The following is a 72,089-nucleotide window of genomic DNA, read 5'->3' as shown; positions in this document are numbered from 1 at the left end:
TGGCAGCTCTTGTGCAGAATCCAGGAGAGAGATCTGTTCCTCTCCTGTCTGCTCAGACACACACTTAGGTCCATCCCTGCTTGGATCAGCCCCAGCTGGGTTTTGCCATGTGTCTGAAACAATACAAATTCCTGCTGTGGTATCACCCATATCTTATTCTCGCTCTCATCAGCCATAACCAAAAGAAATCAACCCAACCTACAGTTTTTGTTGAGAGCAGGTTAAAAGCAGATGCAAATGCTTCACTCTTCTGGTTTTAAAAAGTTACTCCATTCTCTGAGAAAATGCTAAATAGAATGATAAACCCGTCATTAAAGGAAAGAGAAAGTTATAGGCTAATAAATTTAATTCTTTTTCATTTAAATGGAAAAATTGGCAGATTGAAAAATGCTTCTGCCAATTCAGGTCAACAGAACATTTGCTTTACAAATTATCCTTTTGATAGCAAACATAAACGAGATGAGAAACTATAAATTGAGAGGATCAAATGTCATTAAGCTGTGCACTCAACACAACAGCAGCAGGAAAAGCAGTATGTATAGGTGCTATCATTCCAACACATAAATCACTCAAATTAAACAATGCTGTGGTAACAGTTTCCCCCTTTTGGCACCTGCTCATTGCATGTACATTTATCTCCAAGCATGAACTGATCTGCACCATTAGATACCTCCTTTATGCATCCAAAGTCCCCAAGTTTGGTAAAACCAAACCCATTACATTAAAGAAAAAGAATCTTAAAGATCAAAGCAGTGTTTGGGGCAGGGATGTGGAGGACATTAGGATAAACAACAAGGGTGATTATCTTCAGCCTTCATTAATTGTGCTGAATAGCCTCCAAATATTAATTGGCATATTGTGATAAATGCTTCCATTGTTTGTTACTGCAGCAATTATTTGAAATGTCAGCTCCTCCTGTGCTACTGCAAACCGGCTGAAATAAGAAAGGAACAGGTCTTAAAAATGTAAATTTTCTAGGAAATTGTTATAGGCAAGAGCATTCATTCATTGCCAGAATGCTTTGACTGCATTTTATTATTATTATTATTACATTTTGCTGCTATTACAACTGAAATCCCATGTGCTACTGATGACAGTATCTGACAAGTTTATTGCTTATTTTAATCTTAATAAGACAGATATCAAGTTTAAGTATAATAAAAAATTTTTCTGTATTTATTAACTTCTCCATTTGGTCAAGCTCAGTCAGTACCTCATATTCTTCTATAAATCCAGTAAATAGAATACATAAAATAATTTATTCAAAGCTACATCAGAGCACCAAGGTCTACTGGTAATTCTGCAGAACAAAAAACAGTACATTAGGCTTTCTTAGGAATTTTTCATTCACTTTACAGCCCAGAGCAAGTTGCTTAATGTCTCTGTCCATCTCTGCACTCATCTTGTATAGGGGCTTGATTATAACTTTACACTGAGTCATTCTCAGCACTCTGAGAGGGCACAGATGGAAGTCATCATTCCATGCAAATCCTTGGTTTTGTTTTTCCATAAAATCTACAAAACAAAGTGTGCTATGATATTAGGAATGCTCTAGAGAACTGAAACTGCCAGTCAAACCACCTCAGGAAAGCTGAGTTCCTTCACCCAGTCCACAGCCCCACCCTAATCCTATTTTTTGGGAAGTTCCCTGATCATTTTAACCCAGTGTGCAAAATAGTTAATTCCAGTACAGTGGCCAGAGGGTATTTTTTAATAAAAGGCAAAACACCTGTAGGCTCTCAAAGGGCAGATCAGCCACTTGTGATCTGAGCCATGGTTTTAGGAGGAGTTGATTGATTTGGATGGACCATGCAACATGAATTACTAATAGGTGATAATTATATTGCACAAACTGCACAGGTACCACAGCCATCCAACTCCTAATTCTGTTCCAACACAAATATTAATCAAAACATCTCAAGTGGAACTTGATGTAAAAAATGAAAAGGTCTCATGTGTCTTTTCAACTATGAAGTCAGTATTAACAACCACTTGTGTGATTATATCATTGATTGAAGCTTAAAGCCTCTTATTTACAGTCTTGTCTCACATGTGAAGCCTTTGCAAATACGATGAACAAAGCAACCAAAACTGGATTCTCAGTGGTGTTATCCTAAGTATCCTTGGTGGTTCAGTATGTCCCACAATAAAAACAAAAGAAACCAGCTATGAGCCTGCCCCTGGCATAGTGATTCATAGCAGGCTCATCTCCAGCAACTGCAGAGCCAAAAAAAGGAACCCAATCTTAAATATAATCAGCCCAATTTAACAATTCATTTTTTTTGTCTTAAATCAGTGGAACTCAGTGTAGTACCACAAACTCAAGATATTTACATTTCTCTTTTTACATAAAAGGTACAGAATAATCTCAAACTACACATTTGAGGAGTATGCAGAATTAAGGCAACCTGTAAAAATGCACACTACCTGTCTCATCCTGCCATACTGATGAGAAACAGGACAGGAGGCACAGACCTCTCAAACTGACATGAAATCAGCACAAACTCTAGACAGCAGGGCCAAGTTCAATCAATGAATTCTAAAATTCTTCCTGTTGCAACCCATCTTTGTCTTATACCACAGATTAGTATGTTCAGAAACACAGGAGCATAATAAAGATAAACTACAAAATCTTACTTCTCCACTGCATTAAGAATTCCTGCTAGAAATGTATAGGAGCCAATTCTGAATTACCATCAATAATTCAGTGAAGCAGATGTGCCATTCTCCAGAGGCCACTGCACCAATCTTATCTTGCAGTGATATTTACAGACACAGCTCACTGCAGGCAGTGCCATCTCCTCTCTGCCAGCTGTGACAGCAGCAAGGCCTCGAGTTTATGGTTCCATGGGATGCAAGAAGGAATTTTTGAGATTTGTGCAGTTTCCATGTGAATGGAAAGCGCGGGTTAAGCCAGTCCAATAAAACGACAATCATCCTCTCTGAGCATAAAAAATTTAGAAACCCTGCCTTTTAAACCTCCATTTTATTAACCTTTATCAGCTGCTGAGAAACCAGCACATGACGAGATTTCTGAACTTTGCTGTCAGTAGCTAAAGGGTAATGCTTGTAGTGATTGCTGTTTTGCAAAATTATAATTCTCATATCCCAAAGGTCTCCTAATGGATTTATTCTCCAACGATTACCGAGTGCCACTGGAGACAATGAGCATGATTTGGTGGCTGCATCTCAGGGCAGTGTGGAGAGCCTGGCTGCAATTCCTGACTTCCAGCCCCTAAACCAGGGCAGCACAGTGCTGCAGGTGAGGGGGCTCCATTCTGAGCTGTGCCCCAGAGCAGGGCTGGGACTGTGTTGGGACAACAGTCCCCTGAGTGGGGAATAATGAGCATTGACATGATTGCAGAAGGCTGATCCATTGCTTTAGTATTACTGTACTAAACTATACTATCAAGAAAAACCCATCAGCCTTGCCAGACAGTCTGATACAGCTTTGACCTAATTGGTCAATCAATCCAAACACCATCACCAGAGTCCAATGAGGAAACCACCCTTTGCTAAACAATCTCCATAACACATTCCACATGTGCACAACAACAGGTGCAGCAAGTGGAGATAAACATTGTTTCCCATTCTCTTCTCTGAACTTTCTCACAGCTTCTCACCAGTTCCCAGGAAAATCCTGGGAGAGAGCTGTCTCTCTCTGTTCAGAGGATTTGTGATTAACACAGGAATATACTCCCTGGCCAAGGGAACAGCCCAGCAAAGAGCTGGGTCCAAACAAAGCCTCTGTGAAATAATTAAATTTGCAGTTACACAGAGAGCGCTGATCAGCACTGGGCTGAGCCAGACAAGGACACACCTGCAGCTTAACCCTTCCATGTTCTTGCAAAGCTTTGTAAAATCTCTCCTTTGGGGTGTAATGTGCCCCAGTAGTCCCAGAGGAACAATACTTCCTCACAGTGTCCTTTCAGAGTGATGAGTTAGGAAACCTCAAATATTTCAGCAGGTGTAGACTGCAGGATGGGGACAGACAAAATCCCTGCCCCATGGACAGAGTTATTGGGGCAAAATGCACCAACCATAACCTGTAACTCCAAGGGGTTTATCTGAATTGAGTCATTCCTCTAAAGACTTAAGAGAAGCTCCAAGGAAGGCATCCAAAAGAGAGAGTTATCCCAAACAGCTCTTGCCAGGATTCCTCCAAACAAAACTCACTCACAAGATCCAGGGCTCACTGAGGGAGCTGGGCTGATGCCTGGCAGATAAATAAAGGCAAGAAGCAGAAAGGTCAGACACAGTCAGGCTCACTGGTTGTTAATAAAAGATTAAAAAGGGAGCAACTGCCTGAGCAGCTCCTTATGGCTGAGACCAGGCAACTAAATGCTATCACAGAGCAAAGAGGCCCCAGATGCAGGGTCAGAGATCCTTAAATAAACCTTGACCTTCAGCTAGAGAGAAGACCTGAGAGACAGCAGCTGAAAGAATTTTCACTGGCAGCTGACCACTGAGAGTTCCCTCCTGCTGCACTGAGCTGTTTGAGAGAGACAGGTGGAACAAAACTCATTTCACAGAGCAGATTGGAAGTTTTCTAGCAGGCAAAAACCCCAGGACATTTCTTTTCATTTTTTTCCCCTAGGTAAAGTTTTCAATATATTCTTCTTCCTTAGAGAAATTCTTTATGTGGTTCTCTGATGGGAGCAGCCCAGGAAAAGTGTGCTCACCCATCTGCATCATCTGCTGGTACCTGCAAGGACTTAAAATCAATTACCTTCCACAAAGCAATAACTGCTAACAAAATACTCCAAAGTGGAAGGTAAGCAACCAACTGGGTAAGTGTGAAAGCAGGAAGCAGACTGTGGCAGAGCACAAACCCTCAACAAAAGGATTAGAACAGCCATAACACAGTCCTGAATATTTTCAGTCCACCCTTTAGTGAGCCTCAGCTCTGCAAAGCAGAGAGAGATGGTGCCACATCCCAGGCTAAGAGTGACACTAAGAAGCAACACCAATAACAGAACAAACAGGAGAAGTGGCAGCCCGTGCCATCTTCCAGCACAGCAATCCATAGAGAGAAGTCATTCATTAATATGGATTCTGGAAAGTATTTAATCAGTCTCACAGGCACAGCACTAAAGGATGCATTTTCCTGGATGTTTTACAAAGTGGAGCCTGTTTCCTTGCACTGTATATGTACATATGGCAAAAATGTAAAGCAGGCATTCTTTCCAAGAGGTGCTGAGAGTGGATGAGCTGCAAGTCAGCCCATTACACCCATTTACAAATTCCAAATGTGCGGAGCTCCTATTTTTTCCCCAACAAACCAGTTTTCATAGTCAGACCTACATGCAGGCACTTATATTGTCTATAGTGTACTTGATAGGGGAACACTGGAAGGAAATTATGACTACATAATGGCATCTACTGCAAAACATCAAATACAGGTCAAAATACAGGTCAAATACATCAAATACAAATCAAATACAGGTCCAGCATAGGACCTGTAAAATCAAATACAGGTCCACTCCATGTTGGAGCATACCTGGAGAGGAAAGTAGGTCTAAGAAACCTTGGACTTTGTTCCTTGGTTGATCATTTAGACAAAAGTTTCAGGCCTAATAATTTTCTTCTCTTGGTTACTATAACTTCCCACCAAAGGACAATATCAAATATCAGAAGTCTGTACTTTTGTCAAAATTTTAACAAGGAAGTCAGCAAAAAACTTTGAGAGCCATTTTAAAGGCAGTTTTTTTACAGACAGGGTGTGAGAGGGCTGTATTATAGTTAATATTGTAGTTAAATTAGAGTGAACTGAAGCTTGCATCAATATTCTGGAGCTCAATATTATCTTTCCAGTCAGTTGAAATGGACACAGATGACTTCATCAGAGTTATAAAAATTGATATCATCCAGGCTCTTGAATGTTAACTCTTTTGGTTCTTTGAAACAGCAGATTCCTGTTGGCTCCTAGGCCATTCCTACAGTCTCTCCAATGCCTTGTTTTCCTTATTGACAGAAGAGAAGTGATCATTTTAAAACACCCCTAGGAAATCTTTTCAAATCTATGCCAGTAAAAATTATCTTTATTCAACTGCAATTCTTGTTCCTTTTAAAAAAGTTAAATACCTGTGTAAAACTGCTCATGGCAGAATTTCCACCACAGTACACAAAAAACAGAAATGTAATTCCTATAGAAGTACCTGGATGACATTTGTGCACCTGTCTGGGAATTTTTCAGCGCACAAACTGAATATAAAAAGACACACTGCAGCAGCAAATGGTCATCACAGGCAAATGAAGCAGCATTGTGGATCAGGAACAGAGATCTAAGCAGAAAGGGGAGAATGTTTGGCTACCTGCACGTGTGTAGGAGAAACTCAGTGTAGTCAAGGAGCAGCTCACTGTGTGCTCCCATCTCACAGCACAGTCTCAGGCAGGAAGGAGCCCCAGCTGCTCCCCCAAAAGCACCAGCACAAGCAAGGTTAGGGGGACAGGACACCTGTTTGGTAAATCTGAATAAATTTAACAGCTGACCTCCTTGATTTTCTGTCATCTATTTTCTATCATATATTTCTATCATATATTTTTAAGGCTCTTCTCTGTACTCAAGCTTCTATGACCCTTTCCCAGACCCACATGCAGGGAGCAAATGCAGCCTGTCAATACAAACTTCAAATGGGGATCTCCCACCCCATTTCTCTCACTCAGTTCACAATTAATGCATAAAACAGGGCTCAACATGACAGAGTCATTCACCTTCCTCCAACCTAAATCATCACTGACACACAGTTGAATCAGTTGCCACCTTTAATTTCCTTTTCAGGAACACCATATCTAAAAATCACATTTCTTGAAGGATTTGGGGATTATTAGGAATAGTTCCCATACCAAATCACTCAACCCTCAGCTCCAAAAGTGTGTTTCTGCATAAAGTTCATTCACATCATTGATCTGCCTTTTGGAAGTTTACCGCCTCGTTCTTTCCCAGCCTACAGCAACTCCTTCCTCAGGAAGAGAGTCATGGGTCCATCTAAAATAACTAGGAGACTTAACAGAAGAAAATATATACATATACTTTAAATCCTATACAATAGCAATTGTTCTCAAATTCTTTCTTCAGTAAGAGCTCCTGAGACTTAAGAGAAGTCAAGGGAAAAAGCTGAATTCATTAAAATGGGCTTTGGATTTGATCCAGAGAGCCTTCCTTGGTCTGCTACTTTATTACAGGTGACACAGTCGGTGGGGGCTTTGGTTTTGTTGTTGGGTCTTTCTCATATAATGAAATCTTGTGGGAAGTTCTTTAAATTATTTTTGTCAAAGTCACCAGAAAGAAAATGTATGTGTGTGAAACAGCAGTGGATCTCTCTAGAGATGAAAAGCAGCCACTCTGTTCAATTAGCACCCACTCCAACCACTTCCATTCCTCTGCCAAGGCCTAACCAATATGAGATTTATTACCCAGGTTCAGCTCTGAAAAGCCACATGTCATTCTTCTCTCTGTCCAACACCGCCCTGGGATTTAGCAGAGCAGGGTTTTGCCATAATGTGACTGCATTTGTTGCAGTGGGAGGATTCTGCTTTAGACAAGGAAAGCAGAGAGCAGATTCATTTCCAGTGATGTTCTGTCAAACTTGAATCTGACTGCAAGGGCAAGTTACTGTGATTTAAATAAAGGGAGAGAAAGGGAAACAACCACAGCACCATTCTTTGCAGAGGAGTTGAGGGAAAGTTACTACCTATTGTAGCTTGAACATCTGTACCTGGTTGCAAATGGCATAATGAGTAATCTCTTAAAAACAACATTTTTTATCAAGTTCCCTTACAATTAAAAAAAAAAAATTCAATTTCCCTCCAGGAAAAGTAATCTGGGGACCTGAAACCATCTGTGGAGCAGAAGTGCAGTACCAGTGTCTACACACCCAGTCAGACTTAAGATTGATAGGTGACCACTCATCTTCTCAAAAATACCTCTTTATTCTATCCAACCCTTGCTCATCAAATGCTTTCCCATAGAAGAGGAATATCATGATAAAATTTAAAATTCACAGGACTGATGTATAATTGCTCTCTATGACCATCATACCATTGAATTCTGGGGGGTGGTGGATGTTTGGACCTGCTGAAGTTGGCTCAGATTATTTATCCTTGCTGTAAAGTAGACTTGGACCTCAGAATTTCAACCACTAAAGGTGAAAAAATGTTCCAAAAAATACATGCCAAAAAATAAACAACTGAAGGACAAGCAAGGCCCATGCTCGCAATCCCCAAATCTCTTCAGCAGTAGAAGCAAGTAACAAAAATACTGGTTAACTGCAGTGCCATTTTCTAACTTGAAAATGTAATGCATTCTCTTTCAAAATGCGTCATAAGAACTTGTTGGTTTTTATGACAGCTTCAGTGGGAAAAGTCTACATGAAATCTTGGCTCTTGTTACATTTTGGAAATGTCAAAATGCATTGTTTCAAAAAGGTTAAAGCAATTTTTCAGTTCAGTTTTTTCAGGGTGATTCATCTCGTTTAGGCATTTGTACTATGTTCTGGTACACTGGAAATATTGCATGAACACTAGAACTGCACTTAGCTATAAATTATTTGGGTTTTCTAACTAGATATTTTACTCTACTTGGATATTTTGACATTGTATGTAATTTTTGAACATAAAGAGCATTTGACAGTTGAAAAAATTTAAATTCAGATAAATTTACTGAGTTATTTCTTTGAACATACAGGGAAGGAAATTTGAGACATTTCAGATTGAACTTTACACTCTCCACTTCAAAACAGTATTTTAATTGAATAACATTAAAAGAGAGCAAAACTATCCCAAGATGCACCCTCTGCATATAGAACAAGGAGCTTCAAATTGAGTGAGCTTAAATTTATCATCTTTCTTATTTCAACAAAAGAACAAAAAGCAGAAACAAGAATAAAACATATTTGCAGCATTTCCCCCTGAATCTACTCTTTAATTTTATTTTCACTGCTTTCTTGGTCCATGTTTTCATCCCCTATCTCTCATTGGAGTTAAGCAACCTCTGACCAAGTTATTTACCTGAATTGTTTTCATTCCTTGTGCAGAACATTGACAAGCAACATGCACAGAGGATGCAGGCAATGTCTGAATAACAAAACACTCTGTTCATGTTTCCTCAGTGCCCCACACAATCTGCTCAGGTTTAGACAGCTAATTACTTGGAGGCAGGGCAGAAGAAGCCACTGCTGAAAGATAAGTGGAAGCTGTGCTGAAACCTGAGGGGTCATGCATTCAGCACCAAAGCAAATGGGAAAATTGCTGTAAGAAAAATGAGAAATGAATAATTTTGTGTGGTGTGAGGGAATAGAAGGTACCAGCCAAAGGGGAAGAATCAATAACTGCTTCTTAACAATCTGTCCCTGTTTATACTTGGCATTTGTGACATACATCTGCTTTTTGCCCATTTCTTTCTCACTTTTTCTGTCTGCCAGACTCTCTGGAATGACTGTGGAAAGCTGGATAAAATGATAAGATAATATGATAAAAACCATATTTCCTGGGTGTTAGTTTATTGGGTTTGTGGGCTTTTCTTAGTGGATGCACCCCAAACCACTCCCATTCCTATTTCATGGTCAAATACCTGGTGGGACTCATCAGGTCCTTTCTCTGCACCAGTTTTCAGTCTGGGCACAGCTTTTAATCCTTCCACACTGCCAGAGCCTGCACTGTCATTGCACTGGCCATGGACACTTCTCCCTGTGTCATGTGGAAAACAGGAGACTGATGCAGGCACATTATGGGGCCATCATGTGCTCTGCCAGAGCTGCAAGGGCTCATTTCCTTGGGAATTGTGCTCTGTCACCTGGGGCTGATGAGCACTCGAGCCCCTGGCATCAGTCAGGCTGCTCAGGTGAAGAAGGACTTAGCACAGCAGAGAGGGTTTATAGGATGTGGGTTAATACTCTGAGCCTTCCTCTCTGTTTGAACTCAAACACTGCAAGTGCAATTTGATTAAATTTCAATCCAAAACAAAGTTCTTTAAAAATGAAGGATTTACAGCACTCTATTTTTGCATGTTGTAATTAGATCCTTCTTATTTGTGCTTTCATTTCAATATTCTCTCAGGATGAAAATCATGGCTTTTAAGCTTTGCTTTTATTTTAAGGCACAATAAAATAGTGGCTGAAAATGTAAAAAATATAAAAGGTTAAAAAGAACTAAACTATTAAGTAATATATCAGAGAATGTTTCCTGAAAACTCAGCTATTGTGAGAACTTCAGTAGTGGAATTAAGATGAGTACAGTTAAGAAAGATTTAGTTACATATTCGTAAGAGGGGAAAAAAAATACTCAGAGTATCACAGCATAATAATGAAATATAAATTGAACTTCTGTCTGTTAAGTTGTGAACTTAACAGCAATTATAAAACTGGCAAGTTTGCTTGAAATATCTGTATCTGTGTTTCCAGTTTAAGACAGGGTAATTTCCAGCTCCATATGGTATCCACTCCCAAAGGTGACATCCAGGGACAGACTCTGGGGAATGAGAGGCTGGGCAGCAGCTGCAGAAAGGGGCCTGGGGCTCCTGGTCAGTGCAGAGCAGGACACAAAGTCACAGCAGAGCCCTGGCAGCCAGGGGGGACATCCCTGTGCTGGGGACACTGGGGACAGCACGGCCAAGGGAGGATTGTCAGGCTCTGATCCCGCTCGGGCCGCCTCACCTCGAGCCCTGGGGCCACAATAAAAGGATTTACAGCTGTTGGAGAGCATCCAAAGGAGGCTGCAAAGGTAGAGATGGGTCTAGAGGAGACCATATGAGGAAAGGGTGAGGTGACTCTGCTCATTCAGCCTGGAGGAGAGGAGACTGAAGAGACTGAGGACAGAGCTCCCCAGTCTGCAGCTTCCCCTTGAGGGGAATCAGAGCAGACACTGATCTCTTCTCTGTGGTGACAAAGACAGGACCCAAGGGAATGACAGAAGTTGTATCAGGGGAGGTTTACTTTGGATATTAAGAGGTTCTTCACCCAGAAGGTGGTTGGGCACTGGAACAAGCACCTCAGGGAAGAGGTCATGGCACAGAGCCACTTCTACATAATTGTTTTATTTTTTTAAGTTGTAAATACAAAGAGCATTATGATGCCAATAAGGTTTTATGTGGTAAATTGATCAGTAAATTGATAAGGTTTCAGGTAAATTGATCAGTTCATGAAAGTCACTGAAACTTGTAGTCTTAATAAGAAGTCCTAGGAAATCTAACAGTTCCCATCAGCAGTTTGGGGGGGGGGGGGCAAAAAATCAAACCTGCAACAGAGTCTGCCATGTCACTATATTAAAAACCCAGATCCCAAACACTCATAACAGCACGCTCAAAGACCATACTTAAGTTCAATTCCTTAATCAAATTATTCATGACCTTTCTGTACCTTCTGACATCACCCATCTTCCTTATGCAGGGAGTGGAAGGGAGCAGCAGAAATGCCTTTACTGCTCCCCAGAACACTGCAAAAATACAGGATCAATGTCATTCTGGAACTCCTTATCCCAGTTAAAAGACCAAGCATGAATATAAATATAGGCATTAGAAGAGACAAAAGAATGGAATGTAGGACATCCAAGTCTTGTTGGGCCATCATAATGCGCAAAGGAAGAAGTACTGGTAAGGTAGTCTGAAAATGAGATTCAGGGTAGCTCACTTTTATACTTAACCTTTATATTCTGCCCTTTAAAAAAAAACCACTTGGACTCCTCAAGATCATGTTCAGTCTATTAGAAAGTGTCTATAGTTTTGATTATCCTAGAAAAATCTTGTTAAGTTTCCTAAAAAGGAGAAGGGGACCTGGTACAGAAGCATTTTTTTTCTCATGAGGATCAAGCAAACTCTACAAAGCAACTGGGTGTAGAAATATTTTTGGCTGCTTTTATCTCATGTGCAGTGGGAACACATTAAAAGGTAAGGAAAAAAAAAACTTCAAAGTCCTTCCCTTTTTTTCTGCAATTTTACATTTTTCTATGTATTACATTATAATGATCAACGATCCAAGAGATGTGAAGTGAAATATACCAAAGTTGGCAGAATGTGAGAATACACAAAAATAGTCATGAGAAAAAGGGAAAGGGGAAGGGGAAGGGAAAGGGGAAGGGATAAGGATAAGGAAAAAAGGAAAAGGAAAAAAAAAGGAAAAGGGAAAAAAGTAAAAGGAAAAAGGAAAAGGAAAAAAGGAAAAGGAAAAAAAGAAAAGGAAAAAAGGAAAAGGAAAAAAAGAAAAGGAAAAAAGGAAAAGTGCTCAGGGGGTGCATTCACTGCTCTGTGTTTCACACCTGTTTGCACTGGTGCACACCAGCACTGGCTCTGAAATGCTTTTGCTGTTATTTACCAGTATTGCCAAGTGGAAATTACAGCTTTTGCTCTTTGTTCCAGAGATATTTGCTTTTGTAAACTGATATTTGTTTTTCTATAAAGTGCAGCAGCATAAGATGTGTAGGCACTGCCTCTATTTTGCTAACATTACATAATGCTCAGCACAGTGACAGGCTGGTTCTGCATAACAAAGTTACAAACAGACTTGGCTCTTTTTGCCTCTCTGTTGAAACACTCAAAGCAAATTGTTTCAAAGCAAAAGATTTATAGTGCTGCTGGTTTTATTGACATAATTACATCCTGATCAGAGAGGTAGAAGGCGCACAGGTAGAAAAATTTCAAAGTGATGATTAATAGCTTCTCTTAAATAGTTCTAGAGGTTTTTAAGTGTGTGTTAAGGCTGAGTATCATGTTTGGGGATGCACCAGAGACAGAGTGTGTCCAGGTAGGAAGAGCACTAAACCATTCCACAGACAGGGTAAGGTGTAATCAGAATAACCCAGAGCTTTGTCACCCATAATGCAGGGACTTCAGAGAAATTCTTCAGATCAACTATATTCTTTACAGCAGCTGCTGAAACTAGATTGCTGCAGGCTTTATTTTTTTTCCTGAGAGGAAAAGTCGTACTACTTAAAAAATTAAAGGTCATGTAAAGGGAAAAAAAAATTCATCAAACTGCCTTCAAAAATGCTAAACCCACTGGTTTTGCAGTGATTTTGATTAAAATCAGATCTTAGATCAGGGTTTCATTCTTCTATTTCCCTCTGAGACAAGTGTAATGGAACTATTTAAGTCTGCATTGAACTTCTGACAGGGTTTAGAGTAAGGTTTACATAATTTTGCTGTTTAACTTTCACAAATTCACAATCCATATATAGATTATGTTGGCTTATGAGCACTCAAACCTTTTTGTCCATCTCTGGAATAACAGATTTTTGACTCCAGATTGTTTTGTCCATAGCATAGTTTCTTTTTTTCCGCTTATGGGTGTGCAAGCTCCCAAGAGACCTGAGGGTGTTGGCCTCTAGAGGAAATACCCTCATACATTTCCTTCTTTTACTGTGTTAAACGTAATGTTCTTGCATTAAGCAATTCTATAGTTTCCTCCTCTTCATTTCTTATTTCCTATCTGTTACTTCCAGCTCAAACAGAGGTGGGACAGCAGTGTTCTCTGAAAAAACATTACACATTTCTGCTTGGAGGTACTTTGAAACCCATAGACTGAGGTTTAGCTCTTAGTGACACCAAACTGAAATAAATGTAATCAAACTCCCTGGAAAAAGTTGCAGAAGACACTCTAAAAACTACCAGGTGACATCATATCCAAACTTGTGGTATTTATTTTTGTTTTCCTACGTTCAGAGTCTTTACATTTGTAAGCACAAGTAATTTTCTCACTGCTGCTGACAAGGATAGATGATAATGTAATGAGCATGATCATTTTTCTACCCATGTGTCTAGCAGCCATATTATTCTGTCCTTTCTCATCTTTTCTAGTGACTCACCACGTCAGCTTCTCTCCCACACAGCCCTTCCTGCACACTAATAAGAGCTTTCTTACACTTTTAAAGACCCCTAATACTGCAACACAAGCAAATCTACATGATATATACATGATTTATTCATTTCTGATTACACCAGCCACCTGGGGATTAAATGCCCTGCAAGTAAGCTGTTATTTCAAAGGGATGCTTTGCTTTATTTGAGGTCAGCCAATAAGTGCTTACACAGGAAAAGCTCTAATGGGAAACAGCCTCAAAGACCAAATCTTCTGTTGATTAGTTATTCACTCTGCACCAAGCCACCTGTTCACACAAGGTCCCAGTTCCAACAGACAAATACTTTTCTTTCAGGTTTTGCTTTGTTACAACTCAATTGCCAGTTTGATTTTGGAGTTGCTGCTCCTGGATCCCTGTGAGTTGGAGTGAATTTCAACCAGTGATTCTTAACAATGTGTATCATCTGTTATGGGTTCTTTTTCAAACCCATAAACAGCTAAACAGCTACTGCCCTAAGGCAGCATCAGATAGCACTGACAGATGTTTCTTTTTATTATTATTATTATTATTTGAAACATTAAAAACATCTGAAATAAGAGTCTCATGAAACTTCCTAAACTCAGAGACTTCCTAATATTCTGAGAGCTCAGAGGAAAATCTTAAAGAGGTTCATACCCATTTCACTGACTCAGAAACACAGAATCATTGGCACATGAGACATGAGACTATGCAGTGTCAAAATCTGCAGCTCTGCCATTTGTATCAGATCCACAAGGAGCTACAGTCCTACAAACCTTGTTTGGACCAGTGTTTTGGGAACAATCAACATCCTGAAACACACACATCCTATGCAAAAATCAAAGCCTTTATCTACATGTGCTCAATTTAAAAATTCCCTCAGTTCATCCTTGTGCTTAGAACTGCAGAACTTTTACTGAGTCTCCTCTGGCAATCCATTTTCCTCCCTTGCCACACTACACTGTCAAACAAAACTCCAGAGTCCCGACACAGCTTGGCACTGATTGGCCATTGAGCCAAAACAATTCACAGAAAACCAATAAAACATACACCTGTTGATAAACAATCTCTAAACACATTCCATATAAGCAAAACACAGGAGAAGCAAAGCAGATAATTGTTGTTTTCCTTTTTCTCTGAGGCTTCTCAGCTTCCCAGGAGAAAAATCCTGGGCAAAGGGATTCTTCCAGAAAATATGAATGCCACACATGTCCCCTTCCCTGCCTGATTTGGGCCAAATCTTTGTAGTTTGTGGTGTTTATTTGGAGACCCAGGCTGCAGTGGCTCTGCTCCATCTCTCTAAGGGCTCTTTATTCCCTCTCTTCCCCAGTTTGAAATGGCTTGGCAGATTCCTCATGCAACAGTGACTCATCAAAAGCTCTCTGTTGGCACATCATTTATTCTCATTTTCATTAGTCTCCCCTGATGGATTCTCACCCAAAATAAGAGGGGTTTTCTTGTTGTTTCTACTGGCCCTGTTGGTATTTGGAGAGCACAGAGCCACTGCTGTGAAGAATATTTTACAGAAGCAGACAGTATTTCTGCCATAGGGAATTTCCAGTTGTACATTCCCTTATGTTAAATGTGCACAAAGCTTTCCAGCTTGTCTGCTGTTAGACAAGGTGAAGGACTGGGTGGAGATTCAAGCTGAAGCCTCCCCCAACATTGTACTGCACTTCCTCTTTGGAGTCATTATTTGTTTTCCATAAAGTAAATCAGCCAAACTTACCTGGTCTCTCCAAAACTAAAAATCAAATTAAATGTTCCATGAGAATAATTCTATTTATAATTGTACACTGTTTAAAATACACATTTTGGCTCAGATTTCACAAGGATTTCTTAGTCTTCCTTATGGATTTCTGCATATTCAGAAATCTTATTTTCAAAGTATTTCTTGCAACCAAGGTGACATTGTTCCAGAAGCTACACTCTACTGAACAACACACATCATGGAGTAGATGATGTGCTTAATGCCCTTTAATTCCAGAATACATCTCAAAACTACACAATTGCTACTAGTAATCAGGAAAAACTGCATCCCTGCCAAGAAAAGTCTGTCCTAAAGTTCAAGTTAAGCTAATCTTTTGGAAGATGAAAAAAAATCCATTCATCTAAAAAATCTCACAATAAGACGGTATTTTAAAAGGAAGTCTTGTATATTCAAAGCCCCTTGCACAGAGATACTAATTTACCTATCAAAACCTATTGAAAATACTTTTTCCTGAGTCAGAAAATATTTGGTTCCAGAAAATGAGGCTTACATTTGAGTATTTCAGTGTATGTGGCTATTTTACACACAGTAAGTACAGTAATAGCAACAAAGTTCCCTTTCTATCATCTTTAGGGGAATAATAAGAAGCAACAAATTATGTTCTAAGAGAACTTTAGGGGTAAATAACCATACTTGATACAAACTTATATTGAAAATGTTTACCTAGATGAAAGCATACAGAAATTATTCAGTCTTCCAAATAGTTTAAAGATATTACCTTTGCCACCTACAACAAAGATCAGAACACCAGGGTGTCCCCAGCAACATTAAACTAACCCAGCCTTAGCAGAGCTGAGACAGCTCAAGGGAATAAATGCGATGTTATTTAAACCAGTGTAAGTCTGACCATGTCCTTTTCTCCACATGCATCCTCCATTGCTCCCAGCAGCAGGGAAAGGCTGTGAGATAACATACAACAACCCAGACTGTGGGGAGCATGAGCTCTGATTTGTTTGACCATTACATTATTCTGACTCTCCTGTAAGCTGTGGCAATTATTTCCACACCTGTGTACAGCTACAGCACATGGTAGAAGGTCACCTGCCCAGCCCATGGGTTTCAATTCTCTGTTTAATTCTCTTTTCTTTCCTTCACACATCTTTAATCCAATTTTGTTGCAGCTTCATCTCTCCACTCCTAGTGTTATTTGCTTTACTAATTATCAGCTAAAGCTGACTGTTCCTCAGAGCCCCACAGCCAACAGACTGATCTCTGTGCACTGATCACATCTGCACAGAGAAATCCATTACTTGCACCCCAAAAATTTGCAGTTTAAAGTCAAGTGAAAGCAGCAAGCAGATAAAAACAAAAAGTAAAATCTGTTTAAAGAAAAAGTGTAGCATCCATTCTGGAAATCATTAAAGTATCTACAAGCCACAGTATACCTACAACTTGAATTCTTGAATTCTCTTCAGCAAGGTTTCAGATGAAAACATGAGATAACCATTACTCTTTCTTAGTTACATGAAAGAAATTGAAAATACTGCAACTCAAACACAAGATTCAGTGTTTAAGTGCAGACATATAGGGTGAACACAGAGCCCACAAAGACATCTCCCACCACCTTTCATCCCACTTCAACTTTTCCACCCGGCCAAAGACAGAAAGAAAATCCTTTTATCTCACTACTTCCACAATATACTGCAGTAGGAAAAAATCTGGTAGTGTATTATAATGTATATATATCTGTATACATTATATATATCTGTATATATCTATATATATCTATATATATATAGTATACCTGGTAGTAGATCTATGATGCATATATATAATCTATATATGTTATATATCCCTTTCTACTCTTCCTTTAGCTATGCATATAATTAGGTAAAAAGATTCTACAAACACATGATGGGCACTAATCTCTTCAGAGAGAAGCCTACATCTGCTGTCCTGTTTGCTGCTGTTGTCAGTGTGCTGTGCAGACAGGTTTTCCTGGGAACAGAAGCAGAAATGCTGTTCTAATAACCAGCTCAGACTGATCTTGGCAAATGGCTGTTAAAGCTTGGTAGGCAGAGAAAGGCTGCAATCTTTGCTAAGAAAAGGGACTGAGCCATGGAAGGGCCTTGTTAAAATTTGATTTAAGCCTACAGCATGATGCCAGTTATTGGCCACAGCCTCATGTGACATTTGACAGTCATCTGTCATGAAAGCTGGAAACCAACACAACAACAGAAATCTAAAAATTCTGAAGTTATCTTTAAAATACAGTAGGGCTTCCTTTGGAAGGAGAAGAAAAACCATGCCATACTTATATTTTCATCACTGTGCCACATCCCAGTTGCTGGCTCTATAAAGATTTGCTTTCTTGTGTGGGTTTTGCTGCTGTAAGTTAAAAAGGTCATGGTCTCAATTTACAAATTCCTAACACACAACAGATTTGAGCCTCGTGAATTTCTAATGCAGGGAGTTAAAAGAGGGATGTGAACACTGACGTGGCAGGATGTCTCTGGGAAGTTGATCTTCACAGAGTTGGGTCTGTTGCATCTCCTGTGTTGACTTATGAATCCCATTTGCATTTCACCAGGGAGGTTTCTGAGGCATTTCCTAATAAGTGCAGTGAATCTGGGCAAGTCTCTCTATGTTGTTCTCCCTGATGTAATCCTAAAAGTGGCTGAAACCCTTTCAAGCACTTCTGATTTGCATATGTATTGCATTTGAGAACCCACCAGATCATATTATTACAGTATAAAATACAGGTTTCCCTCCTGGTTTCCCTCCCCTACTCCAGTAAAACTGCTTGTAACTCCAAAGGAACAAAAAGGAAGCACCATGAAACACAAAAGCTGATTTATCTACTTCCCAGGCTACCCAATTAATAGATTTGAAAGAAGAGTTAACAATATTTTGAGGGTAATTTGGGAGAGTGGTTGTTTTTAGGAATTTATGATTCTTCAATTGTATTCAGGTGAAAAGAAACCATTGAATATTCATGTTTCAATGAGTTTATGGTGCTTTATTTGCCTTTTTACCCTCTAACAACACCCACCTAATGTTCAATAAATTAATATTGTACAGTATCGCTAAAGTAAACATGCAATCTTTAAAATCTCATTTTCACACTAGACATCTGACCTAGATACTAAAAATTATTTTTTTTTATGCCTCTGGGCAAATAGTTAACATATAATATCATATATACAAGAAAAATCAAGAAAAATTAAGAAAAAAAATTGAAATTTTACAAATTAAGAAAATTTAAAAAATAAAAAATTAAGAAAAATTGTTCATTTCTTTACTTTTGCTCAGACATGGACTTCTTACTCCACCTCCTCGGCTTCATATGGGGTCAGACACTCTGTAAGCAGAGATCACCACAGAGGTGCTGTAACCAGGCCCTAGGAGCTTCCCAGAAGGACCATATTGAAATTATACAGCATGATCTCCAAGGAAAAAAAAACAAAAAGCATTCTCTAACTCACTGTTTTAATGTGTTCAGACCTGTAAGAACTCCTCCAGAGACTTGCAGTGCATTTTGTGCACATCTCCATCAGGGAGGAATTAGGTTTTATTTGCAGTCTCACAGGCACAGTAATAAATGAAGACACAGTTGTCCTATTCTACCATAGTGCAATAAATGCTTGCTTATAATTAATTTCACACCAGCATAAGCAGAAGTGACACACCAGTGAATATGGTCCAGAAGCTCCAAAGTGGGCTTATTTGAAAGGCAGGAGTTTGATATTCTGCTGTCCCAGCAGTTTGATGCAGCACAGTTTTAGTCAGCAGTTTAAGTCAACCAACACCAGATATTATTTTATTGCTGTGGCCTGTTTGAAATACTTCTTACTTTAGCCAGTTCTCATACTTTCACAGCCCAGCCTGAGGCTTGCCTGCATTTGAGGTTACTTTAAAGAGAAAAATATATCTAAGGGTTGGGTTGCAGCGGCTCCCACATGGCCACAGTTTAACTGCTGAGCCTGTCCAGCACAGGCAGGTGAAAAACACAGGCAGAGCATGAACAGAGAGATTTCAGAAAGCACATTCAGCTGCCCCACGTACTTAATTAACAATAAAAACATAATTTGCAGCAGGTATTAGAAAATGTTTGCAGAGAAGAACACAACCATTAGTCACTGGTGAAGGCTTTCCAGACCTGTTAGGCTCATATTCCATGCCCAAGGCTGACAGACTGTGCTGAAAGTTTTCAGCTTTCTCTTTTCTCCCTTTCCAGCCTCATCTCCACAGCACTTTGCCTAAGGCTACCATCGTTCTCTTTGCTGATTCTTCATCTTAAATCTGGGGAGAAGAGGCAGTGGGGCAAAATAAGGAAGAAAGCTTCAACTTTTATGAATTTATTTATATATATTTCTATTCATTTTTGATGAATAATTCCACAAAAGACAGCAGTGAAGCCTGCTCAGGTTCAGATCCAGACCTTACAGAGGGTCTGGAGACCTTAATGCTTCCCCACTCTTAATTTTGAAATCACACATGGGCATGTTCATGCTCCCAGCAGAACTCTTGGAATGCTGAGGAGGAGGAAATGCAAAGGAAGAGAGAGGGAACTGTGACAAGAGGGCTTCAGCTGTGGCAGGAGCAGCAAGGGATCATAGTGCCCATCCCTGCCACAGGCTACTGCTAAATTTGACCGAAAATAGATCTTCTTGGAGCAGAAATTTTTAGATTTTGTGGCCAGCTGTTTTAAAAGCAAGGAGCAAAGGACTGTGACTGCAGTCCCTCCTCCATCACACCAAAGGCTCCTGCAGGTAAAACTGCCCATTTCCTACTACAAGAACAGAATTTCCAGGGAGACCTAAAGACAAGCTCTGCTTCCTCAAGAGGAAGGTGTATATAGCACAAGGCAAGATTCTGATTCCTCCTCTTTTAGCTATAATCCCAGAGCTGCATGTTAGTTTACCCAGTGTCAGAGAAAAGAGAGAATTTGTCCCTCCTGACAGCCCAAGGAACTGCTGGAGAGAGAGCAGACATCTCTGGGACAGCCTGTTCATGTCCAGCACACCTGGAACAGCTGGCAGAGCAGCCTGCTCACACCCAGCACACCTGGAACAGGAGCTGCTGACATCTGGCACACCCAGCACACCTGGAACAGCAGCCTGCTCACACCCAGCACACCTGGTAGATCAGCCTACTCACGCCAAGCACACCTGGCACAGGAGCTCCTGTGCTGCCTTTGGCACCCCAAGCATCACTGAAGCAACCCGGACTTCCCCAATGGGGCTCTGCACTGAAGGAATCCTCAGAAAGCTAAGCAGGCATATGTTTGATCCATATTTTTCACAAAGTTGGCAAAAAAAAAAATTGCATTTTGATGTTGTGGAGGGTGTCTTCCCCTCTAATGAGCAATCCAGGATGCCAGTCAGCCCCAGGAGAGCTCCCTGTCCTACAGGCTGTAGCAACACTAAACCAGAGATTTCACACAGGCTTCTTGCAAATGTTTTGCATCTGTTTCTAAGAATAGCAAGAAAATCTCTCTAAATGTACAGCTCAACCAGAACACACCCAAATATGGCTGAAGTAGAAAGCACATAATTTATTATTTAGTAATAAAAGATTTGGTTACTTGGTCTCACTCTACAGATGAGGATACCCTCTTCTTTAAGCAGATCAGTCAGTTTCTTTGAAGGAGAAGGGATAGCAGAATAAAATACTTTATCTCTAATTCAGATTTTTATATAGTCAGCCTAAATTCTCCTTTATCTCTGCACCTCCTTTGTGAGAGGTGAAACAAGTCACTCAGGGAATAGCATTTGAAGAAAAGCTCATTTATTTGTTTGTTTTTCATTTTGTCAAGTCCCGTGAGTCATAACAAAACCCTGAATGAGACTACTGGGGGGATTTAGCTAGCTCAGCTCTTTAGCACAGCAGAGTTTGATCTGCAGAGGAAGCTCAGAGAAGAAAGCAGGCAGGCAAACCCAGGGAAGGAAAATTTGGCTAATTGAGTTAGGCTGGGTTCAGAGCCAAGACAAAGTAACCAGTCAATAGCAGTGTAATCCTGACAGGAGGATCACTGATCAAACAGGGCAGATAAACACTCAGCCCTGCTTTCAAAGGGTGACAAACTCCCCAGCTGTTTTCCTGCTCTGAAGGAACTCTCAGCCTTCAGCAGCTTTGAAGGCAGTGCAGGGAAGCTTTTTCACTTCCCTGCACTGTCTAGGAAGATAGCTGGGGGCAAAGCACAAATCAAAAATCCCCCTAGGAATGATCTTAAAGCTAATTGGCATCATCTAGCCCAGTGGGAAGGGCCTAAAAAAACCTCAAAAAACAACTTGGAATTGGAGAAGGGAAAGAATATGAAGTGAAGGGGGATTGGGAGAGGGGATCAGTGAGTGCAATTCTTGCTAAATCTGCGTGTTAGAGAGGAACAAAACTCCCCCTCAAAACCAACATGTACCAGCTGCAGATTACTCTGCTCTTTGGGCAGTTAAAACACTGCAACTCTCTTGCAGCCTATGGATGCAGCTGGGAGCTCAAGAGGAATTACATCAAAATATTTTATCCTCTGTGTGCTGCAGGATTTTCTCTGTTGTCCAAAACCCTTCAAACTTCTCCTCCCAAGCCATGCACAGGTGCTGCAGATTCTGGGAATGCAGAGAATTCACACTGTCTGGTCTGGAATCAATTGGAGATCTCAAATGACAGTCTCAAAATTCAGAATCATTCTTCAGACACCTTGAAATATTTAAAAAAATCAGCAGAACTGTGTGAATAAGCCATTAATTATATCAAGAAGATAGAAGAAAAAGAGCCAAGTATGTATGAATAAACACATCAACAGTATGAATAACATTCAGCAGCAATAATAAACACATCAGCTGCAATATAAATTCCGGTCCCTTCACAACTTTAATTTCAGTGAAAAAGAACAATGGGATATATGCAAATTAAGAAGTTTCAAGAAGAAAATGAATCACCAAGTGCCTCACTGAAATGCTAATGTGTTATTCTGTCACTTAACTACCAAAGAAAACTCATTTGAAGCCCCTGGGCTGAGCATACCTGGGTTGTTCTTGCAGAAGCAGAACAAGCAGAGCAGGGAGCCATCACATTTTAGCCACAGCCTTGCTGTACCCATTTGGGAGAGCACCTCAAGCATGCCAGCTGCTGTCTGATGCAAGGGATATAATGGCAAAAGCTTTTGAACCTTATAGAGGGTGAAGCGAAATGGATGGACCACTAGAAAACCAAGGGGAAAACTTGACATTTACACTAAAAAGGAAAAAGAAAGACAAGAGATCATTGTTCTCTCCTTTGTGAAACAGGTGGAACAGCACCAGAAGACATCAGCATCCTCTATACACGACATTGGCTAAAACAAATATTTCACAGAAGGAAATGCATCAGCAGGAGATGTGTGGGCAGTCAATTTTTCAATAAAATTAAGTCTGAAAACATAAATTTAAAAGTATTCTTTTAGAAAAGAGTTAGAACAATGTAAAGGCATTTTTCCCCACACTATCACAAATATTGCAGTGCCTCTCCTGCCACACCTGTAACTGTGAGCTGTTACATGAATCACACTTCAATTGCACACAATGAGAGGAATTAGGAATAAACATAAATAGGTATTTGTTCTAAGATATAGTTCACATTCAAGTGCTGTTCTGTGTATCTGTTATGTGCAGATAGACTTGAAAGCAGAAAGACAAAATGGAGAAAATAAGATGAACAAATTCTTAAAAAAATACTAATGCATTAATTCTCTCTTATCTTTTGTGAATATGAAGTCATGGCTAAAATTAGCTCATTCTTCTTTGTAGCTCTAACTAATAATTTATTTCTGCCTTTTTACTGATAGGGAATCATTAAAAGTGACTAGGACTGAATATTACCAGAGATTACCCACACTTAAAAAAGACTTAATACCAAATTGTCAGTTCAACCTGTCTGGATGGAGTTTAAGGTACAATCCAGGTAGATGCACTGTCAGAAAAATTTACTTTAGACAAGACTGAACCTAGGTTGGATTTTGCTGTTAGCTATCATCTTATTAAGAAGCAGCAAATCATTGAAATAATGGCTTAAGTCTAACTTGGGGACCACATCCATCCTCAGTAGGTGAAATACATATAATCCTCATAAAGACATTCTCTCTCCTCTTGATTTCACTGAATCACTTGAACTTCATTAACAATTTGCCACTAAACCAACACATTCAAGTTAGGGAAAGCAGAAGCAGTTTAGCAGAGAAATAACTCAGATATATAGCAGAGAAATCAGATTGGAAAGAGATTTTTTAAAATGCCAACAGATATTTCTGTCATTATATTTCCAACAATGTTAATATTCAGAGAAGCACCAGTAAAAAAAGCATACATGGAAACAGTCACAAGAGCCAGATTCAATCTGGCTGTGAGAAAAAAGAATGGAGTACTCACCCCTGGGCAGTTTTTCTAATCTTGGCCTTTGAAAATGTATTTAAAACTGTGACTGGATGCTCCCATGGAACAGAACTCCATTTTCTATGGCTGAAGATGTGGAGGTACAACTGAAAACCTGGTTTTACCATAACCCACGGACCACCTGAGCACCCTTTCTAAAATCTGGGAATTCTTGAGTCCTTTGGGCAGCATCAATTCCATTTGACACCACGGATCTGCATTCTCATGGTGGTGGAGCTTTAATTGGTTTGACTGGCTGATAAAATAACTCTCATTTGAATACAGTATTTCTCTCAGTTTCATAATATTCTGCAAGAAGCAGATAACTAAAGCCACTACTAACTCTAGTTTTCTTTGTATCTCAGGTTTCTATTTCAGCTATTTTTCTTCTCCCTTGAGCCCTGCGTTGCTTTTTCTGTACATTTTTGTGTGAGCCAACATAAACCAGCAATTATTAGCTCATGGCTAAGTTTCTAAGTCAGAATGAAAAAGGACTTCAGAAGCATATAAAGTTTGATTTTATTCTCAGGAGTCACATTCATGTGCTATTTGTTGGGCCTGTGAAATATGGAATTAGGTTTTTTGCATGTATGGCACCATGAATAACTACCTTATTTCAGAATATCATTATTGAAACAGTGTTTGCTACCAGGAAAAGCAGAACCCTTTTTCTACAGTTATTGCAGAAGTGGGGACTCAAACTCTAAAGAGAAGAAAAAGTTCCTATTTTCTTACTTCTTATAAGCTCTAGTTCACAAGCCAAGGAACCTTACGGTGAACATTAAAAAAAAAAAAACTGTTTGAAAGGACCAAACAAATAAAGAAAAACTTTTTTTAAAAATCACAGCACTGTTTTTACTAAGTTTTTTATTCTTTTCAGTATCAATAAGGAAGTTTGGCACAGTTTTGTTAGAGAAAATGACACGTATGGAGACTATTCTAAATTTGCTTCAAGAACGGGATCCAGAAAAGTCAAAATTTTTGTTAACTTGGTAAGTCAACTCAGTTTTGAGCAACTGATTGGCCTCCAGACATCCACCTGTAACAAATAATTCCACAATTCTCTGACCAGAAAATTATGATAGCAAAACATGGGAATCAGATCAAATGAAGTCATCTAGCTATTCAAAGTAGGGAAAAGTATGGCCAAAACTTAAGAGTGACTTAAAAATTCAATATATTTTGAGTGCTTTGTGTCTTTTTTAGCATGATTTATTTTCTAATATTTATTTGCTTCTTGAGCTAATCCTGAAGCAGCCCCAGACAGACCAAATTTAATGGAGTGGCAAAAACAAATCATCCTAAAATTCAAGATGTTTAAACTACCAGCTCATCACTGTCTGCTGCAGCACTGTAGTGACAGGGATGCAGCTCTTTTCCCTGGATATCCTCACTCCATGGCTTTGCCCAGCCTAAAGCATCCCACAAGGGGAAAGATCTGCTTGAATTCCCCTTCTCACTAAAGCCAGGGAAAGAATCACATTCCAGGATATTCTCCTTAACAGGGGTTATGGTGAACACTCACCCACAATCACCCAGAAATTCCTAAAATAAAGGCTGTGACAATCCCATTACCTGGGACCTGTCACTGCTTGGTGAAGTGTGAACTATCAAAAAGCAGAATTAAGGTGTGATGTCCATGACTCATCTCCACTCTGCCTGTCTCCCCCACGGAAGAGCAAAGTTCCTTGATAGTTTTCTAATTTGATATATCCCCTCCTGATGTGATAAATCACACCAGATCAAAGGAATGATGAGCATCACCTTGCTGCTGACTGAAGAACCTATTTTATGCCACCTTACATTTGGTTATTTTTTGGGAGACAGCTGAATTTAAGAAACTATTTCTTTCTCAACCTGCAATACTTTGAGGCAATTGAGCAAGATGCTTGAATTGAAACTCATCACAAACTCAGAATATTTTCTGTTTAAGGGTAAACCTGGCTAATCTGACAGGCACACAAATTTCATATACTCCCCACCTACCCTGCTTTTTGAAATGGCAACAGGCAGGAGCTGAAAAGGCACCCAGTGATATTGCACAGGGCATGTCCTCCTGTAGGCTAGTTTGAAAATAAAACCAGCCAGCCTTGCCACAGAAAACTCATAGAAGAATGAATATTTCCAGCTCCAGGTGAGAAATCCAGAAGTGCCACTGTCATATTTTCTGGAAAAATCCCTTCACCAGGATTTCTTCTCCTGGGAAACTGAGAAGCCTCAGAGAAAAAGGAAAATAATATTATCTTATTTGCTTCTCCTGTGCTTTGCTGCTCTGAAATGTGGTTTGGAGATTGTTTATCCAACATGTGAATTATTTTGACTAAATGACCAATCACAGTCAGGCTGTGTTGGACTCTGAGGAGAGTCAGGAGTTTTTAATTAGTATTTTGTTAAGCCTTCTGTAAGTATCCTTTCTCTATTCTTTAGTATAGTTTTAGTATAGCATAATATAGTATAGCATGATATGATATGGCATGATTGATTATAAAATATGAGATTATATGATATTATATAGCATGATATATGATATATAATATAATATGTAATATAATATACAGTATATAATATCATGTAATTTATAGCATATAAGATGATATAATATATAATATATATTATTATATTATATATAATATATATCATAAAATATCATATCATATCATAAAATAATAAATTAACCTTCTAAGAACATGGAGTCAGATTCAATCATTTCCTTCCTGCCATGGGGAAATATCACGCTGAATTCCCTCAGAAAACTTGGGGCTGAAAAAGATAATTACAGAAAATGAAGAAAAAAAAATCACAGAAATTAAAAAAAAAAAATCACAGAAAATGAACATTAGGTATTCTCTACTTCAATCATTAATTATCTACCTGAAGTGGATAAAAGGGATTTATTTGGGTTTTCAGATGAGGACGATCCAGTGCAGTTTGTGCTGGTGGGATTGCCCTCTCAGCAAACATTTCAGCAGTTTCCTGGCAGAGCAGGGCTGGGTGTGGGATGTGCTCATGCAAACCCTGCTGCCTCCAGAGCCCCAGCCCCAGGTCAGCCCCTGGCACAGACACCCCAGAGCCATGGAGAGCTCAGCACCGGCAAGCTGGGGGTGTAAAAACCCCATTAGCACCAGCAGATACAGAAATGGGAAATAAATGGGGCAAATCAGCTGGTTCCACAAAACACACACGTGCAAACATCTGTGCCATGCAAATATACATCACTGAAAATGAGAGCAGACTGTACTCTTACAGAACTTTTGCAAGTGAAGCCCCTTGAAAAATTTAGTATTCCAAATTTAGAATTTGCTTAGAAGCCTGACTTAGAGGGTTTTTTAATAAAAACAACCTTGTTGCATATTACTTGCCAGGTTTCTCAGCTTCAAAGAGACAGGTATGCGCCTACCTGTAACTTTCACAAGTATGATCATGACCACTTATTTTGTTTTTCGTCTTCAAATCCATTTTTAAGCTTTACTAAATGCATGTTCTATGGCATTAAAATACGCAAAAATTAAAATTAATTAGTACTTTTTTCCTTTTATAATCTGTGCAGAAAATGCTTGGCAATAACCTGGGGACCAGTACAGAAAGCAGAACTCTGCATGCATGGTTTTTATTTCTTCTTCTCCAATTTACTGTTGAAGGGTAATCATAGTAAAGGCAGTAAATCCTGACACTAAAAGTGTGCTATTCACTTATCTGTGCTTACCTTATTTTCCAGCAACTTAGAAACTTAATAATTATTAACTTCAATGTTTATTTACATTGAAACACATCCTTTGCTTCCAAGTCCTTCAATGGTCCTATTTTAATGTCCTTAGAAGGACAAATCAAGCCAATTCGTCAAAATTGGAATTAAGAGCTGGTTGCACACAAAAATTTTGTCATGGAATACAAAGGCAGTTTCTCCACATTTTTATTCTAAGACCTCAGTGGATTCCTTTCAAATTGTATGTATAGCCAAATTCCACAAAGCCACAAGCAACTATAAATTCAAATTACTGTGCCTGAGACTAGTTAGATCTGAACCTTTCACTTTTAGGTGCTGAACAAAGACACCATGAAAGGCAGGCAGCACTGCTCTTATCTTCATAACAGCTTTTAATTGATTGATTTGTCCTTGCACTTCAAAAGCCGCTCTTCACATTTTTCCTACTGTAGAACACTTCTACAGCGCATATAAAAGTGAAAAGATGACAATTGCAGAGTGCCTGAAAAATGAGTTCTCCCTAGGAGTTCTCTTTGAGGCTGAGGACTTGCTGAGCTGGTTGAGAAGGAAAGCAAGCAGGTCCTGTTGGGAATGTCTCTGTCTCTGTTAGCCCAGCATGGGTAACCTCAAGTTCATTCAGCCAGCAGCTGTTTTGTTCTGCCTGCATTGCATTTGGCATGTGAAAAGGCAAGGGTTTTTCAGTCCAGTGTGGCATTCCTTGTTTTCTGCCATTTTTAAGATAAAATAGTTATATTTTAAAATTTAGTAGGGAACAAATTTCCTGAGCACTGGAACTAAAGAAGCCTCCTCTCCAGCAGATTCAAGTCTCTTGATTAATTGCCTTTTTAAACTGAATTATACTATTTTTTTCCTGACACTTCCTATAGCACTTTCATGGAAACATACAAGCTGCCAACCTCAGCTATATAAATAAGGTGACAGCATCAAAAAATATTAGGGGAAAAGCCTGAAAACATTCATAGTGTGCCTCTCTGCCAAAGATGTTTGAAATAGATCATGGAATCAAGCAGTCCAGATAGCTGCTTCCATCCAGACTCCTGAATTTTTAAAGCACGCCTTTCATGACAGCAGTAGAAGGAATATTCACATATTTTTTGCCAAGATACAGTACCCAGCTCAGAATAGTCTGAGTCCTCAGAGAGGCTGAGGAAAACAGCTGCACCCTGGGGGGAGTGTTGCCTTTCCTGCCTGCAGGAAAGCTCTTCCCTGCAGCCCTGGGGACATCCTCAGCCTGCCTGCAATTCCAGAGGGATTCCTGCGAGTTTTGCAGCTCCTCTGAGCTGCAGAATGAGCTCTCAGCTGAGCTCCCCTGTGAGCCCTGCTCAGCAGCCTGGGCTGCCTCAGATTTCCCTCCAGGTGCTCTCACCTGTGCAGGTTTGGGGGAATCCACTACAGCTCCACATGGGCTGGTTCTGAGGACAGGAGTCCCTGAGATGTCAGGAAGGTTATGTATTCCTCCTCTCTGGCCCCTTGCACGCTGCTCTATTTTTATTCTCCTTCCTCACATTCACTTTTGTCAAATAACGCTGTTTTAATAAACATGAAGATCAAATCACAGAAATGAAACCTTTTCTTCTGCCCTGCTGCACCAGGCACATTACACTCCATATTATCAGCTATCCAAGGCCATGTCTCCTCCCAGCACTGAACACTAATCTGGTTTTCCTGTCACTCATTTGTCAATTTTAGTATGTGCTCTTAATTCCTTTAAATTGCCTTAGATGTATCTAGTCTGGCTTCCAGCTTCAGTCCATCCATCCTCTCACTGCTGTTCGTGTTTTCCATCAACAGTTCTTTCCTACTGCATTTCTCTCTACTTCAGAGCACTCACCACAGGGGATTCATCAAAATAAAATTACAGGTGTCATCTCAAAACACTTCATATTGCTCTTCAAAAGCATCTAGGGACAGGAGTACTCAAGTCTTGGAAAACAGTTTCTTTTTCATATAGATTCATAAAATTTCAGTATAAAGTCTCATTTCCATTTGAAAAACTCCTTAATCTTTAAAAATCTCAAAATACTCTCCAAATTTTGGAGGATAGTTCAGTCTCTGGTTCTTGTGCCTCATGGTGGGCACAGAAATTGAGAGATCCTTTAGGCACAGACACCTCAACTGCCCAGTAACCAAGAAGCATCCAATCCTACAACAAATAACTTCATGTACTCTTGTGGGTAGATTTTGTGCTCTATTATATGGCTTCTCAGCCTGTCCATGGATAGCTGGTACTGGAAAGTGAATAGGTAGGACAGATTGAAAATATAATGTATTGTTTGTTTTGATGTCATTTTCTTTCTGTGTAGAAGTTATTCTGGACTAAGCTTGGAAATATCCAGGTGAAAGGCAATCTTCCAGGAGTGCAGAAAGTTCAACAACCATTTTTAAGAATTCTTAACATTCTTTAAGAATGTTCCTTTTTTTTTTTTTTTTTTTTTTGCCTCACAATGCTTTTTCAGTGATTTTAAGTGAAAAGGGATATGAAATCTTATTTTCTCTGACTCTACACTGAGAGAAATCTCTGCCAACAGAGACTCATTTCCAGGCTGATCCACAAGCAGAGGGCTGCCTTTCTCCTACACAGGCTATGCACAAAAATCTCAGTTCACCTTTCCCTTCCCCTACCCCCAGCAGCTGCACAACAACCTGTCCTGCATCTTGTGTCTTCAGGACACCCAGTTTTGAAAACCAAAAACCAAATGCACTTGTTTTCAAGCATTTTCTGGCAGTCTGGTTACTCTGCTCACCTGTCAACTTCTCTGTTCCTCTAGAGCTATTTTAGCAATGTTTTGTCAAGCTTTTATTTCTTCCATATTGCCTCAAGCTGCTCAGCTGCTTGAATAAACCCAGAAAGAGACACAAAGTTCCAATCCCACCCCCAGGATTTCTATTTCCCCACACACAATGCCTTGTCTCTGCTCCTTCTGGAGACCCTGATTTCTTCTTTATTTTTAAGGCCAAAGAAAGTGCATCTGACATGAACTCATATGTCAAATCTGACACCACCCTCACTGATTTACAACAGGAGAGAGCACTGCTTCCCCTGAACACCCTGCATGCCCTTTTTGAATTTCATTTCTACCTGATGGATAAGAGCTGCCATAGTGACTGTTTACTTCATATTTGCTGTGCAGTTAATACATCCTACCAAATAAAAGCACATTTTATTAATGGCTTTTATCTGATTGTACTTAGGTTCAAATTGTTACTGGTACATTCATCCTCTCAACTACATATTCCCTTTAAGGAACTGAGTCCTCTTTTTTAAAATCAAACAGCAAAAGTTCAAGACAAAAAACAATGGTTTAAAAAAAATGAGGCAAGCATGTCTTATTTTCTAAGCCAAACATTATCATGCTTCTCCAAGGAGGATGTAGGAAACATAAACACCTGTATTTCATTGCTATAAGCAAAGAAACTACTAAAAGCACCTCAATGCATTTAGAAGCAATTGTTCATGGAGCAGATTAAGTTGAGTTTGTGGCCAGAATCAGTGTGGGAGGAAAAAGGGCTCTTCTGTAGATATCCTGACAAAATCTCCTTACAAAACAGAAAACTACAAGAGTAGATAAGATGAAATGATATTTTGGAAATTATAATAAGTGTTAGGGTACAAGTTCAGACCTCAATAGATAAGTACCTGCCAGGTGGTTGATTCCTGAGGCTAACAGAGAAAATAGATAAGCTGCATTACAGAGAAAACTTAAATTTTCTTTAATGTTAACTTGTAATTAATTTACTTTGCTGTATGACATTACAACCTTAACCACATATTTGACATACATACAAATTATTTTGCTGAATGTGTGATCCATTACCTATAGGAGGCAGATCAAAGAAAAAAGCAAAATTCTCTTATTTGGCTTTAACATGAAGGAGCTCCCTAGAAAAACATGAATTTTTACATCATTTTATCCATGCCCACTAAAGCATCCTAGAATGCCAGAGCTGCTCTGCTGGTGCTCAGCAAATGCAGTAGAGTAGATCCCTTTGAGCTACTGCTCTGAACAAAACAGAAAATCCTGAAATCCACATTCAGAAAAGAGAAATAAGGCGCTCATTTCATGCCTTAATCCCTACATTGAGGCAGAGCCATGGCCAATCATGTGCAGAGAGAAAGCTACAAAAACCCTGTAGCCTTGATTCTAAAATTCATCATGTAATACAGGAATTGCAAAAGATTTGAATCACAGGACAAATGGAATTATAGTGACTTAGTTTTCCACCTTGCTCCTCTGGAGAGGAATTTTGGAAGAAAAATATAGGATTTCTCTGAATCTTTCCTATGATTTACCAAATTTTGGGCCCCTGCATTCTCACCAAGTTGTGTTTCAATAAGGAGAAGCAAAATGAGAAAAAAACATTTGTGCTTCTGAAGTTAACTCTAGCTCTGAGATGTTGGTTAAAAAAATAGGGCAGATGGAAGAATGGATTTTATTATCTCCAACCCTGAGTTCAGGAAAAATGACATTCTAGAGGTCTGGACTTTACTTCTTTCTCATTTCTCCAGCAGGTGCCTCATTAAATGGTTCCAGAAATTGAAATGAATACATCAGCAGTTTCCCAGTGTGTGCTTTAGCTCCCTGTGGACACCACCACTCCACAGCTTGTGACTCTAAGGTATTCAAGCTTGAACAGGACTGGTTTACTTAACATCTTAGAAAAGTTTCTTCCAAAATATCACAGCACCTTGCAAGGAATTAAGCTTCAGACAGTTTTTAATAAGAAAGTGCTGTTATCCTATTTTCTGGGCAGGCAAAGTAAATCACCAGGTTTAAGTATCTTTTTTTCCCCAAGGCTTAGCAATAAAGAAAAACCAAGTTATTCTCATTTCCAGTCATACATCTCCTCTACTGCAATCTCCCTACTTCATTGTGGGATTTTTCTGGTGCAGAAGAAGCAGAGTAGAAGAGCATCACTCTCACAAGAGTCCAAAAATCACTTCTCATGTCACACCTTCCACACCTCAACACAAACCAGACAAGGCACTGCCCTTCCTCCTGTGAGCCAGTTCTGAGCCAGAACTGATCTCCTGTGCAGGAGATCAATGCCCTGCCTGCCCTGCCCTCACTCCAGTGCGGCATCCACCACCATCCTCACTTCTTCTGGTCATTCAACCCCCACATATTATTTTATTAATAAAATATTTATTTATATTTATTCCAGTGTCCCACCCAACTTCCATTTGAGCTGGTTACATTCAGTCTGCCTAACGTGCCCCCTTGGTCTTCAGGTTGTTCTTCACTTTTCTGCCCAAATATTTATGCACCTGTCTTGTGCAAAACGGTATTTAAGGTTTTTAAAAGTGGAAGTCATTGCAGGTCAGACACAGACTTACTTAGAAATTAAGACCAACTGGCATCATTATACTTTCTGTTTGCATCCAAACCTTTTAACACAGTTCATCTTCAAAAAAGTCAGCATGGTAAGTGATGCAATCTCCTGATAAAGTAATAAAGAATAAATACCAACACAAGACCCGAAAGGGACATAATTTTCTGCTGGAGCAAAACCTCTGATCAGGAAGAAAAGTTTAACTAAATTTTGTTCTTACACTGCTAATAGATTAGTATTGACCAAATGTGGTCCTCCATTCAAAAAAGTGTCCTGAGGATGAACTGTGAAATATTCTATTAGAGCAGGCTCAAGCCAGAGCTATTACTAATTGAAACCTGCAAAATTGTACATAATTAAAACATTTTCAAGGTTCAGGTCCACTAGTCAGTGGTGACATGGCTGCATCCCTGCTGTCACACAGCCACAAGAGCTGAGACCACAGGTTCTTAGTGACCAGCTGCTTGTGTACAACTTGGTCACTCACCTGAGAAGGAAATTGTTCAGTCCTTGGCACAGATTCCAACGCTTCAGGAAGCTGCACAGGTGGCTTTGCCCCTGCAACCTGTCTGCTTCTGCTGAAATCAGATAAACTTGATAATGAACTTCATCCTCCAGCCCTGCATTGGAGGGGATTTTGCTGCTACAGGCTGCTTCAAACCCCATGGGAACTCCCTGTGATCCCTCAGGCTTGGTCCAGCACTGCTTTCTACTCTTTTCTGCACCCTGTGCACCAAGTTTGCCTCCTTTGGGTCATCAGGCTGATCACAGGTGAGAGAGATGATCAGGGCTTTCCCTAAGGTCATTGCTCAGTAAAGCTCTTCACTTCATGCTGCATCACGTTCTCATCAAAATCAGAGTTAAACACATACAAATGTGCTTGGGATAACACATAAAATGTGATAAAGAAAAAAAACACATTACATTTGAAACTATTTTCTTAAACTGAAGGGGACTACATGGAAAAAGGGGCAAGCATCTAACTCTGCACAAGGAATCCTTTACACCTTTGGCAGACTCTCATGTCTGCCATCAGATTGTATTTGGATATTTTCTGGTACCCACTGTTTATCAGAGCTCTGTCTCTCTAGATTACCAAATGAGGGGTCTCTCCTCCTAAAGTACTGGAGTGTAAATGTGTGATTTGCTGCCTCATTCTGTTTCAGGAGAACCCAGGAATTTGAGAACTGTTATGCTGATCATGGTAAAGTTCTGTATCACCTTAGGGTCAATGGGTTTCACCGCAGCAAAGGTGTGACACCTGAGCCCTGCCCTCACAGCAAACATCTATCTAAGGGTTCATCTCTTATTTTTTACTCTGATATCCCCTGGGTTTGCACACATTTTCCTCAACCCTTGGTACAAAACAATGCATGGCAAAATGCAGTGTTCCCTGGTAAGTTTATTACTTACTGGTAGTATCATGTTTACAGAAGTTAAATAAATTTATCGTCTGGTGGTCCTGTAATCAACTTGTGAACTACACTGAGATATGTTCTGGCCATGACAAAAAAATATCTCCATGTGTCACTGTTCAGCATCCTCAGCATCACCTGCCTTGCAGTTTCTGCAGCCTTGCTCCTCTACAGGCAGAGCAGACATCAGAAACTCCTACTAAAATTCAATGGTGTGCTTGCAAGAATGTAGCTCAGCACCACAAAGCCAAATAGCCACAGCAGAAAACAAGCCCAGAGCACCAAGGTCACATTGTTTAAAAATCCATGGTACCCTGACAGTCTGATTTGCAATATCCTGAGCAGTGGTAAGAAGGCAGACTCCCTCACTAACACAGGCTGCCCTGTGGAGCTGCACTCAAATCTGGAATGTGCAGGACAAGATTTGTTTCCTGCTGCTTCCCCCAGGGAAGGCAAACAGGTTCCTTTGCAGATGCCTGTGAACAAAACTGCAGGACGAAGCACGGAGCTGTGAGTCAGAGGGATGTGTTTCCAGTGAGCTGCTCAGCTTCTCTCAGACAATGCTGGCTGGCACAGAAATTAGGCATGACAGGAGCACACTCTTAAACACAGCATGGATGTTTTTTTCTTTTTTCATTAGGCTTAAACAACCCATGACTGTTTAATCTCTGGTTTAATTGCACTAAAACCACACTTCTGTCATATGAAGTGTTGCCTCATTTAAAAGCCAACTTTTTTTTTTTGTGATAAACACAAGTCATGAGGTTATTATGTCAACACTCAGTTTACTTCATTTTCTTTGACTGCTTTTAAACTCTACTGCCAGGTGGTCAACTAAAGCATTGTTTGTTCCTTGACAAGGTGTGAGGTTCTTTCAAAGCTACACTTCACAAAAATCATTCCCAGCACAAATTGCTTTCAAGTCAATTACTCAACATTTATTTCCCTTCATGAGTATCCAAAGAAATGCAGTGGGTTTGGGCAAAAGATGCTGCATGTCAAGATCAATTTGCCATCTACAATGCTTCCATGTCTATTCTCCTGTGACTCTGCTTTAGTTTAAACACTGAATTTCTCTTGACTTCCTTAAACAATCCCCCAGGATGCTCATTTGCACAGGGGACTGCAAACTTTGCAGTCTTTTATTTAACCCTCCTTACACTGCTATAGAAAACAGATGTAGCCCACTTCAGTCATGAGTAATTAAAAATCTTCATCTGGGCGTAATGTGTCTTTTTATTTCCCCCATGAAAATATTGAGTAAGGAGTTCTGCAGCTGCCCCATCATCTCTGGGGCACCTTCACAAGGATGTTTTGCAGCTTGGCTTGTTTTCAGAGAACTACTGCATTTAATAACAAAGGTGTCAGCAGACAAGAACGTGGCTGCTCTAATCACTCCAAATATAATCTGCTCCAGCTTTCTATAATAAACTCACTGAAGTGACTTTTTCTCATGTGTTATGGTTTAGGCCTGGCAAAGCCAAGGCCCCCATAAATATACCTTTTACCTGATATCTGCTGTGAGATGTGGCCAGGAAATAAGCAAAGCAGGCTCCAACTTAAACATAAAGAGAAGTTTATTAACTAAACTACACACACAATTACTAAACTACACACACAATTACTAACCTACACACACACAGGGAAAAAAACAAGGAGAATGAAAACTACACAGAAACACTTCCTTATCCTCCTCCCACCAAATTCCCAAACACATTTACATTTCCCAAAAAATTATCCACACTCGGTCTGGCACCACCCTTTGGAAAAAAAAATCAAATCTTCAGCTCATAAGGGATAGACGGAGTCCTTCCTTGTGCCACGGACTTCTTGTCACAATCAGCAATCCGCCCGGTATCTTGCTACCTCGTGACATCTCCTTTCCATGCCAAGGTGCTCTCACCACCTGGCATGGGATGGGGCAGGGGCCTGCCTTCAGGGCCTTTTAAGAATGCCTCGTCTCGTTCCAAGCAGAGTACAGTCACAATCCTGGGACCTCTGTCCCCCCCCCCATGTCTTCTATACCCCCTGGGGCCGAGGGGTCTCAAAACCAAACTCTCTTGACGCCGAGCCTCCGCTTCCCCCTGCAATACAGCCTCTGCCTCACCAGGAAACAGTCCATGGAAATACAACAAAAAAGAGTCCAGCAAAAACTGCCACTCCATCTTCCTCCATTCCTTCAACATCTCTCTTCTCCCTTTGCCAGACCCTCCTTACTGGCCTGATTTTCTTCCTTCATCTTCCACTCCTGTCCCTTTCCCAGGAAAGGCAATGTTCTGCGAAGCCTTCATTCCCCAAAGGGTTAAAAGTTCTCCCAGGCGGCCGGACTGCCCGCTGCCCCCCCCTTTCTCCTCCCAGCCGTGCTGCCTGCCGGCACATGATATCAAGTTTCAAGATATAGAGTTCGAGCACGGGCTGCATTCTCTGGGGGGGGGGGGAATAAACTGGTCGCTCAAGGGTCTGCCACCCTTCCTCCGAACCCGGGCCTACCGTAAATGGGCCACGTGGCTCTCCCCTCCCCCAGCCCAGCCAGCAACTGGGCCGGGGGAGAGACTTCTTCACGCCGGAAATCCCAAGAGGGCTCCGAAGGCCAAGAGCCCTGCTTTTAACCCCTTGGGTTCGTAGTCTCAAGAGGCGGATCCAAATGTCCCACTGGTCAAACTAAGTGCCCATCTTAAATTCCAATTACCCATTGGTAATCACAGCAAAACAAAATATCCCAGATGTCCCATTTCCGGTCAAACCACGACATCATGCCAGTCAGCCTTTCACATCTGGTAATGGTCTTTTTCACCACCACAGAGCTGATTTCTTTGGTGCTGTGCAGAACATTTTGTCAAAGGAGTGTCTCTATTCCCCACCCCAGCAGACAAGTGGTCTGTGACCCAATCTAAGAACTTCAAGAAGCAAATGGAGGGAGCTCCCCTCCTGGAAAATGTTCCTGTGGAATTCCAGTAAGGAGCTATTTCCCTCCTCTCCATGGGCAGTTCTATCCAGAAACTGTTCTCAGAGCTGTGGTGAGAAGCCAGATATCATTTTTTACAGTAGTGATTAGCAGGTACCATGCTGGGATATTTTACTCAGGGAAATGCATCTTAAGAATCTGTCTAGAATTCCTGTAAAGAGCTGGACACACAAGCATAATTCTCCTGGATATACAGATATCCATTACTGGAGTACCCAACTGCCTTTGGCCCCTGCATTCAGCACCATGGTTTGTGCCTCTTGTTATTTTCCCATCTGTTCCCCAAACAGAACAGCAAAGCAGTGCCAGCACCGAGTCAGTGACTCTTCTGCAACCCTATTGTCACTTGACACCTCCTAGAGCAGGTCTATAATAAATTAACTATAAAAAAATATCACCTGCTTAGAAAAATAAGAACCCACAATCAGGAAAGTACTCAAAAGATTATTATTATTATTATTATTATTATTATTATTATTATTACTAATCATCATCATCATCATCCAATTATTTACAAAGTCAGTTCTTTCAATAATAAGATTAAACAATATCTCTTGATTTTTATTTTGAAATTCAAAGGATAGTCTTCAAATGGGCAGCTGGATATAACAATACTAAAGAATATTTTTCCCTCTGGGGAAGTCCTAGCAATGTGCTGGATTCAGGAGTGACCCTGAGGGAAGCAAATAGGAGTGTGTTTAGGACATAAACCTGTTATCAGTCATGGGGAATCCCTGATGACTGTGTTTTTGTCTTTAGCCATAGTAGATAAATAGAGGTATAGCTGAAAATTGCAATACAAGCACCTAGGGAGTCTAAGATACATACAGGAATAAACAAAATTTTAAAAATTAATTTAAAAAATAAAATAAAAATAAAACAAGAACAATTACAGGGTGAAGGGGCAGCTTCTCCCTGTCCTTCAAAATACAGAAAAGAGTGAGCTTAAATAAGGACCCTGGGAAAACAGTGAGAGCAGGGTTAGAAGGGCTGGAGGGTCATCAGGCTCCAGGTGTGGCTCATTAGACCCTCAGTATCTTGTTAGCACCATCAGGGGTTGGAAATCCACCCAAAATCTCTGCAAAGTTGTGAGGTTGGTTCATTAATGGAAGTCTACATTCGTGAGAAACACACAGGAAATCTGTTTTGCTGCTGCCTGAGAGAATATTAGCTGGTTTTAAAGAGATTATATATAGGCAATAACTTCATTTTGTGCTAAATCTGGCCATTCATACCTTCCTGGTTTATAAGAACTGTATTCAGAGCAAACTGCTCTGTTCAGTGCTTCAGTTTACTGCCACAGCATTTCAGTGGTTCCTCAAAGCACTCACAGAATTCAAGCTGAGTTGCTCCAGATTGCCTGGGGGAGTCTCAGGGTGCCCTGCATTGACAGGAGTCCTGATACAAACTCTTGGTGCTGGGAAGGTTTGGTTACTGCCAGGAGTCTTGAGGCTGTTACTGATATCTCCTGTTCACACTCACTGCTTGCAAAGGCAAATGAAAAGCAGGAGTTACAGAACACTCAGTGGTTACCACTGAATGTGTTTGCCAAAAACTGCTATTCCATCAGTCAGGTTGTGCCCTTCCACATAACAGTCCTGTCTCCCTCAGTGGATTTTCAAGTTCTTTTTGGAAGGCTTCTCCTTCTCAGCACTGAGTGTTTCTAGATTAGTTTAAGGTCTTGGAAGAAAATGAAATTTAACCTGCTCAAAAGCTTCACACTTACATAGTTCCTCAAGAAAGAAAACTCAAATGTGTAAGCTCTTTAATGTGATTACTGCTTAGAATCTTTCCTTTATTTTTAAGTGTTGACATGATTTCCAAATAGTTCTAGGGAAAATTTTGTTGAAAAACTCTATTGTGTTGTATTTAAAATTCCTACCAAAATATTCAAAATTTCTGAGTTCAGTTTTTCCTTATGTTTCAGTAGCTCATCAAGAAGCAACAAAAAATTTTACAGAAAAGTGAACTGTGTGCTGAAATGTTTTGAAATATCTGTGGATATTTTCCAGCTAACTGCTGCTGACAGCATCAGAGCTTCCTCTGTTCTCCCTGTGTGCCAGAGCTCTCTGCTCTGGTTGAGAAATAAAACAGTCAAAGCAGCTGAGGAAAACTTCAGCACAACCTGAGATGGCTTTGCAAATTTTAATGGGCTGCTAAAGGCCTGTTATTCAGTGTGTTTCATACTGGAGAATATCTGATCCTGTCAATCACACTACATGAAAACAGGAGCACACATTACCTCTCTGAGCAGAGCTTCCCAATTCTTATAATTGAAATTTTCCAGCTGCTGATGGAGTATGCTCAGACTCTGTTATTTGAGGCAGCCTCCATACACACAGATTTTGATAGAGATTTCTGTGTTACAGAATTTAGTTAGGTTTTTTTCATGGCCTTTTAGTCTTCATTGCCAATAGCATTTTAGACAACTGCAGTATGAAATTTAATCATGTATCTATCCACCTTTGGTTTAACACATTGAGTACCTAATAAGCTCATTGCTGTCAGGCTCTTATCACTCATGATGCATTCCAGGTGTCTGAACGTACAAATTTCATATACAACAACTAGAGAAAATTCAGACCTTGATGAAACTATATTCTTTGCAGTTATAGTAACTTTAATAGCCAAAGACAACTGGTGATGCAGCTGAATGCATCATAAACCAAATAGCTCCCTTTTACAGTCAACCAAACAGCTCCTTCCTCCCCCTCCAGTAACTGAAGAACAAATTATCAATAATAGGCAGATGGCCATTAGCATAATCCATAAAGCCAGAAGACATCACAGTACTTTGTATCTATCAACACTGATTAGCAGCATAATGTTTAATTAGCCCCTCTGAAGAGAACAGTGAGTAACAGGGTAGGGGTATGACAAAGGAAATGGCTTTAATAATATACTGGATGTTTTTCAAAGTGAAATTATTTCCAGCTCATGGGCCCTTCAGCAAAGGGCGCTTTAGCAAGGATGGGTTCAGAATGTGCACATTGATCAAAACATGGAAAATTACAAGTTTTCACAGACATAAATTTATCTAAAGTATTACAATCTGAGCAGAAATAATCCTGTATTAGCTGATCCTACTCTAGGTTGCTAATAAAGAAGAAAAAAAAGGAAGAGAGAGAGGAATTTTGTGACTGCAGGAAGAACAGGTTGACTATTAAAGCCTGGTAGCATTGAAAATGTTTCCTTGGATTATGTCCAACAAGCCTTTGACAATTCCACTTTGGCCTTCATTAGACCAAATATAAATCTATATCTAACTATATAAATACCAACTCAAAGTCTAAAGATGGCAAAGAACAACAGCTTGAGACTCAAATGTGTATTACATAATACAGGGGGAAAAAAACCCAGTGGTTTAGCCTTAGCAGTGTCCTATTTCAAGTCTCTTTTAGTGACAAAAATAACAATAAATAAATAATATAGGTAAGTTGCTTTTCAGGTGAATGAATTGAATGACTATATAAACATTGAAGGACAGATGTTAGACTGCAAAATATTTTCAAAATATTTTGTGTGAGGGGGAAATCTGAGCCCTTTAGCATAAAGCACACAAAGAAGGCAATGACTTACATCTTCAAATTCAACAGGGAGAGTCTATGAATGAGAGAAGATAGAAGGGCATCCTTTTCTTATATATATATATATATACACATTTGAATACTTTATTTAGTATTTCAGTGTATTACCATTCTTTCCATCACAACCTCTTCCCCTCTCAGGTTATCTGAATGAGCAAACAAGCACCAGCAAGGCTGCTGAGAGCAGAGGTGAAGCTGCACCACACACCCTGGGACAGGCTGGACATGGGGACAGGGAGTGGCACCAAGGACAAACTGCAAATTCCTGCAGTGCAGAGCAGTGCAGTGATGTCAGCCTGCTGCCACTGGCTGTCCTGAGGACACAGCTGCAGAAAAACCTGCAGTGATGCCAATGACTGGAGAGCTGAGGAGTTTCTTTGCTCCTGTGTTGAAGATTGTTGTTAGCTGAGTGGAGAATGGGAGCAGCTGGGGCAGAAGTCACTCAGATTTGTGGGCAGAATGAGAGACAGAAGGAAGTTCCTGGAGCTGACAGTAACACTGACAGGTGCCTGAAAAGGAAAACCAGAGTGGAGTATTCCACCCTTTCATTCAGATCAGACAGCTCCTGGTGTAGGCAGCAGATCATGGGAGAACAAGAAAGTTTCCATGTGCAAATATCACCTCAAGGATCTGTTTTCTATTAAACATACAAGTGAAGGAGAGAAGCACCTGTACATAAAAGCAAAGACAAACACAGACACATCAGGGGACTGGAGCAAGGCAGATCAAAGCAGAAGGGAGAGACATTGTGGGGGCAGTTTCTGTACCTGCAGATGCTCCATGAATGCCACCACCTTCATCTGCTTAAACAGATCCTGCTACTGGAGCAAACAGCACCTGGGGACAAGGTGCATCAAATGGTGCAAATTGCTCCAACTAAAACATCTGGGAGGGAAACATTCCTGAAGTAGTTCAAAGAACAAATTTGATTTCATATCCCTACCCCTTTTTCACAACAAGGAGAGTCTTTGGACAAGTAGGTAATTTCAGTGTTCCAGATGAGAAGTGCAGGAGGACTTCCTTTTCTCCCTACTTAAAAAGACCTTAGGAAAATTGCAAGTCATAGTGTTTTTCAGCTTCATAAAGCTGTTTCATTAACTGTGCCCATCTCAGATGAGCCTCGGCTAAGCCTAAATTAACAGCTTTACCAGATTAAAAAATGTGCTTCACAAATGCATCTCTTACCTTTCCACCCCTAGAGGCCTCAGTGCAAAAGGAAAGGAAATGTTGCCTAGACACAGTAAGAAGGTCTTCTCTACCTCTCAGGTTTTTTATTAAAACACTGTGGTTGGATGTCATTCAAATCCTCCTTTTGGTGTAAAGATAATGGCCTTGAGGGGCTGTCTGCAAGGGTACTTCTTAATTGTTCATTTCTTTAGTAATGGATTATTTGAATACAGAAATAGATAAGTTTTACACATGTGCCTATTTTTGGCCATGTCTTTCCCTGTCTCAGCTCATCTTTCACCTTCTATGCTGATAAATGTGGGATCTTTCATGCCTAACTCAACAACTTTCCTTAGTTTGATTGAACAAAGTATACAAAGTAATGCAGAGTTCAAGTGTGCTACCTCATACATCCATCTTATACATGATTCCTGTGCTTGGCAAAACCACAGCTTGCACTTTCATTTTGCATATTAATATGCAAATATGTTTTCCAATTAGTCACAGCAAATTAACTGCCCTTGTCCTAGGCAAGGACAATTCCACTTGCCTTGCTGTAGCACTCCATCTTGTGAATCCTTAGCTGAGAGTTCAGGTCTAATTAAGAGAACCCCTTCCTGCAGCAGAGTCCCTTTGGATGGAAAGGTGCTCACCTGCAGGGTGCTTAGAGAACTCCTACTTCAAAATATTCACTTCAGAGAAAGCACAAGTAAATATGGACATAAACTTCCTCTACAAATCAAATCCTGCTTCAATCCAGATATCCCAGAACATTTTGCTGTTGCTGCACGCAAGGCATTGATTTCATACAGCATTCAATCCTGACTCCAAGATCAATATACAGCACAATAACTGCCCATTCAAAGCTCAGCATGATTGCAGAGACTCCAGTGCTCTGATGGGTATGGAAACATCACAAAATTTTACAGCTACTCTGATCAGGAAGACAGCTCATTTATTGTCATTGGAAGTCACTGAACCTCTTGGAATGGAACTGGCATAGTATTGTCAAGTGGTTTTAGTTACCAAAAAGCCTGGAATGAGAATGACTTTTTATAAGGTCACCAAGACCTCCTGATGATCAAGAAGTGACAGGAACCGTGCTGAACTACTTGTCCTCTCAACCATCTATTCAATGGTCTGTGAAATTTGACTGTATGAATATGTCTTAGTCAAATTAAGTATTAGAACCAAACTCAACATGTTGTCTGATGAATAAAATCACATTTTTTCCTTAAACCTGAGTTAAATTAATTCAGTTATTTCTTTTGCTTTAAATGTGCAATTAGCAGAGACATTTTTCTGTTGCTTAAATGACAACTTCAATCCTCACATTTGACACAAAAGTTGACATATTTTTATACAATAGAATTCACTAGAACATCTCAAGTGCTTTTGAGTGTGGTAACTGCAGATCTGATAGTGGTGCAAAATCAAATACAGAAATAGTAAATGTTGTACCTAAAAAATCTGAAGGAAACAATGTCTCATGTCTTTCTGCCTATGTCAGTTTTGAACTAGTGCTTGTCAGTAAAACACCTGCCTTATTAAAATCTGTGCTTGGATACATAGCCAGGCTGAGCTTTAGGTTTCCTGTGCAAATTATGCAAGTGATAACAAGAGTTTCAGTGCCCTAGAATGCCCTCTGCTCTTGGCATCTCAAGCAGTAGTTTTTCTCAGGTAGATTACTTTAGATTTGCCTTACCAAGGCCAAAAGAGATAAAATAACTGTAAGGAGCTGGAAAGCAACCTTAGCATATTTTGTATTCTCTGTGTCACCCCGAGCCTGTGTGGGTTTCTAAGCAGTGTGCAGCTCAGAGCAGATGAATCAGCCTGAAGATGGCAAGAGTTGTCTGAGAGCACAGCGAGAGCCGCCTGATGTGGCCTCTTTACTTCACCACAATGACTTTGTGAAGCTGCATCTTAGGGGAGAGGCAGGAATAACTTGACAGTGACCATAATACAAATGTCAAAATCCTCCCGCTGCACACTCAGAATTATTTCAGGACTGCAGAAGAGGCAGGCAAAGAGCAAGAAGTAGTGCTTATCAGCATTCTTATCAGCTTATTAACATGTTCTCAGTTTACTGCCATTTGCTGTCCTTCAGCCATGCCAAGAACCGCAGTGCTCTGACAGGTAAAATCCCATTTTGGGGGATGTGTTGATGCCTCTGTATTAACAACACCTAAACCAATATATATCTTTTTATATGAGCTATTTTTAACAAATGAGGCTGCCAATTTTCTTGTGCTGCAAGTCCTTAAGTTACAGTTGTGCCAATCCCAGGAAGAGCTGAGAGTTTCCAGCTTTGCTAAAATACACAAACAAATGCACTCTCATCTCTCTTAACCCAGCTGTGAGAAAATGAAACCCTTTTCTCTGAGTAAAGATAAAATACTTTACTGTTAACAAGGAGAGAATTAGAGCTGCTTCTCTCTTGATCTTGAGATGTCTCAGATACTGAAACAATTAATTGGGCAAAGGGTTCAGTAAAACTGAAGACTTGTCAAGGAACAACTTTCTGATGCCCATGTTCAGTTTATTTTAAAAATCTTGTTTCATTTTTCACATTTTAATCTCAGCTGGCCAGCAAAGAAAAAATAAACTATGGAACAGGAACCTTTGGAAGAAGAAACTATAAAGCTATTTACTGAACAGTTATGCTAAATTGCAGTTACTTTAAAAATAAAAAAGCAGATTAAAACCTGAGAACAATGAAATTAGGATTTTAATATGGACTAGAAACATATATTTAAATTCAATGGAAGCAGTCAAAATGCAGTGTTGTTAAAAGTTACTTAATATGCCCCCTGTATACAAATTATAGTAAGTTTTTTGTAAGGCAAGTGGGCATTCCTTATTTCAAAGCACCAAGAAAACCTTCAAGTATTATTTATTTTTCAGATAATGATATTCCACATAAGTTTCTGCTCTTGGCACAGTATTCAGGTTTGATTTTTCAGCACACCAAACAGTTGGAGATTGCTCTTTTGGCAGAATTCAGGAATAAAGTCTTAAAGATTTTCTTTTCCAACTTAACAGGAAAAAACATAGCAATGTAATATTGCAGGCCACAAGGAAGAGTGATCCATGAGTCATCCACAGATTTTAATCCTGCATATTACTAGGTAAACTGCGGATTTCCTTGACAGGAACTGAGCCTTCCATTTTATACAAAGAGAAGAAACCTAACAGAAAAAAAAACCATACAAATAGACAATCCTGAAATATTCTAAAATCTCTCCATAATTTAAAAATGTAAGGTTTTTAATGAAATCATTGCTACATATTTATGTCATGGCTATACTATATCTTCTTCTAGTGTGGTTGAAGAAACCGTTTTTCTATGTTTTCTTCCATGTTCTGAAATAAACATGTTTGCACTGGGATGTATTTTATTATGATAGCTGGCCATAAGTGAGGATTTTGCAAGAACAAAAGAACAAAAACTGAATAAAACTTGATTGGCATTTTGTCTGAGTTTCACTTTAATAAGGGGTTCTCCATATAGTTCTGTTTAGCATAATTTAGCATAACAAGCACAATTTGCTCTGCAGGGTAAACAAAGTTTATATTTAACATGGAGTTGCATGGCTCACAGAAAAGTACAATTCCAGTCAAAAAATTGGTTCACTAAGAGTTCATTTTATTCTCTACCACTACTTAGAGACCACAGTTCTGCATGCTCAGTAAAGGTGCCAGAAATTAACTACCACATCAAATGGCACCTAATATCAAGAAAGTCTGTTTTTCCAAACAGGCTATTGCTAAAACAGAGTCACCAAACCTGGCAGATGGACAAGTAGGAAGTGCAACCAGCAATGAAATGGGAAACCTTTCCAGCTGACTTCCAAAACAGAGCTAGTTAGGCACCAAATATTTAAAAATTCCACCAGCAAGGTGTGCATGTTTGTGGCCTATTAATAGTGAGCACCTGCAGGAATTATTGTTGTCACAGGACACAGTTAATGAGACAGAGAAAGAAAACTAAATTTTCAACACATCCAAACCTTTAGCACAATGGCAGACATGCTTTATGGTACTGATAACAAAAGGCCTCTGAAAAAGGTGGTGCCAAGGAACAGGACAAGAGACAACAGGAAGAAAATGATGCACAGGAAATTGCACCTAAACACGAGAGTTTATTTACTGTGCAGTGAACCAGCACTGGAACAGATTGCCCAGAGAGGGGGTGGAGAATCCTTCACTGGAGATATTCAGGAACTGTCTGGACACAATCCTGAGCCCTGTGCTCTGAGATGACCCTGCTGGAGCAGAGAGGTGGCACCAGGTGACACTCTGTGGTCCCACCTCACCCAGCCTGTCACTCCTCAGCACTTATAAATAGCCTGTGCAGGAGGAGACGGGCATCCCAAATATACATTTTCTCTTGCAAGAATTCAGACAGCTGATGTCTCTCCCATGGAGCCTGGCAAGGGACAGCAAAAATTTCCAATTTCATTTTGGCAGCTTGGCCCTTTGGTAACCTGAATGTCACTGGCCCCCAGCCAGAGCTCATTGGAGTCAGTGGGAATCTTTCCATTTGCTTCATGCCCTTTGGATCAGCTCCATATTAGCTTTCAGATTTGTTCATATGTTTCAGATATATCTGGCATTTCTTTTCAAGGGCACAGTGTGTGGACAATAGCCTGTTTGCTGACTGCAATTTCACATCATTTACTTTACCATGATAATAATTACAAAAATCTTTCCCTCCATGGTATATTGCTTATACTTGTATTAATCAAACAGTAAACTAATTTGGGTTGCCCATGTAATAAATTACTTGCCAAAGAAGAAGTAGCTGAATTCTTCATACATTTTTTTACCAAAATATTTAATTTGGAATGGTTTGGTTTTTTAGACATGAAGATGTGAGCTGAAAAACTGGTTTTATAGAACTGTAACATCCATTTACCCATGCAGAGACTATATTAAATTGCTGTAAAGAACACATAATATTTACTGTAATAATTTACTGTAATACTTCAGGAATGATCTGTCTTCCCAGCGTAGATGGCAATTGAATTTTTTTCCTAGAACAGTGTTAATTTCCTAAAATATGCTGTCACTATTTCATCATGTTACCCATAAAATTCACCCATTAATTTGTTTGGTGCTATTACCATGTGTAAGCATTTCTTTAAATAACTGACTTGGTAACAACTGACAATATTAGATGGAAGAACAGATGATAATGTTGCCTTGTCAAGTATTCCAGTGACCAAGAAATTCCTATACTAAAAGAAATTAATAATAAGTAAAACCAAAGCCACATTTAGTGAAAAGATGCATCTGTGCAGGAGGAGCCAATTTCTGAGCACTCAGCCCCAGCCCCTCCGTGGGCAGAGGATCCTGGAGCCCCTCTGGGCTCTGCCAGGAATTCTGGAGTCACTCTCCTCACCAGGGAAGGGCAGATGGCAGATCAGCTCACTTGGCCTCTGCCCCAGCCCTCCAGCTGAGCAGGCTCATTCTGCTTCACTTGGAAAAGGAAGGACCCCTAGAACAAGCTGTGAGGAGCTGAAAACCTTTAGCTGGAGAAGGGTGGTAAGCCACAGAGAAGAACAGGTATGAATCAATGAAAAATTATTTTTAAAAAGGAGGGGGAAAAAAATGCCTGACAAAAGAAAAAAAAGCACACAACCCTAAACAAACCCAGAATGGTCAAGCCTTTCCCACTTTAAATGCTTGATCCAGCTCTTAAACCACTCCTGCCTGTAACATGGTGGAGCTATTTATTTTAACTCAAATCAGCTCATTAGCCCTTTTTCAGGCAGGCTATGCCCTACTTGATCAACTATGTCAAAATACATTCCAGATTTAAGAGCATAATAAGATACAGCTTGTGCCAAGGTAGACAAAGGGTGAAGATCAGTGAAGAGGTAAAATTGCTTGTCCACACTAAATGAGTGGCAGAGCTGACATAGGAAATGCTGTTTTTCTAAGTCCAACTCTAGTGCCCTTCACAGACTGAATTCAGCAGCAGCACTATTACTGCAGGCAGCTCAGGATACAATTTGGCTTGTACAAAGCCAAGAATAATAATAATGTATTACATTATAAGCCACAGTAGACAGGAGAGATACATTTATTTACCAGCTGTTTAATTATTTATACAAAGCATAAGAAGTGGGTCACAAAAAGCCTGATAGTTGCCAAATTGCAGTCCCTCTCCCTATTTGTAAGTGGGAGCAATTTTGGCAAACTTTCATGTTAAGCAAAGCATCTCTACTTCAGAAAAAAATTGTATGGTAAAAAAAAATATATTCCAGAAGATAGCAAAAATCTACTAGACACCTCTGCCTCTCTAATTCACTGTTAACCCAACTGCCACTTCTCACTACACCACTATTAAATCATTATCAAGGCAATACACTTCTGGAGATGTTTCTTAAATAGTTGTATGCAGTCATCACAAGAAATATGTCATGGTCTGCATGCTGATGTATCCAACCATTGAGAAGTATTGAGTTCCATGACTCCAACGTAAACATCTGAAAACATTTTCCATTTTGAAAGGAAATATGATGGCATTAATTTGCATTCAAGTCCAATTCAAGCTAAAATACTGGGAAGCAGGTTGTGCAGAACCAAAGAGCCATTTAGAAAACAGGTTTTGGATCCTTTCCCAATGAAACAAATAACCTTTAGCTCTAGGAACATAAACTTTCTAAGCAATAACTTGTGGTTTGAAGAAACCATTGAAATAACAATATTAAAATGGCATTGGCACATTCAGCAACCACTATTCTCCTTCCTGCTCACATTTCAGTGAAGACTTCACTTGAATAAAAATCTCCTGTTCTTTTTTTTGATAGATACACCAAGTTCCCTACCTGCTATTGACATGCTTCTGAAAGCTCAATTTGATGAAGTCAAACACTAAGGAAAGGACTTAGAAACATATACAAAGAAAGAATAACCCAAGAAGTACATCCAGACAACCATAAAACTCCTCACAACACATGAAAAGAAAGGAAAAGTCCATTTTCTTTCACTAAAAGTTTTGTCGTTCCATCTTTTACACTGATTTGTACCAAGCTGCACATCTGGGATATGAAATTATTTCTGCCTTTCAGAAATTTAGCTGTTTCTCAAAGCTCAACTAATTCGGTTGGAGCAAAACAGAAAATTTTCAATAAAATTTATAAATCACAAAATATGTAATATGGTAATAAGAATTATTCTTTAGCTAGGTCTCACTATTCTCAGTTCTTTTTGATAAAATTCTAACAACACAAAATTCAAAATTTGAGGCTATTTAATCATCAGCTCTCAAAGATCAAAAGAATATCATCCACATTACTGAAATGTCTCCCTGGGTGTTTTCCTAAAGTTCACACTTCTGATGACTTTACACATAATTATATCACTGTGTTAAAACAGAGACTCACAAAACCCTATAATTTCTCCAGTTAATAATGATTTCCAACCTTTATTTAAAATAAAAGTTCCTGTTCCATGGAGGCATGTTGCACACCCACGAGGCCCCTGCTCCTGCCCAGCCATCTGACATTGGAGAACAGCAAAGTCAAGAGATGTGACTGATCTTCATCAAGGAGTGCCCAGAACTGGCAGCAGCTCAGCTCTCAGACCACAGTTCAATTTACAGTGTTGGCAACTATTTCCAGGGCATTCTCCAAATTATTGCTACTGTCTTTGAGACAAAGTGCCTCTTAGCAAAGAGTCAGTGAACCTGGACACCGGATTCCTCACTCCCTGAAGAAAAACAAATCACAAACCACTTTCAGTGCTCCACTAATGGTCACTGAAAAACAGTTCCTTCAAGGTAATGTTTTCACAAACTTCATTGACTGCACTAAAGGTGTCACTGCCTTGCATAATCCTTTTTGATGAACAGCACAGGGAACCATTGCTGTCAGTTAGCAGCCACTTTAATGCTCAGTGTGGAACACAGCAACCTTACAGAAACTTGTAGCCACTTACTTGCTGACGCCTTCAGAAACATGTGGGATACTGTCCTTGACGTTAAATCATCTAAGGCTTTTTTTTTTCCCCTATGGTGTACAATTTTCTGGCTGTCAGGGATGTCTTTTAAAAAGTTGCTACAAGTATTCAGCAATAACCTTGTTGATAAACTCACCACTCAAAAGAGAGTTACGCAGTTTTATAGGGCAGCATGGAAACTGGAATTTTCTCCTGTCTCTTGGCTTCAGTCTGCAGACAACTTGCAGCCCAATAAAATAACAAATTGCCCAAGTGTCTTTAGGAGGCTTCCTTTTGAGTGTCAAGCATAATCTAATCTAATTTTCCAAATGGAAGAGCTCCAGCAGCAGTGAAAAATCTTTAAATGACAAGTTTATGGTCACACATGCTGCGCTGGAGTATAAAATTCCAAGCCCAGCCCATTCTTCACTTATCTATAAAAATTTCCTCCATGAGGGGTCAATAATCCCCCAGTTTTCACAGCCAAGAGTGATCCCTCAAGCCATTCTTCCAAATATACCTGAATTACTAACAGAGCAACCAAGCAATTTAAAGTGTTTAAAGTAATCTGGGTTATTTTCATAGAATCAGATTCAGGTCTGAGCTATAAATTCATTTCTGCCTTCAGAGCTGAAGATGGGAGGCACAAGAGCAATCATTCCTCAGCACTGTTCCATGATCTATCCAAGGCAGTATTTGGAACAATCTCAGGCAACAGGGATGCAATTTTACATGCAAGTGCAAATGTTGCTGGACAGGAGCCTCAGATACCCACAGAATAAGTGAATAACAGTGAACAGCACAGGGCAAACATGAGAAGTTTATGGACAGCTCTAGTCCCTGTGAAGGCAAGGCAGTCAGCATTGAAAATCAATTTTACCTTTTTGTTTTCGTGTATTAGGAGGCATTTGAAAACTGCACATTTGAGAGTTCAAATGCATGTACATAAACTACCAAGAATAAAATTGAGGGGAAAAAAATAGGACACCATTAATCACAATGGAATATGAAATATTTCCAAATTAATAGAAACCCCATGAAAATCTGAAGACTTCGCTATATAAGAAACAAAAACAATAGCAAGAAACTTCCTATTCTTGCAAGTTATGTGTAATATCACAATAAAACAAACCAACAATCTGAAGAAGGCATGAAAACTAAACATAAAACTTCTTTAAAGTACATAATTAGGTAACCTGTGAGCAGCTATGCAGAAGGATCTGATGATCACAATACGAGACAAAAGCTCATGGAAGACACAGCCACGTTCACCATGGAGATCTGGGAGTTACTCATGCTGAGAAAGCTGCTTCAACACAACCCACTGAAGGATTTACCTCAAATAGAAATATTAATGTGAAGAGTTTTCAGAACAAGTGAACAGTAACAAATTGCCACAACCAGATGGTATTTACCCAGCAATCCAAACTAACTTAACAGAAATAAATATTCTGTAACTACAGGGTGTAGATACCACTTATATCTGCCTCTGTAGCAGAGGAATTGAGGATGGATAATGTGATGCAGCATCAAAAAGAAACCATAACAGAAAAAAATTCTTCCAATCAAGTACATTTAAGGCTGGAAAGGTTCTGCTGCACAATGCTGAGGAAGCTAAATGTCCACTTGACTCCAAGAACCAACTGAGAAAACTCATAGGAGAGAAATCCATCGTTTCTAAGCACACTGTTTCTGGGTCAGGCAGGCCTGAGGCAAACTCAGCAGCTGGAGAAGCAGTGTGGGAGAGCATCAGTCCATATCTGCACTTGTCCTTTCCCTGTGTATCACAGCCCTGACAGTGCCCAGGGTAATCCTGGGTTATTTGAACATTCTGCAGGATCTGTGAAATTCATCCTTATTTACTTACAGGAGGTTTTTCTCTAAACAGAGACCAATATGGCATTGAAAAATCCATAGTAATCTTTTTAAACAAAGCATTTTTCCCAAATTTCCTCATGAGGCTCCAAGCCACTGCACACATGCACAGAAAAAGTCTAGATACATCCAGAGGACTCCAAATTTATGGAAATTCATGCTGTGTGTCACAGCCAAAGAATTTAACACTGTGAGCTCAAGATTGCTGTATGTTCACCTGCCTTCCAATCCTTTTCCTGGACCTAGAAAAACAGGATTAAGGTGCTTTTCCATCAGGCACTTCATCCCCAGGGTCTCAGCTCGTGCTGTTGTGTGGTGATTTAACCCATAACCTGTGACCAAACATCTCAGAGCTCTGCACGGAGAGCAGCAGCCCCTCAGTGGGACAGAAACAGCACCAAAAGTATTTCAAACCTCATCTAGGGATTCACCAGAAGCTGTCTGGCAGATGATTTCTCTGTTACTGTTGATAGGCAACTTTCTCTATATTCTCTATATGCCAATTATACTGTAATATTATACCTTAATATTTCTCTATACTTCAATTTTCATTTCACAGAAGTTTCCAACAAGTAAATATATTTTACTGTTGAATCACTTTTTCGCTTTAACAAAGCGTATCAATAACATACTTTGACATCATAGGGAACTTTTTCAATTTCTTTGTAGCAATGGGAATGAAAAAAATTTAAGTACTACCCAAATATTAGCATTTTGAATTCTTTGGTAGGTTTGCAACTGTCATTCCCAGATTAGCCTTCAGCTAATCTGTTCTCTTAGATTCTTATGTTTTTCCTTTTTTTCGTAACCATACATGACAACAAAAAAAAAACAGCTTCTGCCCTGCTTTTCTTTCAACTGGGGGCAAAGGGATAAGAATTTCTAAAACCATTTTTGCAGTCTAATCGATGTGGACACCTACTGAACCATAGTTATGGGGGATAAAAAGTGCTCTGGTAATGGGGATCCAAATTGTCCTCCTTTGACTCATTTGGAATGTGAAAAATAAACAACGAGCATGTTTGAGCCGAAAAACTCAGGATTTCTTAAAACTTCAGCTGCAGAGTTTCTGTTGATTTTCCCAAACCCGTGTAAACTCTCTTGGCAGCACAGCAAGTTTTGTATCTGCAATGCTAATGGAATGGAGATGATGGGAATTGTATCATCCTGCATGTGGAATGAAAGGGTGTTTGCTGTATTTGCATACACCCATATGCTATTATTTATCATTACAGTTGGCAATTTTGCCTAACTACAAATTGCTAAGGATTTCTATATTAAGAACAAAAATGTGGAGTTTCAAAATAAACCAGTATGATTTCAAACGTGGAGCAGAGCAATGAGCAAACTCTATGTTTTTCTGCATGTCCTTAACCACTGCCACAGATCTGCGCTACATTTATCAAACCTTTATACCACCTGAAGTATCACTTTATGAAACAGCAAATAACTTTAAAATAATTCCACTATCTAGCCTAGAACAAAACCAAAGGGTTTTTTTTACTATGTCCCTACTACTATTGGAAAAACAAAGAAAAAAGAGATCAAGGATAGAGAGGTTTGTACTGGTGTAACATCATCCTTATATTTAATTTGTTTTATTAACTTGTGCTTTATTAATTTTCAGAAATACCTAGCAGGAGAGAAAAGTAAAAATATCACAGTCATACAAGGCTTCCAATTAAATACAACACAAAGATGCCACTGCATTGTTAAAACGACCCATTTCTGTTTTCTTTAAATTAAATTACCTTCATATTCTCGTGTCTAATGTGTATACAGCCCCAGGGAAGTTCCCTAGGTGGCAGGTACAGGTGTTATTGATCTATTGTTAAGGGAGAGTTAAAGCCAAGTTAATTACAAGCAGATTCTTGAAAAGTAGTTGAGCCTTTGTTTTAGTTCATAACCTCTGGGAAGAAAAAAAACCAGTCATAGCCCAGAGGATAATAAAAATGAGTAAAGTGAACAGCTTAAGGAGGAAAAGACATATGTACAGCTGAAAAACTCAAGAACACCTTCAATTAAATCAATGTCTCCCAACAGCATGGGAGAGAACAAAAGTGCTTTAGTGGTCAGGAGTTAATCTAGAAAATCTACCACCTAATCAATGTGAAGCTGCAGTCTGAGAAGCAAATGCTGGTTTAAGCTGCTGAAATAATCATTATGTGTGCTTTGCCATTTCCCAAACCTTCAAAAAGATCACGTATTCACCAGAAGGTGCTGGGGAATGGGCAAGAATTAAAGCCCTCATTTTCATACCAAATCTTCTAAGAAAACAAGGCATCATCCAGAAAACTGATACTGCAGAGGGAAAAATAGACTCATGATTTGATGGGGAAAGCAGAGTAACACATATTTTAGAATTTCAGAGAACCACAGTGGTTTGATGGCATCTGCAAGGAGAGGAATGGATGCAGATAGAAGACATTTCAGGAGCAGATAATTCACATTTTTTACATGCAAGCAGCAAAATGAGTTTGCTTACATAGATGGATGCCAGCAGATGTCAAACTAGGCTGTCACTGGGCAGTTGCACAACCATATCAATATTAACAGTTTGGACAAAATGAGAAGCCTTGCTGGGAGCTTCAGAGCATAAGAAGCAAAATAAGTAATGAGTGGGGAAAAATTCCATTGAGAAAAAAAGGGAAATTAGGCATTAGGGCATACAAAGCACTTCAGTAAGGTCAACAGCCAATCCTCCATTACACTGTGCACTTTTCTAAGGTAGTCTGTGTGTTCTGCTCTGCTGTGTAAACATTATAATTTACTTTCTGGATGAAATTCTGGCAAAAATGACACAATTGGTCGAGTACAAAACAATAATAATAGTGTTTGCTATGTGATCCTTCTTTCTCGTTTGACAGGAATTCTGGAGTTGGGAATATGTCCACCTGGGTTGGCAGATGTGTGCCATACCACAAACTATCTGCTGTTCAGACCATTTTTCTTTCTACCACCAACTTTATATTGTAGAAAGAAGCCTGTGGGAATGTCTGACGCTTTCAGAGGTAGCCAGAAATGTCAAATCAAACTTTCCTCTTGTGGGCTTTCACTTCCAGCTGCAGAGCACATCCTGATCAGAGCCTGTCCCCGCAAGGGCTGCAGACACACCTGGGTGGCTCAGACCTGCTGTGACAAACGTGGTACCACAGCCCAGCTTGCCTGTCCCCCACACCTTCCTTCCAACACGCACAGAACAAAGGAGTAAAGCTGCAAATCTCACTGCAGATGCTTCTCAAGCTCTGGTAGAATTCCCACATATTGCAGTGGGGAGGAGGAAGTGCATTCCTTAAATTAGCAACATTTCTTAATAATGTTCTGAGCTAAAACCAGTATTCTTGCCATTGCAACAGCTGACTGACTTTATTGGAGACTATTTTCATTTACTCTCACCTCAGATCCATGCAATAAACAAAACATTTTGGTGAAGGGAAAAGGCAACTTGAATTTTTGCGACAAATTTGTTTTGTGTGTCTTTGTTAAAGTTATAACAGTCAAGAGCACTGTATTGTCCCCTCAGGCATCATGTGACATTATAACTATTATTAGGGAAGGCTTCATTTCATCTTAATGAAAGGATGAGATTTATCAATTATGGGGTGAATAACACAGAGGTTATCCTTGATAAGTGGACTTGTAATTGAAGGCAATGGGCAATCGTCACAAAAAATATCGAACATAACTTGACAACCTATAAGAAATATGGTTTGTAACATTTACATTTCAAAAAGGATTGTGAAATATACATGCTGTGCTTTTTCATATTTATCTGATAGCTTTGTCCTTTGTAATTTAGAGAAACACTGGATCAAACAAGAGCCAATTACAGCCATGCATTGTTAGTGAGCAAAAACAAGCCTTAACAAGGTTTGTACACCATTTAATCACTGTATCATAGTAATAGAGAAGCTATTTATTAATATTAAAAATGTTACCTCATTTTAATTACAACTAGATACAGCATTACTTCTCTAAGCCAATTATGCCACATAAGACTAAAAATAAATAATTCAGACAGTTTCACTTCAAAGAAATCCATTAGGGTCTTGTTTGGGAGTACTTTGATCCTGTCTGTTTTATGCTTAGCAAAATTTAGCTGTGGAGAAATATTCTCCCCCAGCTGCAGTAAATAAATGTGACCAGCTGCACCCCCAGCAGCCTGTGCTCATCCTCACCCATAATTTTAATTTAAGCAGACTGGTGCCTGGGCAGAGGGAATCATGAAGGAAGACTGAATGCAAGAGCCACTCAGATGCTACTGGAAAACAGAAAGCCACAAGCAGCAAGAGGTGTCTTTAGAAGAACTGAACACTAAACAATTTCTTTCTCATTGTTACTAAAATAATGTGAAAAAAGGTGGACCAAAAAAGTTTAACTAATTTAAAAAAAAGTGAAAGAGACGTGCAGTGTAATTTGCCTCACACCATCAAAGGACATGAGTAATAACAGTAATTTCTCATGCTGAATTACAGGAGGCACAAGATTGAAATCAATACCCAAGTAAAGCACGATTACTTTGTTGGCTGCTCAGGAATGTGCATTTTGTCAGAACTTCATCAAATCCACTGATCTTTGCATTTCAAGCAAAGGCCACGCAAACAGGACCCCACTAATGCTGAGCACACTCTGGGAAGTGTAATTAGTTCAGCTGTAGAGGGAAAGGGATTCAGGACAGGAATCTGCTGCTGAACTTGCAGAGAAGTGCAGTGGAAATCCAGGGGGTGCTTCACTATCTCCTGTTCCACACACGTGGATTACCAGACCTTTCTCGGAGTATCTCTGTTCAACAGGCCACCCCAGAATCATTTCTCCTAACCACCTGCTAAATGGGATTATTTTCTCATGTTATTGGCTCCTGCTCACACTTATTTTTTGTATTTCTTGATTTCACTAAGCCTCTGTTTGAGATTTCAAAGCTATTTCTCTGGCAACTCTTATAAATGTATCATTAATTATTCCTCTCCAACTCTGTACCATGCACAATAACATTCTCATTTTGGCTTTATTTAAATACGTAATGAAAGTTTAGAAGAAAAAATACTGAAATCTTTATCAACATACACCTCTATTTATGTATAGCAAGTGAACCCCTCCTAAAATTGCATCAACACATTAAAGTTCCCCATGAAAATAAAGAGGAAGCAGGAAAAGTCTCATGGTAGAGCAGCTGCTGGCAGGATGTGCTAGAGAAAGCTGCAGTCATGTTCCTTTTGCAGATAATAAACAGAGTCCATGCAACTGGAGAGGCAGGGCATGGATTAATAACACCTTCTGCAACAGTAATAATGTGTCTGTATTACTTGTTTTTCAGAAGAGCAATTTTCTTCACACTAATAAATCTAACTGCAGAAATATGGCTTATGTCACAAAAGTGCATTGCAGCAGCGTAGTCTTTATCACTGAGGTGAGAAATACCTTTTATGTTTATTAATACCCTGTTTTTAAAACATATCTTAAAGATGTTAGCAGTGCCATTGCACATATTCAGTGAAGCCCAGATGCATTATTCATGATAGCGGTGATAAGCCACTTCTCCTGTAATGCTTTATCCACGCTCTGGCTCCTCAGTGATGACTTTCAAAGGTGGGGAGAGGAGCACTGAGGCATTAACAGCTCTCATTTCTGCAAGTGGGATCCTTCAGAGCAGAATCTGCCCTGAAATTCCCCACCTGTGACAGCCAGGAGTCTTTCCTGGGAGGGGCAATTGCTCCTCTGCATGGGGAAAGGGCCTTGAGTGCCAAAAACCAAAAATCACACAAACATCACACACTGCCCTTTCAAGGTTTTGGGTAGTGCGTACCAAATCTCCTTCAGGTATTTCATGTATTTGAGAATGATGCTTTTAATTTGGAGTGTTAGGGCTTGTAGAGCAGGCAAAAGAGCTTTTAGGATAATTTGTGCCTGGGAAGTTTCCAGGCACATTTCCCACTCAGAGGTGGAAGCTGACAGGTCGGTGTGCTCTTGTTTCTGGTCCAGCAATGAACACGAATGAAAAAGCTCTGAGTAAGATCATTTGATCTCATAAGAATTAAATGATTACATGGGGCCTGTGGTGCGTATCAGACACTCCACTGTGGCTACACATTTATTCCATGGAAATTATTTCTGAGGGCAATGACAAGCAGCACTTAGCACCTACTGAGTTCAAAATTGAGGCACTCATTTGAGAGCACTTTGACCCAATTCATGCCTGAAAATGGAAATTTTCATTAATTCCACTGAAATATCCTTCAATAGAACAGGAAAGATCCAAAATCACTCTTTTGCAATGGGCAGGGACATGAGAACTCTCTAATTGATTCTGGTCAAATTTCTATGAAGTCAAATTTATTTCATCCAAATAATTACTGTTATATTTTATTAGCTATGTGAAATGATCTTCTAAGTTGCCCTTTTTTCCTTTTTTTTTTATTTTTAGTACTTTAGGTAAAGGGGAAAATATAAAATGTTTAGAAAGGCTATGGATTTATTTTTGTTTGGGGTGTTTGTTGTTGTTTGGCTGGGTTTTTTAAAGCAACTCATTCATAAAGGACTATCAGTGAAGTTTCTTTGATTTTTCTCCACAGTACATCTTTAACTAACTTCACCAATAGAAAAGATGTTGCCAGCACATATTTTATTTTTAGCTCAGATAATCTAGAGAACACTTTGCTCTTAGTTACTTCACCATCAAATTCAGCCAAAGGGTAAACTCCACAGAAAAGTGCAGATACTATCAGAAAAATAGAGGGAACGAGATGAAAAGGAGAAAAATTTTAAAAGGAAAGCAAAAATGCTGAAAGGTATAAAAATAAAAAAGAAATGTGGAAAACCATCCACATTCACAACGTAGCTAACTCATGAAAGTATTTATCCAGATTCTGAATATCCAACTCTAGTCGTATCATGGTTTCTATATCTTTTGTTCTCCACAAGAATCTGCATTAATGTTCAAGAATCCTCCCTCACCAGCAAGTGCAGCACCACTGCCAGGCTTGGAAAGAGGAGCTGCTGTCCTGGGCCAGAGAAAAAGCCCAGGGATGCACAGACACCTTCAGGGAGCTGCAGATGCCATTTAGGTTCAGGCAGAACAGCCTCCACTCAGAAATGGGCTGAGAAGGGCTCTCAAAAGGCAACTACACAGACCCTGTCCTGTTATTGCTGAAACAAAACATTTTTCCTGTTTTTCTCACTAAAACCTTCTGTATCAGCATATGCAAAAGCAAAAAACTTGCGCCTTATCATTTTTCTCCAGCAAGGCAGGAAATGAGCAGTGCAGCTTCATCATCCAGTGGCTGCACAAGGCCTGGATGGATGAGCAGTAAAGTAGAAATTCTGCTGTTCCTTATTCTACCTAGAGCCACAGGAACTGTGCTGCCATCACATCTGAAAGGGCTGGTCCCCAAAGGGCACCCTGGCAAGATCACAAACTGCTCATCCAGAGGAAAGCATTTCTTAGTCTGGAACGTCATTCCAGATAAACTGTTCCGAAACTCAAGGGTAAGCAGCTTCTCTGACAGTAATGTGTATTTACCACCTGGCTTGTGCATGTAAAACTTGGACCATATTGGGTTTGCCTCCTCTGTTTCCCATCGAATGAAAAATAATTACATAAAAGAATATTTCTCTCTGAGCATCTCCATAAATTAACAGGAAAAGTTCTTGAAGTAATTGAGGTTGGAAGCCATAATCGAATTGAAAACATTTCTACCAATCTGTGATTCTTTATGAGACAAGTGATATTATCTCTTCAATGCTTACTGGATTCAGCACTCTGCCTCTCTAGTGCATTACTACATTCAGAAAAGCAGCTGGTGATAAACATGCAGCACTTCTTCAGTTTAATAATAAGTGTATAGAACCTAATGATTTTGGCAAGCTTTTAACGTTTTATTACTGGCAACGTGTTTGCAGTGCTCGTGTAACACAGCTATAACAAAGAAAACAAAACTGTCTGTTGCTCCAAATGTTTACAGAGTGCAGATGCACAAGCTCTTTGCATATCTGATAGAGGTAGGGCATAAATCAACCTCTTCCACTTACACTGCACAAGGTTTATCTTAAAAGCAAGTAATGAACTGAATATACTGTGGGAAAGATCTTTTCCACCAGCAAAAAAAAAAGTTTTATAGCCACACCAGACTCTTTCAAAGATGAGTTCTCCAAGCTAATGGCGAATAATCAGGAGATCCTGGGAAAATGATTCCAACTTTGAGGTTTAACTGGTTTCTCTCAGAGAACTTTGAAGCCTCACTCAGCTGAAAGACTGGTGCTGTTCTGTAAATGCACTGTGAGACTGAGAGGTCAACGTCCTTCTCAGGACTGCACTTCAGTTCCTTGCCTTATGCTCATGGTGATTTCTGCCTGAGTTCAGATGCTGAAGACAGCACGGTGACAGGAGGGACAGCTGCTCAAAAGATCAGACTTGCAGTTATTCCTGAAGGTTCACTCTTTGTCTACCACACCATCAATGTGTAATAGAAATATTCCCCAGGAACACAAAGCCACTGCTGGACATGATTAGCTGCACCACACAAAGGTGTAAAGTTAGCAGAAATTGCCACAGTATTTAAAGGTTTTCTAACATGTATTTAAACTCTTTGAGGAGTGATATGGCCCTGTATTTGCAAGTAACAGGTTTCTAATAATCAGTAAGTTCTCTGAGACATTGTAAATGGATAGATTAGAATGTTAACCAGATCCAGATGGATTCTGTATGTTAACCAGAAGATCACTCCATCTGACTGAACCCTGCCCTCCAAGAGGGGTTCTGAACATAGGCACTGGAGGAGCCAGAGGGCATAGGGTGTGTAACAAGCAGATGTAGGTCCTGGTGTTCACATCTTTTTGATCAACTAAAGTATTTAGTTCTCTTATCTACATTTTCTACACTTTTCTTCAATCTTAGATCAGCGAGGACAGACACTGCAACATCCACCTTAAATTCAAACAAAATTTCTGCTACATATCCCAGTAATGACTCTTTTCAGAAGAAGGTAAGGAGCCTGTAACTGTGGAGAGAATGGCAGTGCTTTGAAATAATTCTAATAGAGGATATTAAAGAACCATTCAAACATTTAATATTGTATTCATGGCAAAAAAATAGGGAAACAAACTAGTGGTCCAGTTTCTACGGAACTTCTCACATTTAAGAAGTATATTCTGCTAAAGACAAGCAGAACAAAATATTTTATCAATATCTTTTTCTCCTAAGCAAATTCACCCCAATCATTCACAGTTCTGTCATTTTGCGAATTTTTTCACTTTTACTGCATCCTTTCAAAATGGAAATAGGAGGAGTATGAAATTTGTCTAGATCATGATCATGCAGAAAGCAAAAAGGAACTTGGGTATGGCTACAGAAACCTTGCAGAACCATGAAAATATTTAGAGTTTCTATTAATGAATTTACAAATTGTACCAAAAAGAATTGTTTTCTGTTGGAAAATACACCACTAGAAGCAACAGGATCATATATTATTTCTCTTGTTTAAGTCACTCTGCTGTTACTGCTGGTGAAACACACAGGGAAGAACAATAATAAAAGGAATAAAAGCACCTCCTTGCCTAAAGAGACACAGGTGGCATCAGAAATGGGAGATTTCTGACATCCACACCCTATCTGATCCTAAGGAGCATTTTTACCACAGGGGGTGGTGTGGGATTTTTTTCAATACAAACCTCAACTTTCCTAAGAAGGCACTGGTTCCATAATTAGATAAACATGAGTTTTCACGGATTCCTGCAGGAATTTCTGATGGCAAACAAACTTAAGTGCAAAAATATCTGGTCTTAAATTCCTTTTTCCTGTGCTCATTTAGTCTGGCAAAGGCCCAGCCAGTGCAAGAGAACTCAGGAAGTGACACAAAGACACCTGAAATAGGCACATTTAACATTCTCATGAATATTTATGGAAGTGTTTTGCACTATTGACTCTGCTCTTGTCACTAAACATAATCAATTTATGTTAATCAGTAATAGTATACTTTTGGGCTGTGGAAGGTCAAAATATTGTTTTGTTATTATTGCTAATTAATAGTTCTCTGTGGCTGTAAAGAGTAGCTAATTTAATTCTGTTTTAAATATGAGTTCTGACAAAACACAGGGAGCAAACTTCCCCATTCTTAGGTCAAATTAGGAAAACAAGATTATGGGAAAGTTACCTTGTTGAAAAGAGCCCCATACATTTATACATGCATGCTTTTTCCCTCAATTAACATGTAGGGATAAGAAAAAAGAAGCAGGAAAGAAAAAAAGTGCCATTTATGAAACTCATAGTTTTCCAGTATATTTACATAAGGCATAAATATTTTTTTATCCTCAGAATTTGAATCCTGTAACATCAGGGAATACAGATACTTACTGTTTAAAATAAACCAAAACCTCAAAGGCAATACAGACTGATTTTTGCATTCAGTTAGAACATTCCTGCTGAACACTGAGGCCATTTTAAAATTAAACTCTTTCATTTTTTATTTGATATATGCACTAAGAAAACGGTATTTTGACTAGAGAATTATTTTAACTTCAGTTCAAATTTCATTGCCCATCCTAATATCCCTATAGTCAAATTTTCTCCAGGACATTTCAGTGAGTAAGCGAATCTGTAGTGAAAGCTCAGGATTCAAAATTCTTCCTTCACTTATGGTATAAAATGTCTAATAAAATGTTATTGCAGACTGAGAACAAAATTGCAGAGGTCCAAAACCATGTCTAGCCAACCCATATGTCAATAATGGACAACAAAGGATTCTTCCCAGTGTTTGCCAATCAATGCCCAGCAAAACAATTCAACAGCCTTTTAAAAATAAAAGCTTTTGTTAAAACCCATGAAAAAGCAGCTTGTTTTGTTCCATTTTTCATCATGCCCCAAAATTACTCAGCTTTAGTCATTACTTCTCTTTCCAATATAAGGAGGGAGGGTCTGAAGAAGCAAACAATGTTTGAAAGAGTAGTTAGAATGCCAGAGAGCTGCAAACTTAACTGCAGAACCTTGCCCCTTGCCTTGCCACTCCAAAAATATTATAATAAAACACTGAGAGACTTTTCAGGTAAATAATTGCCCTGATACCAGTGAATGCTCCCTAATTGAAGTGCTGATGTGCTCCAGCACTTTACTGAAGGAAGGCTTGAATTACCGTATGCAAAAATGTATAGATTAACCTCCTTAAACATGAATTGTAAGAAAACACACATCTGTGAAAAGCACTTGACATTTTACACCATTAGTAACTTCAAATTAATTTTTAGAAATCTTCCAAGCATTAAATTATATGTTATCTAATTATTGTCCTTTATTATTTGCATAAATGAGTTTTCATTTTCTTGATTACAATAGCTGAGATAGTCAAGGTCAGTGATGTGTTTTGTGTTCCCTGATAGAATACTAAATAATTATTGCACAGCCTACAGTGTCTGGTCTTCAGCAAAAATCTAATGTTCAGAGACACACACAAAATTATAATTGCTGTTAACCAGAAAGTCCCCGGCTTCCTCCCCTTTTCTTTTGTGTTCATAACTGCGCACTGTGAAAGTGGAAATGTGCTCAGGAGCTGATTGCACCAACTGCTTGCAACTCCCTTGTCCCTAAGGAGGGCAAAAACAATCACCTGCAATATTTAGGCGCGAGTATTGTCCCAACACATTTCTTTTAAACAAAGAGGTTTGCAGGAGTTCCAGATCTGGCTGAGAAACAGGAAGAAAATAGGATATAGAGGGGAAAACCAAACCAAACCACACACTGGAGTTCAATAGACATGTTCCTGCAGCTCTGGGGGCAGTGGATTCTCCAGGGTAATAATTTGACTCCATTTCACTGCCAGAAAATGTCAATAATATTGGCAACTTTAGGTTGAGGATACATGATGGAGAAGCATTGCCTACCTCCTTCTGGTTTTGCCTTTAACACCTACAAATCTGAAATTGCTTCAGGTAACTTCTCTAAAAGGTAGCAAATTCCCCTGAATAGTTGCTGTGAGGTTTGTGTGTGAATCTCGCAGGGTTAGGCTTTAAATCTATAAGAAGAAATTGCAGAATAGTTTCCATTTCCGATTACATGGTCCTGCAAACACTGGGCACCCTGCTTGGCTCCCCTTCCCTACAGCATCCACCACGTGGAACACCCCTGTTATCCAAGTATGTAAAAGACACAGGACCTTAGCCTGCAAAGCAATTTAAAACTAAATAATGACATTTTCATTTTCTATTCATTTACCACTGTTCTTTGGTCCTTACAAAATTCTTCTGCTTCACCTTTGATAGTCATGGTCTATTTGTGCTGTAACCCTTCTGTTATACCTATTTAAATTCACCGAATTTCATGCTAAATGACTGCTCTATAATGCTGCTTTCTTAACAGACATATATTTTACAGAATAAGTTAAACATTAATCATGGCCTAATCTTTTAATTCACTTCAAGTTCAAATTTAGTTTCCAAAATACAGTCATTTTATGGAACACCTACAATTTCTGCATATCAACCATCAACATAAAGTGGGAATTATTTGAAAATATGCATTTTTCCCAGGGTAATTTTCAAATTACATTAGCACATTTTTTCTACTACCCAAGAAGAAATAGCAGTATTGTACACATACATTTAGAAAAGAGGGAATGTAATCTAATGACTGTATTACTTCAGACCTCATTCATCAGCATTTCTGGCTATCAGCATTGAGATTATTACCTTGGCATTTTTTTGGCCAAGGACAAGAGTGCCAATTCTAAGTCCTTTGACAGGCAGGGTCTGAAAAATAGAAAGCAATAATACCTCCTGGTAGATTTGCTGATAAAATATCTGACATAATTACATTTTTACCTGGGAGGGGGAATCAAAATGTCTGGCATTCTAGGCCAGGATGATAGAATTTCACAAATAAGAGAAGAAATTTCCATCTTAAATCTGCCATAGATGATTACATTCCATGTAAACCTCACAAAGACATGAGAGCTGCGACTTATTTCACCCAGGTGAGCAGATCCTGAGCAGCTGCATCCCACAGCAAAGCAGGGGATGGCAGCACCAGGGGGGGTCCTGATCTGGGGGAAAACAGAGGAGCCCTGGGATCCACTCAGAGCCAGCAGATCCTACAGCCCATGGCCAGCAGCACACACACAAGGAAGGGGCCATGCTGGGAGAAATGGGCTGAAAGCAGGAGGCTGCTGAGGATTTTAAAGTGCTCAAGTGATTTGCAGCTGGGGATCACCCTCAATAAATACTTGAACAGTGATCCATGAGCATGGACCAGTCTCAATGGTGGCTTTGTCTCCACTCTGCTCCTCTGCCCAGGCATTCCTTCAGGAATCTACTGGGTATTGAGGTAAAGGAAATAAATTACCAACATTCCAAGGATGTCTTATGTCTAAACTTCACAACAAAATACCATTCTACAGCTATTTCTACTCTACTGTGGGTAGAGAACAGAAATTTTTGGTAAACAAAGTTAGCTGAGGAAAATATGACTGTGCCTTGTCATTGCCTGTGGCTTCCAGCTTTTGTTGATAATGAGCTGCAATCCCTGGAAGATTTCTGTGAGCTACCCATACCAGAAGGATGCTCTTAGCTCCTGCTTCAGCCATCTAACCTCTGGCTGCAGCAGCTTTGAGCCAGCACTTGGACATCAATGACACTGAGAGGGCCTGAGCTTTCCCTTTTTATGTACATGCACATTAAAATGCCAATAGTGTAAACAAACTGCTCATTAAAACCCAGGCACACCCACCACAGTAAGGTCACTACAAAGGAGCAGTCAAATATATTGACCTCACCTCTGAGCTCTCCAATACCCAACTTACAAAGCATGAACTTGGGAACAGAAACATTAATAGGAGCACAGGACAGTTTGATCTGCGTGGGTCAGGAGGAGGCTGCTCAGGTTTGCATACTCATGAGCCTTCCTGCTCTGTGGATGTGGAATGCTTGACTCTGAGTTTGCCTACAGAGACACATCTGCAAGATCACAGTCTGAAATAACTTCTGGCAAGGCTGTTGTTGCTCCAAGACCCAGAGCTGAGCCCAGCAGGCAGAGGTGCTGAGCAGCAGGGGCTGTGCAAAGGTGCTGTGAGCGATCTGTGAGCCTGCTCTGCTGCAAACAGCCTCTCCTGTAAACACAAACGCCCTCTCACCCCTGCAAGCTTTAGCATTCCGCAGCTTATTGGCCATAAAACTTTCTTTGGGTAGGTAATCTGCGCCCTACCAATACAGAAAAAGAATAGGACAACTTTTATAAATAAGCAGATGTTGTTCATTTTTTATTTCTCTCCTGCCAAGAACTGATTTACTGTAAATTCCCTCCATCTGGCAGGAAGCTAATCTGAATATGAATCAATCTACTCAAAAATAACTTCAAAAATTTCATGCATTCATAACAGGGCTTTTCCTGCACAATACCCTTTTCCAGTCATTCTACTCAGACAAGCAAGACTTTCAAAGCAAATCAAGACAAAATACTTTCAGAGAATTTTTCATCTTGAATTTTTTATTAATTCTATTGCTATAGTATGAACCTATTTTGATTTTTCTGCTGTCCATAAACAAATATTTTCAAGAAAGTAGAGTATTCAAAACATTTGGGGCAAGAGGGAAGTAATAACTGTCTATATTCAGTGCATATCAAAATAATGTGCAATAAGATTGTCTTAAAATCTAATTTTAAACATTAATTTTACAGTTTTGGCCCTTATTTTTCAAATACTCTTACATCACTGAAAGAGGTGAGTAAATATATATATACCATTTCTTTAAAAAGAGCAGTTCAGGAATAGCAGCCAACAACAAAATAATGCTATAACCAAGGTTTAGCTGCCAGCTCTGTATAAGTTACACTTTGTACAAAGTCAGCAGAAAAAAACTTGTCTACAGAAGCCAAGAATGATGAATAGATGCCTGTCTAATGAGAAAACAGAGAAGTGAGCTAGCAAAACACCCTCCCCTAATTATCTGTAAAAGTACTAGATCTTTTTTCCAGCCAGTAACTGCAGTTAATTAGAGAAACAAGAATGTTTCTTGTTGGGAAGAACTTCAAATCAGGGTAAAACGCCTATATATAGGAAAATACCAAATCAGGGTAAAATGCCTATACATAGGAAAGCACTTAAATACATATATATTATAGGTATGTGCTCAATATTCACTTAAGATTTAATTCAACTTATATTCATATTGAGGCTTTTAGCCTCCCATTCAGGAAAATGCTAAAGGTGTCATCCATTCTGAATTGGGAAAAGCATGTGTTAAAATTTTAATAGTTTAACTTCTTATTATTAAATCTGAGCAGCTGCTTAAGCACAATGAAGTACTGAGGCTAAAGCAATCCGCATCAAATTCTGAGCTTGGGGGGAATAATGGAGAATAGAGAGGAAATGTATTCCTGAGGACTGAGAAGTGCATCCCATTCTAAATAGAAAGAGCAATATAAAGAGAACTAAAAAAAAAAAAAAAAAAAAAAAAAAAAAAAAGGAAAAAAAAAAGGATTTAGAGGCAAGAAGAGTTTCAGAACCCAAATGGGCAACAAAAAGGAAATGCTGATGAAACGAGCAGCACTCAGAGATAGCTTTGGTGTCGCAGACATTTTTTCACAGAAATCCTTTCTTTCAGATTTCTGCATTTTCTGGGAAGCTGAGGGCCCCAGAAGAAGAATGTAAACAATTGTTATCAGCTGCTGTGGAATGTAACAGGGACACCTTGATTGGCTCATGTTTGTATGTTTATGGTTGAGGGCCAATCACAGGAGCAAGCCAGGGGACCGAGTCCCTGGGCACAACTTTGTTTTAGATTCTTTCTTTTCTATTCTTAGCTTAGCAAGCATCTGCAACTTCTCTCTTTATTCTATTTAGTATAGTCATAATGTATTTTATATCATATATCAATAAATCCAGCCTTCTGATCAAGACACAAGATTCATCGTCTCTCTCACCAGCAGTGACCCACTCAGGCGCTGTAACATCTGGTGACCCCTCGCGTCAGAGCAAAAATTAATTTGGTAAGACCAGAGGAGCAAAATTGCTGCACTGGGTAAAAATCCTGTATGTGTAGCATTTGATGGTTGCTTTGAAGTGACCACAAAGAGAACCTTCTTCTGGAAAACCTTCAGGAAAGATGATGGAAAAGAGCAGCAGACCTGTGGAGCTGGCCAGAGCAAGCTGGACTCTTTCAAAAGGTACTGTGGGCTTTTCTATCCCTGATGAACCAGCCCTTCGTAGCTTGTGGCTGTTTGTATGGCAGACACATGCCTTGCCAGAAGAGATTCAATTCTCCCCTTCAGAGGAGAAACTTATAGCCCTCTGGAACCATTGGTCTAGAGAAGATGGTTGCTTTTTGTCAGAAACAGATCTCTATAAATTTTTTAGATGGGCAAAGCTTTTTGGGTTCTTTACTGATGTCCTGTACGCTTTAGATGCTTTTGTCTGGGAGTGCATGGACTCCATTTTCCAGTTCGTCTGGAGCCAGGGACGTGTCCTGCCTTCTATCTACCCAGCATTTATACAGCTTTTCCCACTTCTCAAACGCAGAGCAGCTTGTTTCCAATGGATTTCTAATTGTTATGGCCAGGCACCGTTTCCCCCCTCCTTGGCAGAAGACCCGGTGGGTGATGAATTTGGGCTTTTCCCCCCGCCCTGCTTCGCGGCGGGGGGGGCTGAAACTTCGCTGGGCGAAGAAGTTTTTTTCACTCTTGCTCCGGAGCATGCTCAGATGGAGTTTTCTCCTTCCCCCCCTTCTCTCTCTCCGGGGGGATGGGAGTGGCCGCTCAAGCCAGCGCCGGCCTCTCAGACTCCGCCTTCAGACATGGGGGCGGCACCGGTCTCTGAGGTTTCTCCGGTCCTGCCAGAGCCGTCACTCCAGGAGATCCCGTCTCCGCCTCTCCAGGCTGTCCCGCCCGCGGTTTCACCGGCCTCCCCGCCCCCTGAGCTGTTGCTAGGCAACGACGAGGATGCGTCTCCAGCTTCCGGCTCAGCGTCGGAGAAGGCAGAAGAGACAGCACTTCCTGTGCTTGAGCTGTTGCTAAGCAACAGCGATGCTCCGCCGCTTCTCCCGGCTCCGCTGCTGCCTGTGCCGTGCCTGCCGCCGCTTTCAGAGCCAAGGGACGCAGCAACAGCGTGTTCCCGCGCATCCCCGCCGCCTCAAGGCGAGACAGTTCCTGTTCAGGATGGGGCTGAAAACGGCGCTGAACCTGCGGGACCCTCCGAGCAGCCCGCGGCTGATCCCACTCTCAGCGCGGTTCCCTCCCCAGTTCCGGCCCCCCCCTCGCCGCTCGGACTGGCCGCTCCAGCGGCTCTGGCGTTGTCGGAGGCTCTGTCCTCCGTGTCGGCGTCAGAGACTGCCATGGCACCGGCGGCTGGTTCGAGCCCGGACCGTCCCGGACCGGCTGCCCCAGCAGCTGCCCCGGCCGGGGGTCTCTCCTTCGGTGGAGCGGGGGCTGCCCGCCAGCTGACTCTTGTGGCAGCCCGGCTGCCGGCTTTCAAGCTCGGTGGTTTGGGGGGTGGTGTTTCGGTTGCTGTCCCATGGAGGCTGCCGCCTCTCCTGCGTCCTAGTGGCATGGGGGGGCAGGTGCATCCCGAGAGCCCTGCCTCTGATCCCCAGCCCGAAGGGGATGGGGATGGTGATGCCACGGGGCGGATGAGAGACAAACCCGATGCATTGCAGGGGAAGATGGCACAGCTGGAGGAGACCATAGCTGGTTTGCTGTGGGAAACAAACATCTCCAGACCCCAGATGGGATTGCTGGGGAAGGCTTCTATTTCCTCACTGCTGGCATGCCTCAGTGGTTTTGGGGAAAGGAAGCGTCTCACTACCCGTGCTGCCCTTGTGCTGGCAGCAGGGTTCAGGCCTGCGGGAATGCAGAGCCTCTGTCATGGGTTTGGCCTGGGCCATTGGGCTGAGAAAGTTTCTGGGCCAGGGCCAGCATTTGGCCTCCTGATGTTTCTGGGGGTTGTGGTCTATCCGACAGGCCCTGGTCCCCCTTTGTGAGCCAGTTTTGGGGTTCCTGGTCCAGCATGGGCCAGGGCCCCCAGGGCCTTTCCTTCTCTGGCACTGCTCTGCTCGGCTTCTGCTCTTTTGCTCTTCAATCAAAAAAAAAAAAAAAAAAAAAAAAAAAAAAAAAAAAAAAAAAAAAAAAATTTAAATTAAATAAAAAAGATTGAAAATAGCAGGCAGCAGCTCTGAAGCATTGAAGGGCCAGAAAGGACATTCCACAAACTGTTTAAAATTGTGTTATGACTGTCAATGGTTTTTTGATAACTATTGATGGGATTCCTTTTGCAGCAAGTTTGTTTTCAGGACCGAAAAGGACTCTCAGATGTCCAAAAGAAACAACTTTAGCTGATGGACTGTTCCTGAAACTCAGCTGCATGGACTTGAATTCTCTTTGCATTGTTTTTTGCATTTTCTTAGATTATAGGATTGTTTTAGTGATTTGTTAGTATTGTATATTTTACAGGTGAAGAAATTTCCTGTTCATTCCACATCAGCATTTTTTTTATTTTATACAATTTAGAAAGGTGAGATGTCGCAGACATTTTTTCACAGAAATCCTTTCTTTCAGATTTCTGCATTTTCTGGGAAGCTGAGGGCCCCAGAAGAAGAATGTAAACAATTGTTATCAGCTGCTGTGGAATGTAACAGGGACACCTTGATTGGCTCATGTTTGTATGTTTATGGTTGAGGGCCAATCACAGGAGCAAGCCAGGGGACCGAGTCCCTGGGCACAACTTTGTTTTAGATTCTTTCTTTTCTATTCTTAGCTTAGCAAGCATCTGCAACTTCTCTCTTTATTCTATTTAGTATAGTCATAATGTATTTTATATCATATATCAATAAATCCAGCCTTCTGATCAAGACACAAGATTCATCGTCTCTCTCACCAGCAGTGACCCACTCAGGCGCTGTAACAGCTTTGGTATTGTGTGGGAGGGATCTGCTCCCAGCAGGAATGGAGGCAGCAGAATGAGAGTGGATCCAGTGCAGGATGGGAGCAGGGGAGGTGATTGCCCTTCCATCATGCCCAGGCAGTGACAGGGGCTCCCAGCACAGGGCAGAGCAGAAAGCAGCACTGCAGTGGGGAGCAGAGGGACCAGGGACAGGGTGAGCACAGAGCTGCAAAGCATCACACAGTGTTTTTACAGATTTAAAGTCTGGAAATAAATTATTCACAGGACTCAGAAAAGACAGGGGTTAAAAAAATTAGATATAGAAAATAACCTCCCTGCTATGCAGCAGTGGGAACTGGGATGGGTTTGTACCTGCTCCTGTCCAGCAGAAGAAATCCTACAAGCAGCTGAGAGATTCTCCAGGTAATTGGGATGACCCTGCTTTGAACGGCACTTGAATTTTGTCTGCTGTAAAGGACAGCAGTGAAGCAAAATACTTTGCTCAGCTGGTTTTTGGCTCCAACTCAAAAAAAAGTCATTTTTACAGAGTTCAGAGAATATTTACTTAGTGCATCAAAAAAGCAAAAGAAAAAAAGACCAGAGTGCTCAGAAGACATAAACCATTGAGTTTATAAAATCCATCCCGTGACAATCCCTCCATGACTTTTGTTTCTCGCATGTATTTTGTGACATGTCTCAAAGGGCTCTACATTCATTTCTCCCAGACCACACTCACTCGATGAGACAGTTTATCATCCTCAGCCTGCAGAGAGGCATTTCCCCCCTGGAACAATCTCCCACTGTCCAAGAGAAGCAGCAGGGCAGGGAGGTGAAGCCACACAGCTCAACTCTGGCAGCTCTCAGCACAACCAGCCCTGAATGCGGCTTTAAAGTTTTGAGCTGGAATTTCCAGGCTATTGATTGGATTAAATACAGGAATATTTGCATTTTCTTTTTGTACAGGACAGTTGGCACCCTGAGCTCATCCTGATTTCCATGAGAAACAGTTTGCACTTTCTCACTCCACAGTTTCATCAGCTGTTCACCTCATCCCTGATTCACCTGTAGTTTTCAAATATTTTGTTCATTAAAATCTAAGAAAAGCAAAACAAAAAATCCACCCATAAAAAGTGGCAAAATGGAATGCCCTCTCCCATTAGTAACTATATGCAGCAAAAACAAGTCAAAATCTCTGATGAAATATGTAATGCAGATATTTTCATTTAATTATTTCATTAGTGCAATATAGGGTTTATTACAAGTACTTTACTGCATTTCACCTAGAGGCTTTATGTGTGCAAAATGGAC

This window comes from Melozone crissalis, unplaced genomic scaffold (assembly GCF_028551555.1).
Source record: "Melozone crissalis strain CALT ecotype California unplaced genomic scaffold, PUWL_Pcris_2 ptg000068l_1, whole genome shotgun sequence".
In the NCBI taxonomy this organism is placed as follows: domain Eukaryota; kingdom Metazoa; phylum Chordata; class Aves; order Passeriformes; family Passerellidae; genus Melozone; species Melozone crissalis.
This window is presented reverse-complemented; position numbering follows the sequence as displayed.